General features: G+C 40.7%; 2 protein-coding genes across 2 annotated transcripts; one reads left to right on the top strand and one right to left on the bottom strand.

The window, feature by feature from the left end:
- Positions 1-20,727: 20,727 nt before the first annotated feature.
- LOC114564627 (homeobox protein engrailed-1-B) lies at positions 20,728-24,603 on the bottom strand. The gene is made up of 2 exons (XM_028592073.1): positions 23,841-24,603; positions 20,728-21,047 (listed from the first exon to the last, which is right to left on the bottom strand). Exons 1-2 carry the CDS (start codon positions 24,391-24,393, stop codon positions 20,728-20,730), a joined length of 873 nt encoding a protein of 290 aa, XP_028447874.1. The 5' UTR covers positions 24,394-24,603.
- Positions 24,604-35,975: 11,372 nt separating this feature from the next.
- Positions 35,976-50,601, top strand: marco (macrophage receptor with collagenous structure). Its single transcript, XM_028591859.1, has 11 exons — positions 35,976-36,124; positions 38,943-39,041; positions 39,300-39,457; positions 40,015-40,132; positions 40,852-40,914; positions 42,919-43,008; positions 44,507-44,593; positions 46,311-46,346; positions 47,415-47,474; positions 47,730-47,894; positions 50,214-50,601. Exons 1-11 carry the CDS (start codon positions 36,016-36,018, stop codon positions 50,342-50,344), a joined length of 1,116 nt encoding a protein of 371 aa, XP_028447660.1. The 5' UTR covers positions 35,976-36,015; the 3' UTR covers positions 50,345-50,601.
- Positions 50,602-72,089: the final 21,488 nt, after the last annotated feature.

Raw genomic sequence — 72,089 nt, 5'->3', positions numbered from 1 at the left:
CAGTGCAGCCAAACACTATGAACAGTCCTCACTGAGATAACACACACACACACACACACACACACACACACACACACACACACACACACACACACACACACACACACACACACACACACACACACACTGTCACTCAGAGCACACTGAGGGTAAAAACACTAGCATCAAACACCAATACACAAATTACTAACTTTCTCTTCTTTAATGTTTCAACAATTTGAGTAACTTGACAATACTCAACAGTTTATTTAAGGAAAAAATATAGATTGTATAGCATACCAATTTTTACATAAGGTAAACAAGAAGGAAGAAAATCTGCAGTTTTCTTCATAGTATTTTGTCTCTAGTAATTTATGGAATTACTGGGAAAAAAAACTAAAGGTACATACATAACAGTACCAAAGAATAGTGTGACTAATCCTGCCTCTCTCCAGCATCATGTGGCAAGTTTTCTTCATCACATTAGATGTCTGCATCATCTCTAAATACTAATGAATGAGGTGTTTCTATTGCTTTCACCACCATTACTTTCTGAAAAACAGTAAGAACACAGTTTTACTATTGTAAAGTTATAGTGTTTTTCACTTTTTTTTATAGCCGTGTATATAACCTCAGACATCTTACCTGGACATGTTGGTATATTTGCTCTTTTACCGGTTTCTCTCAAACGGTACAGTGTATAATTGTTTCATTCTTATTTGGTGTTTATATACAAAAAAAGGCTTTCTGAGCTTTCTCTGTATAAATACCGTATACATGTTCACTAACTAGTCTAAAATAAGACACCTACTTAGGCTTTCAGCTACAATTCCAGTCAGCAGTGTTTGATAGGCACCAGACTGAAATCTATTCTGTGTTGAATGTGTGGTTAACAGTTTTGACAGCAGTGTGAACATTTGAACAAAGTGCTGTAAATCCACAGTGTTCACGTTGTGGTGAAAGCCGTGGGATACGTGTGTAGAGTTTTGAAAACTGTGTTCAAGCAATGAGAAATGAACTAGACTTTGGTCCACATGAACTGCTGCTGTGCAGACTGGAGTTAGAGTCTGGCACATGGGACTCCAGTTGTGCCCGCTGTCGTTTAGCAATCAAAAAAAACTGTAACATCCCTGTGGTCATACAAAGATGTACCATAAAGTAGGCAATAGGAAAATCACTTTCTTTTAATTTGCATGGAATTTTAAATACAGCATGTGTGTATACACGGGAGAATGTTCACCGCTCGGAGTCAACTGTTGGAGAGCGGGGAGAGCAGTGAAAGTGCAGGCACTTTCGTCGCCATCAGCAGACTTCACTCTACTGTTCTCATAGGGAATTAGTTGAATTGCACAGCTCGGCCTGGGCAAACCCAGCGTTTTATTTTGACATAGCTTGGTTCTTTACCACTACAAACTGGGCTGAGAGCGGATAACTGAATGGGAGCCAGAGCCTTCAGCTATCAGGCTCCTCTCCTGTGAAACCAGCTCCCAGTCCTGGTTTGGGAAGGCAGGCACCGTCTCCACATTTAAGAGTAAACTTAAAACTCTCCTCTGTGATACAGCTTATTGTTAGGGAGTGAGGAGTTGCAGTGTCTGCCTAGACCGGTGGGGGAGGGTGTGTAGTCGTCAGATTCATCTACCAACCCTCATAGAACTGGCTCAGGTTTGCCTTGGACCAGCTCTTAGTTGCTGGTCCAAGTACGCTTAGTATGCTGTTATAGTTTTAGACACCCAGGGAACTTCCTTTGACACAATGAGCTTCTCTCTCCTCTCTCTTTCCATCTGTGTGCATTCAAGTCCCAGAAATGCTTGTTACTAACTTAGCTCTGGGGAGCTTATTCCCCGGAGTCCTTATGCAGTTTTGGTTTAGGGTGGCCTCTAAATCATGGTTGCAGCTGTCGCCGTGGTCCTGCTCCGCGCCCTGCTATGCCCTGCTACATCCTGCTACAACCTGTAACACCCCACAGTGCCCTGCTACACCATGAACTACTACAACTACTATTTCTAGTCACTGTTCCATTATGTTTATTGTGACTATTATTGCCACTGTTCATCACACCCCTAAACGGCACCGGCAGACCAAGAGCCTGGGTCTGTCCGAGGTTTCTCCCTAAAAGGGAGTTTTTCCTCGCCACTAAATGCTTGCTCTTGGGAGAATTGCTGGAATTGTTGGGTCTTTGTAAATTTTAGAGTGTGGTCTAGACCTACTCTATCTGTAAAATGTCCTGAGATAACTCTTGTTATGATTTGATAGTATAAATAAAATTGAATTGAATTGAAATTGAATAACTGGCATCTCTGAGCATGTGTGCAGAGAGCAGCTGCCCACAGTTTTATTACAGTAACTGGCATCGTCTGCTTTTCTTGGGCCGGCAGCTTTAAATGTACATGCATGTGTGTGTGTGTGTGTGTGTGTGTGTGTGTGTGTGTGTGTGTGTGTGTGTGTGTGTGTGTGTGTGTGTGTGTGTGTGTGTGTGTGTGGTGTCTGCTGGTGCTCAAGGTGAGAAAGAGGAGAAAGAGGAGGAAGGCGTCTTATCCTCTGTCTGCCTGGGCCGCGCCAGCCGGGCAGGCAGGTAAAGGCCATTACCCTCGGCTTGAACGATATTAGACATGGTCCGACGTGCCCTGATTCTAAACCCAAAACTCATTCCATCTCTGCGTGACCTTTGCCACTATCACAACGCAGCAGAAGGTTAAGGTCGATTGTTAAGGTTGAGGTGTAAAGCGCTGTGGAGCCGTCTTTCTTTCTTTCTGCATCCGCAGAAATCTGACACTTAACGCGCTGTTGGATAGCAAACGGTAGCATGAATCGCACTCTAAAGAATACAACATGCCTTTTTTATTTTGTGTGAAAAAGCACAATAATGATCCCAAGAGTCGTACTCAGAGGAGAGACTTGAGTGCTCTGAGCTGCATGTTTCCACCAGGTTGTAACAGCAGCTCTGTCGCTAACAGCATGGCAGCACATATGGCTCTCTGCATTTTTTGGCAGAAACCATACGGCTAATATACCTTAAAGCAACTGGCAGGGTGATAAACATTCGTCTTGAGAGAATTAACATTTAACATCACCTGAAACATGAAAAACTTTTTTTTACTCTTTTGCATGCTTGAGATGTATATATATATATATATATATATATATATATATATATATATATATATATATAGCTCTGGCTATTTTTATTTTTAAAGCAGCAATCATCTCATCCATATGCATCTACATAAACCTGTAATTTCTTAACCTTTTTATGTAGGCTATTGTGTAGACTGTGGAACTCAACGGGTCATGAATAAAGAGGATCCAGACACTAAAATAAATAAGTTGTCAAGTTAAATAATTTAAAAATAAAAACAAAAGAGAAGAAGAAGTTCACTGGACAAACAATGGGGGTCAGTGATTGGTCGTTAGGTCCACACATCATTCATCGCTCTGTCCCACTCACCGTACACAGTCAACCCGAAGAGCCCCAAACATTTGTGGGGTCTTAAAAGTTGCCAAATCTTGAGAGAAAGTTGCTAAGTTGGCAACAGTGCTTTCTTGTTCTTCTTTACTGTAATCATATGTGGGGTTGCCCTGTTTTTGAAGGAAGTGGAAGAAAAGGTTATCGAGGTGGCTCGAGGGCACCACAGACCAACATATCATTAGCAGGGATCTGCATGCAGCTGCCGCAGCCGCACACTTTGGTGTTTCTAGTTTCACAAAGCGATCATTGGGTTTGTAAGCCACGTACGTAATTGCAGAGGTTTCGGGGGGCTGCATCTCTGTAAACTTTCCCGAAAACAGCTGTCAGACAATCATGCCAACTTCACACAGCCACTGGTCAGGTGTGCAGAGGTAGGGGAACTTCTTTCTCAAGCTCTGTTTTTTTCAGTTTTCACACACGACTACTTCTGTCTCCCTTTTAATGTACACACAAGTGCATCACCGTGAATGTCTTTGAGGAGTGACTGTCTGAAAGTGTGCGATGTTGACCTCATTATCGTGTCCAGCCCGTGTCTATATCAGCGATCTTTTTGCCCCGCCTTTGAGTGTGGCCATTAGGAACCATTCTAATGACTTCCCCCTTGCTAGGTATACAGTAAATGTACGCAGATATGCTATTAATTACCTCAAACAGATACAGTAGGTAAGTAACTGTAGTGTGCTATTCTTATGTGATATATATCAGCAAAGTGAACTTTTGTTTGTACGCATAATCTGCTGAGCATTATTTTAATATTAAGTTGAGTCATATCTTTCTGCAAGGACCAGTGTATGTTCCCAGGAGGATCATGTGTGGTATTTTGAGTTTGTATTTTTGTGTGAGAAGTGTCTCATACGATCCAGATGTAAGGTGTTGGAAAGAGACCACACAGAGGTTCAACTTGACCTCTATGGGGTCAGTGCTTCCCTTTACTCACGCTACACACCTCCTCATCTACAGACAGCACCATGAAGCCGGCGGGAATAGGTGTGCTGCTCCACCAACCTTTTGCTGTGTGGTTTCTCTGTTTACACGACAACATGCGATTGACCTCTCCCTCCAGTCGCTCTCGCCTCCACACCAAAAGAGGAGCTGAAAGCAAATCTGTTTCTTGCAACTGTGTAATGGTTTCCATATGGGAGTCCTCGGCTCCAAGTCTACCGCTAAGAGAGTCTATAAACCTTTGAGGTGCACATGCAGTGGTTTCCAAAAGTTCAACTCTGGGAACAAGTGGGGATCCTGGGACAATGATAGAGCTTTTGTGAGCTAGTTCTATCCAGCTTCTTGGATGCTTATGATTTGGCAGGCAAGGGTGGCTGAAATTAGCAATTACTGTCAAATATTAACTTGAACAGAGCACACACACACACACATGGAGCGCACACGTCCTCACACAAAAAAAAGTGCACACAGTATCGAAGATACAAAAAACATGATAATTATGCAACCGAGCACCAAACAGTTTTGACATTCCCGCTTATCACAGTCTGCATGTATTACAGACAGTGTGCTCCTGCATATATCAACATAAACTCAGTGGTTAAAACCTTTTGTGTGTGTGTGTGAGGCTTTCACACACACTGGTGATGAAGAGCAACTGCTGCTGAATTGGAGCTCGCGCAGGCTGGCAAATGCACCTGCAGTAAGTTAATCAGTCAGTGTCTCGGGCAGCTTATACAGACCAGCTGTGCAGTTCTGCACTCTGGAGGGTCCCCTGGAAAAGCAGCACATTTCCCCTCATGCTGGAATCGGGCAGATGATAAATTGGGATCCAACAAAGGCGGCCATTCAGCCTCGCTAAAAAGCATATAACCAATTGCTTGTGGATGAGCGATGAGCGAGCATTATGTCCCACAATTTTATGTATTCCCCACTCTCCGCCTACAACAGAGTCGCCCGCGTAGACGCCAGACTTTCTGCTGCACAGCTCAAAATGAACCTGAGCTAACTTTAAGCTTGCCTGAACCTGGATTCTGTAGCATCTTCTCTGATAAATATGGTGTTTTAGGAGATTGCAAGTCATACGTCAACGTCGTGCCATCTAATTTTCTCATCAATTGCGGTGTGTTCTGCAGTTAATTGTGCCTCAGTGATGTGTTGCAAAGGCAGCCATCGGTAATTAATTAGCCATTTTTGTTTTTCGGCACCGCCCCCAGCTGATTACACCCACCGCCCAATTAATTAAGGCACTGCCTCAATTATGTCGCAGCAAGCGCTAATCTACCATCTCTTAAAGGACAGTACCTGTGTTTTTCCCACAGGGTCTGTGACTGTGAGAAGTGTAACCATATCAGGGATGGGGAGTCCTTCTGAGTTGTATAATTTCTGGTTCTGGTGGACCTTTGTCAAGTCAGTAAAAATAACCCTGATGATGTCATAGCGATGTCATCTGGTTTATCTCAACTTGCGCTTGGAGAGTACACATTTATAGCAGAAAGCCTGCGCTGCAAATTTGGAACATGGGGTTTGTATAAATTGGACATTTACAAGCAGCAAGCTTGACAAAAACTATTTTTTGGTTGCATTCAAATGTTTTTGAATATGAAATCCTGAAAGTCTGGATATCACAGCCTCTGCTGATTGGATTTGGACAATTAAAAAAAAAACTACTCTCTCCAATATTTTGAATTTGTACTGCAGTAACTATTTTAAACACTCGCTGTGAGTATTACATATTGCACCTTTATTTCTTTAAAATTAAGTTAATTTCGTAAATTTTGCCTTTATTTATAAAATGCAAAAATATATTTAAAAAAATGAAATTGCTTAAATTAGGTTTCATGATGTCTGAACTTTACAGGACTGCATGTTGATACGACCCAAGTTATAAGAGACACAAAATGACCAAAAGGAGACTCTAAATGATTGAAAATAGACACAAAACAACAAAAATCGTACACAAAATAATCCCAGAGAGACACAAAACAACTACAAAGGGACCCAAAAAATCTCTTTGAGATTGGGGTGGGTGGCCTTTTACACGTCTGGGCCCATGTGCCTGTTGTTTCATTATCCGTCCATGACGCTCTGGACTACATCCCATGACTTTGGGCTGCAGCGTGACGTTCAGGCACAACTACGTGAACATCAGTGTCAACATCTTGCGCTTCAGGACTCTGAAGTAGCATAGTGGTGACTGTAGACGACAATGTTCTTTCATATTTCCATTCCATTCCAAATCCGGTCTGTCATTAAAAAGTATCCAACAGCAACAGTCTTTATATTAGCTGGGGTCGTGAAAATGACAAAATAATAAAATATTAACAGAGCATTCAAACTCTTTGTAAAAAAAAAAAAAAAAAAAAACAGTATATTGAGATGCAGGCAAAAACCAGCAGTTCCTTGCGAAAGAGAAACGAATGGACTAAAACACACTTTCTTTATTTGATAAGATACAATTTGCACATGATATAATATGATATAATTAATAAATAGAGATCCTATTATTGCTTTTCTTTTCTTTTCTCATTTAAATGAAAAAGAAAAATACCTTGACATGGACGACTTGCCCTCTTTTTTCTACTACTACTACTACTACTAGTACACACACACACACACACACCTTCACGCCTGCCAGTGTAAATTAGCGTCCAAAAATATTGCCAATGACATCATGACATCCATATGACCAGCAATGAAACCTATGATCTACACTGGGCCTGTCAACTCAGCACTGTTTAGCAACACTGACTGGATGAAATAAAAGCCAGCAACTGTGTCGCTCCGCTTTTCACTGTATTTCATCTGATTACAGAAACTCCACAGCTGTTAGCATCAGATGCCTATTCTGGCTGTATTGACGTTGATCTTTACTTCTAAATCTATTAATTCTGGACATGAATTCTCACCATACGCCACTGATGGACTTGTTAACTCCCTCTATTAAATACACAGGTACAAGTTCAGACACACGTGCGATCCATTTCTTTCTTACACACCGACACACACACACACACACACACACACACACACACACACACACACACACACACACACACACACAGAATTCCATAGGGACCACACATGACGCTTGCTGGTGTTAAAGCTGTTAGGCACGGTCTGTGCTGCGCTCCATTCCCAAAATGCCTCCCAGTTGTAACTTGAACTCTTTGAGGAACACATGGGATGAGCACAGCCACTCCACCTCTCAATCTCTCTCTCTCAGTCTCTCTGCACTTTATACACGATCATACATTTTACAGTTTTTTTTTTTCGATTGCTAAACGACAGCGGGCACAACTGCAGTCCCATGTGCCAGACTCTAACTCCAGTCTGCACAGCAGCAGTTCATGTGGACCAAAGTCTAGTTCATTTCTCATTGCTTGAACACAGTTTTCTAAACTCTACACACTTATCCCATGACTTTAACCACAACGTGCACAACACTGTAGATTTACATCACTTTGTTCAAATGCTAACACACTGCTGTCACAACTGTTAACCACACATTCAAAACAGAATAGATTTCAGTCTGGTGCCTATCAAACACTGCTGACTGGAATTTTAGCTGAAAGCCTAAGCAGGTGTCTTGTCTTAGACTAGTTAGTGAACATATATGGTATTTATATAGAGAAAGCTCAGAAAGTATTTTTTTGTATACAAACTCCAAATAAGAATTGTAATTGTAATTGTAATTGTAATTTATTTATTTGAACAGGGACAGTGCACAAAAAAACATGAATAGATGTCTTGTGCCAGGTTGTAGCAAATTTCTAATTTCCGCCCGTAGTCCCTGAATGAAACCATTCTACACTGTACCGTTTGAGAGAAACCGGTAAAAGAGCAAAGACACCAACATGTCCAGGTAAGATGTCTGAGGTTATATACACAGCTATGAAAAAAAAGTGAAAAACACTATGTCTTTACAATAGTAAAACTGCGTTCTTACTGTTTTTCAGAAAGTAATGGAGGTGAAAGCAATAGAAACACCTCATTCATTAGTATTTAGAGATGATGCAGACATCCAATGTGATGAAGAAAACTTGCAACATGATGCTGGAGAGAGGCAGGATTAGTCACACTATTCTTTGGTACTGTTACGTATGCACCTTTAGTTTTTTCCCAGTAATTCCATAAATTACTAGAGACAAAATACTGTATTGAAGCAAACTGCTGATTTTCATTCCTTCTTGTTTACCTTATGTAAAAATTGGTATATTATACAATCTATATCTTTTCCTTAAAGAAACTATTGAGTAGTGTCAAGTCACTCAAATTGTTCAAACTGTAAAGATGAGAAAGTTAGTAATTTGTGTATTGGTGTTTGATGCTAGTGTTTTTACCCTCAGTATGTTCTGAGTGACAGTGTGTGTGTGTGTGTGTGTGTGTGTGTGTGTGTGTGTGTGTGTGTGTGTGTGTGTGTGTGTGTGTGTCGTTTAGTAATCGAAAAAAAACTGTAAAACATCAACACCTTACCCAATGTATTGATTATTGCTCAAGCTCCATCTAGTGCCGAGCTCTTTATTGGTTTTTTTATGTCTCTATAGCTGCTGAATGCTCCTCTGTGTTCACCAGCTACTCTCTTACCCCGTTTACACGTACATGGTTATTTTGGAGAATTTGCCACTGAAGAGAAGAGAGAGGAAGTGATTGGTTGCTGTTGTTGCTATTTTCGGGATTCTGATTGGCTAACGTGGGCTTGAGCTTCTCGTTACACTGCCACCTACAGGTCTGGCACGCTCTTCACGGCATATATACACGGGTACGCGTAAACGAAGACTTTTTCTGAAAACTGACAGCTGTTGTTAAATGTTATTTTTGAAAACTGAGAGGTTGAAATGTCCGTTTATGAAAATAGCCGGCCACGTCTGTCTGTTGCTGAGCAGGTAGTGTACAGTGGCTTTATCAGAGCCTGTTCACTGAAAACAGCTGCTGCTGCAAACAGTCCTGATGAGAGCGGTGAGAGGGAACCGAAACAAGAGGCCCAAAGGCTTCATGGAACAGCACAGTTGGTATTTTTGGAACAGAATTGGTTTTCTAAGTAACGTCTTTTACTTTTCTACTGTTATTTTTTATTATAAACATATGTTGTCTTCCCGTTGACAGTGCAACTTTTTGTTTTTCTGGGTCCAAATTTAAAATGGAAACTTTTTTTTTGTCAACGTTCGTTTTTTCGACACTTTTGTGGCTTTTCAGCTCGTTTTTGTCACTTTTCCCAATGTCTTTGTCGATTTTATTTTTTTTTTCAACGTTGTATCCATTTTTTTCTTCAACTGCTATAAAATTCAATGAAAGTAGTGAACTGATCATTTATTAAACTTGTGAAGAGCGTTGTATGGAACCATCCACGTTATTTTGTTTGACAATTTGGTTGAGAGAAACAACAACTTTTTGAAAATGGGTCAAATTTGACCCAAGGACAACAGGAGGGTTAAAGCCATTGCATTTGCAGCTAAAGAGTGCTTTAATTCAGCCTAGAGCTTGGCTCGTTGCTACAGCTATCAGGCTGAAGGGCTAGATTCTTTGAGTCAAATAAAATAAATCTCTGAAATGTGATACTACTGTACATCCCTCCACATTCTTGACATTTGTTTATGATCCATTATAAACACTGGATAATAAGTATCCATGTGTGTTGTGAATGTTGGTACCAAAACATAGGACTGAGCTAAATTCAAATATGGATTGTATTCACACATTTTATATTTCTTCCGTGAGTTTAAGTGTTCCAAGTTAGACATGTTGATGATATTTACAGTTTTTTTTATTGCTAAACGACAGTGGGCACAACTGGAGCCACATGTGCAAAACTCAAACTCCAGTCTACACTACCACCAGTCACCTGATCTAAACAGTTCACATCACCTGCACAACTCTTAACACACGTCTCAGTCCTCACTGAGATACACACACACACACACACACACACACACACACACACACACTGTCACTCAGAACATACTGAGGGTAAAAACACTAGCATCTAACACCAATACACAAATTACTAACTTTCTCATCTTTACAGTTTGAACAATTTGAGTGACTTGACACTACTCAATAGTTTCTTTAAAGAAAATATATAGATTGTATAATATAACAATTTTTACGTAAGATAAACAAGAAGGAATGAAAATCAGCATTTTGCTTCAATAAAGTATTTTGTCTCTAGTAATTTATGGAATTACTGGGAAAAAACTAAAAAGGTGCATTCAGTACAGGCCAAAAGTTTGGACACACCTTCTCATTCAATGAGTTTCCTTTTTATTTTCATGACTATTTACATTGTAGATTCTCACTGAAGGCATCAAAACTATGAATGAACACATATGGAATTATGTCTTGTCTTATATTTTATATTCTTTAACCCTTTTTTTTTTTATTAAAAGGGAAATAATTCCACTAATTAACCCTGACAAAACACCTGTGAAGGTAAAACCATTTTATATTCTTCAAAGCTCATTGAGAGAACACCAAGGGTTTGCAAAGTTTCAAAAAAAGCAAAGGGTGACTACTTTGAAGAATCTAAAATATAAGACAAGTTATTTCACACTTTTTGTTTAATTTCATATGTGTTCATTCATAGTTTTGATGCATTTAGTGAGAATCTTTAAATAGTTGAAAATAAAGAAACACATTGAATGAGAAGTGTGTTTTCAAACTTTTGGCCTTTTTAACAGTACCAAAGAATAGTGTGACTAATAACCTCCAGACATCATGTTGCAAGTTTTCTTCTGGACATTGGATGTTGCATCATCTCTAAATACTTTGAATGTGGTGTTTTATTGCTTTCACCTCCATTACTTTCTGAAAACAGTAAGTACATTTTTACTAAAGTAAAGATATAGTGTTTTTCACTTTTTTTTCATAGCTGTGTATATATAACCTCAGACATCTTACCTGGACATGTTGGTGTCTTTGCTACCGGTTTCTCTCAAAGCGGTACAGTGTAGAATGGTTTCATTCAGGGACTACAAAATTAGAAATTTGCTACAACCTGGCACAAGACATCTATTCATGTTTTTTTGTGCACTGTCCCTGTTCAAATAAATAAATTACAATTACAATTACAATTACAATTCTTATTTGGAGTTTGTATACAAAAAAATGCTTTCTGAGCTTTCTCTGTATAAATACCATATATGTTCACTAACTAGTCTAAGACAAGACACCTACTTAGGCTTTCAGCTACAATTCCAGTCAGCAGTGTTTGATAGGCACCAGACTGAAATCTATTCTGTGTTGAATGTGTGGTTAACAGTTCTGACAGCAGTGTGAACATTTGAACAAAGTGCTGTAAATCCACAGTGTTCACGTTGTGGTGAAAGTCGTGGGATATGTGTGTAGAGTTTAGAAAACTGTGTTCAAGCAATGAGAAATGAACTAGACTTTGGTCCACATGAACTGCTGCTGTGCAGACTGGAGTTAGAGTCTGGCACATGGGACTCCAGTTGTGCCCGCTGTCGTTTAGCAATCGAAAAAAAAAACTGTAAACAGTCTTACAGAAGAGTACAAGCTGAAACACAAAGCACGTGTTCAGACCTGTAATATTAGCTGATCTCTGTATTGTCCTAGTCTAGTCCATACTGTCTAAACATGTCCTCTTCCGCGCCTTTAATAAAACATTTCAACGCTGTGTGTGTTTGTATTCTTGTGTAAAGCATAGTCATTTGCATGCTGCTGATAGCAGTCCTGTGTCCTGTTGCTCAGTAATAACAGCAGTGGCAACGCTACTGTCCGTCTCCCCTCCGCTGTAAACACTATGTAACCTTTTATCAGGCAAGAATATGATCAGATTCAATATCACCACACAGTGCGAGTCTATTATTGCCCACAGAAGGTGCACACGGGCTCCTGCAACAGTATTTTCATTTCATGCGGAGAAGCCCTCACCTCGATTATCTATCTCTGACACCTCTATAAATGTCTGCTCTGCTGCGGTGATGGAAAACCTCCCCCTCCTCCCCCCTCCCCCCAGTCACTTATACATATTTATGGGGCATGTGATACAGCAAAGCAGGGCTTTCACACACACCAAAAAAAATGATCTGTTCGAAGACAAACCCAACCATTCAAGCTAATATACATAATATGCAAAGCACAGTACATTCTCAACTCCAATTTAAGCTTGCTTCTAAGAAATTATTAAAATGCTCACATTACATTTTAATTCAATTGAACCGTAACCAATGTAAATGCATTGCTCTAAATACCTGCATTTAGAAATTTAGATGTCTATTTGATTTTCGATTGTACAATAATATACAATAAAACTTTTTCGGGCACAAAAAAGTTCTAAATTCAAAACTTTTTCTAGCTAATTTCAAGAGCATATTAATGTAACCACTTAATGTATTTAGTAGGGGTGTGCAACAAAATCGATTCACATTGGAACTGCTATTTCAAGCTCTACCGATTCAAAATCAATTCATAGAATTCCAAAATCGATTCATACAAAAAATTATATATATATATATTTTATTTTTCTTTTTTATTGCATCTCTACTGCAATCAAATGGGAAAAGTAACTACATTTACATACTGTGAATCGTTTTTGAATCGAAAATCGATTTTGAATGGAATCTTGAGCCTAAAAATTGATATCTAATCGAATCGTGACATTTTCTGAATCGTGCACCCCTAGTATTTAGTGATTCATTTTATCCAAAGTGCCTTACACTATTAGACATTTTTAGCATGTGTGGCCCCACCGGGAGTAATGAAAGGCCCTTGGCTGTTGTCTCTTTGGACGGCTTTAATATGATAAGGAGCTAATTTGCTCATATGATTTGTATTACAGTATGTATTTTCCATCTTATTCTCATATTTAGATAAAGTACCAAATTAATTCCTGCTATAAATTCTAACACAGTGTACTTAGCCTGATGCAACCCCATTTTTCTATCAGCCACACACACAGTAAGCAATGCTGCCATTTTATTCGACAATCGTTGGTAAAGGCAATTGCAAACAGATGATTTGGGGAAATGCCAACGCTGTCACTTTTATTGCTTCTTTAACCTTTCATGCTGGACGCCCAGAAGAGCGCAAGAGACAGTTTTACGGCGCTGCTCGGAAAACAAATAAAACGCTGGTGTGTTTTGGTATTCTTCGTGTCTCGTGGATTGAAGCAGGAGTATAATTTGGATGATGGGATGTGCTGAATTTGGAGCCTAGCTCAAATAATTAAAGATTGTAAAAACATCAGAGACACGCACACAGACCAATTTGTTTTAGGTTGACTTACACTGTTAGTTACAGATGCAGTATGCAACTCTAAGGACTGTTTTCCAGACACGATGCCGTTCTTTTTAGTCATTTTTGAGAAATTTAAAGGAAAACTTGTCACTGAGAGGACCATCTGTTGTGACATTCACCCACACTCACCAACATGTCGAATTCAGCTTTGTTAAATAGTTTGCAGTCAGCTCTACCAGACGATCTCAGAAATAACGCTTACGTGACTTGATTCAAAAACTGTAGGCCGCTCACCTACCTGCTGGGTTGAATCAAAATGGTATCGCCTCAGCGGGGGGGGGGGTCGGGATTCCCAGCTCAGCCCTTTGAATGGCGGTCCTGTTGAGGAGCAGGGGATTGAACCATATAACGCTGGGCTTCTTGAAACGCTCTGGATGAGCTAATCCCGTTTGCATGGTGTGTCTGGGAGGAAACGGGGGCTGAGAGGAGGTGGGCTGGGGGAGCGTTACTACCCCAAAACACCAGTGGTGTCTTTGCAACAGGGTCCATCCCTGTGGCTTTTTGGAGACGGATACAGTTGGCGATATTGAATCGTAAATCTTGTGTATCTCTAAATTTGCTTAGGAAACCCCAGAATAGCAGAACAGAGTTGAAGCCTCTGAAGACGTTTTTACACCATCATGGGGCACTAAACCTCTCTACTCAAACCTAGACTTTAACTGGTCCTAAAAGGCTGACTGACCCACCACTTAGCAACATGGTAAACTGAGAGAGACATTGCTGACACATAAAACAGTCATGAGCAAAACATGAACAAATGCAAAGAACATAGTGCTTTCTTCTGCCTATTTTAATAAAGAATTAAAAAAGGATTTTTCAATGTAATCCACCCTGAATGCAGGCTGTCTGCAGACAGGCAGGCAAGATGAACACACACACATACACACACATGAACACACACAAACAAACACGCACACACGCACAGCACAGCACAGCACAGCACAGCACAGCACAGCACAGCACAGGTGTATCATACCCGCTAAACAATTATTGCGGTAGTGTAGTCAAATGCAAATAGTCGTGTGTGTAGGCCGTTATAATAATGAGCACACCGATGGGAACGAAGCTGACGTGACGCAAACACTGTCTGCAGACAGGCAGGCAAGATGAACACACACACACACACACACACACACACACACACACACACAAACACATTTATAAAACCATCTACTAGTTAATCCATGTAGGCTATGATTTACACACATTACACACACACACACACACACACACACACATCTCAAGAGCTTTTTTACTCACCCATGATGTGGGAGGCCTGTACATCTCAATGCTGCTTTTCACAGCTCACTTGTTGACAGGCTGGTAGACAGAGGGAGACATGTGGAGTTTTAGTCTGCCTCCTCCTGCACCACCCACCACAGCCAGCCAGTGTGTGTGTATGTGTGTGTGTGTGTGTGTGTGTGTGTGTGTGTGTGTGTGTGTGTGTACACGCCCGTGTAACACATGTATACAAATCTGTATGCATGTAAAGCCTTTGCTTGTGTGTTTGTGTACCCAATCGCTTGTTGCCTGTATGGCCATGCATATACTGTATGTGTGTGTATGTGTGTGTGTGTGTGTGTGTGTGTGTGTGTGTGTGTGTGTGTGTGTGTGTGTGTGTGTGTGTGAGATCTTGCCTGCCTGTCTGCAGACAGTGTGCATTACTGTGTGCATTAATGTGGATTACATTTAAAAATATTTTTTTAAATATCCAATGTGTATGTGTGTGTGTGTGTGTGTGTGTGTGTGTGTGTGTGTGTGTGTGTGTGTGTGTGTGTGTGTGTGTGTGTGTGTGTGTGTGTGTGTGTGTGTGTGTGTGTGTGTGTACTGCTGGGGATCAAAGTGAGAGGACGGATGAGTTATTGGGTGCAGGATGTGAACGGAGAGGTTTTCTGTTTCTTACACCAGATCGTTCACAAATGGCCTGAAAAAAGCCCAGCGTCGGGTCAGACCCATTCATGGAGTCGATGAGCAGAAATCATCGTTTACTTATGATATGATGTTTGTCTGCAGGGTGTCTGTCCCACAGCCTGGACTGCTTCTCATGAATGTGTTCTTTACTTTGACCAAGCACGTTGACCTCTTCACTGTAATGGGACCCTTTAACTCTGAGAAGAATGAATGATATGATATTTTTTATATAAATATTTTGAATTTTAACACAACATATTGGCCATAGGTAGCTTTACTGTAAATCCCAAAAATGAGTCAAAAGTGAACAGCATTATACTCCATAAGTACTCAAACAAAATGTATCTCTGTGCAGAAAACATAATGTAATTTTAATAAAACCTGTTGTGGGGGAAAAAGATCATCTAAAGGTTTTTTTTAAACCAAAGTTATTATTTATAGTAATTATTTTTAGTGCATTATTGTTTATGCAATTATCCAAGTTCAAACAGGAGTATTGGAATGATAAATCATGTGTGCATCTGGTCATTTGAATCCTATTTGTGGCACCTCAGAAAAGGAATTACAAAATTAACAATTTCTTTTGCTAGAACCAGAAAAATGTGACTAAAAAAACAAAAAACAACACCGCTCCAGTTGTAATCTGGGTCAGCCCTGCTGCTCCGTAAGACCTAAAAAATCACCGAGTGAAGTCACATCAGAGCTTTCTGTTTGATTTCTGGTGAATAGATGAGTGTAGGTTTGACTGTACGTCCATACAGTTGTTCATCGGCAGGGAGGACAGCAGCAGTGGTTCTGTTTATTACCTTCATTTGCATGTAAATTAAAGCTGCTTTGTAGCCGCAGGGCTGGCTGTGTGGCCACTGACTATACTCTGCAGTCCCTGCACACACACACACACACACACACACACACACACATTGCTGTGTAATTGGTAGGGAAATGTTAATTTGTCTAATTGTTTTGAAATTTGCATCACACTCTGATTTCACACACATGCACACACTCTGCTTTTATTATGCAATTATGCATGCATGGAATCAAAAGCAGGTCTGAAGCATGTGAATAACTTACACATCCTAGCTCTCTGTTTCTATTGGATAATTACAGAGGCAAACTCTTCTTCTCTTCCCGACAGATCTGAGGCCAGCAGCGGAGTGGAAGAGAACAGGTAGAGGCAAAGATCCAGTCAGCCTGTCACAACATTTACCTTTGAATTTGACAAATTGATCTCAGCCTACTGTTCCCCTCTGTTTTCTCTCCCTTTTTTTTTCTTTTTTAAAAGAGGGGGGTTCTACTTTCTTTGGCCTGGCTCCAGAGTGATTACAGAAGAGACAGACTCTTCCTATAAGGGAAGTATGAAGCTCCGGATGACAGATGACCTCCAGGCTGGAGGAAATGGCCCCGTTTCATCAGGAAAGATGCACACTCGATAAGTAATTTGGTCCAAAATAATTACACAGTGGACTGCTGTCAGCGGCAGCAGCAACATGGCTCTCAGTTTACCATCTGAGACACTCTGAGCTTCACAAAGAAAGAAAATGTTGGTGTTTTTTAACTCTAAAATCAATCAATCTATCTACCTACCTATCTACCTATCTATCTATCTATCTATCTATCTATCTATCTATCTATCTATCTATCTATCTATCTATCTATCTATAGATCTATCTATAGATAGATAGAGATACTTTATTTATCCAGAAGGAAATGAAGGTGTCCAATAGCTTATACACATCATACATACACATAGGCACACAGACATATGACATCCACGCACACATACATACTACAAAAAAAATAGTGTATCTATCTATCTATCTATCTATCTATCTATCTATCTACAATTATAAAAACACATTTTCAAAAAGTTTCTAGTGCAGAATAATTCCAAGTTTCCCTGTACAGAAATCTTCTCATCAATATAAAAATACAAATAGAGTTTCTCAGAAAGGAAAAAAGGACAAAACTAGCTGGAGGAAGTTGGAGTGATGATTAATGTACTTCAGAGTCACCAGAGGGTATTCTTCTTTAAATTCTCCTTATTGGCACTTTAAAATCACGTGTACATATCTGTCTCCCTCTCTCTCTCTCTCTCTCTCTCTCTCTCTCTCTCTCTCTCTCTCTCCCAGTAAATAATGATCTGCTCAGAAGTAGTGAATGTTTAGTGAAGCCTTCTCCTCTAATTTAGCTGAGTAAGAGGATGAGAGCAATACATTAATTTAGATTAAAAAAGAGCTGATAAAAGGAAGGGGGGAAAAGCTAAGGGATTATTATTTTTATTTTTTTTGGATGGAGGCTGCTGCTTTTCATTCATTTTTGAGAATTGTGATAAACACACACGTCAGTTTTTGTATTAAAGCCTGGCACTGACAGAATCTAACAGTAAACTATTACTTTTAAATCAACTTTATGTTAAATACAGTTTAGCTGGAGGGCTTTTTTAACGTATTTTGGGTACATACAATATTTGGAAAAAAGGTCTGATGCTGCAAACACTCCGTATTTTAAATGGAGAATAACGCATGTTTCTTGTTCATTTTAGCCCAAATACAGAATGAATGAATCTTGTATCTGATGGAAGGGGATGATTGACAAATCAGCTTTGCAGTCCTACTTTACTGTAATACAGTAGTGTTTAGTGGTACGTATGGCTATGTATTAATATAAATGATTCTTCATAGGCTATATTATTGAGTTTTAATAAGCATCATGCGACAAGGCGAGTCAAAACATAACTTTATGTTATGGAAATAATTTTAAAAATAAAGAATTGTATTGTTTATAATGGAAACTTTTCAATATAAAATCTGTTTGGAAATACAGGCCTATATCTACGTCAGGCGGCCCGGCTGGTGGTGTCCACGGTTACTTAATGAGACAGGTTGGGGGGGTGTTTTTAAAGTCATGGTGGGGATGAGACGTGGCCTTGACCCCTGAGCCGTTTGGATGTCTCACCAAAACACACACACACACACACACACACACACACACACACACACACACACACACACACACACACACACACACACACACACACACACACACACACACACACACACACACGAAGGAAGGCTTCCTGTCCTGTAGCTCCAGCCCCTCACTAGTTGTGTCCCAGGCCCGGACAGAGGGCGCAGACACGGAGAGACAATTTCATGCTCTGCAACGCTTTGAACAGCGCTGATAGCGGCGGGTCTCGCGGTATATATTCACCTCCTTTTCCAAAAGACCTATGAATATGGATTCCGTTGTCCCACTCACTTGAACCAATGAGCTGCGAACCCCCCGCCCCACCATCATCATCATCATCATCATCATCATCATCATCATCACACACACACACACACACACCTGCATGTATTAATTGAATCCGTTTTCACCCAGCAGGAGAGAAGAAAAAAAATGGGTCAGTGTGTTTCCGATGATTTTTTTTTCTTTTTCTTTTTCCAATATAAAAGCGTTTATTTGGAAACATGGTTTAAATGTACATCATATATCCCCCCCCCCCCCTCCCACCCCCCCTCGCTAATATATCTCAGATAGAATGATGCTGCTCGCTGCGTCTGCAGGACAGCGGGTCCTCTGCAGCTTTACCTGGCGAAATCAAAAGGCAACACCACGAGGAGTCGATGCGCAGAGGTTACCCCCCCCATCTGTTAAGAACTGCAGTAATCATATGGTCACTTTCAGAGGGATAGTATACAAACACCCCAGTGAACAATCTCGCAATATGCTAGAAGATTCCCTTAAAGTATCAGTACCTACAACACACACTCTGGGTCCAAACAGAAGCATTAGAAGGACATGATGAATGGATATGTCATTAGGGCTTATGAAGAATCAAATCACGAGCAGTAGCACACAAACAGGAATGTATAGGAATATGAAAGATTTGTGGAGAATTGAAACGCTTCTTTTGATGGATTTCGACTATACCTGTTATAGCTATGTGTATGTTTTACACAGCACCGTATTATTATAGGCTATAGGCTGGATAGATGTATGGTGTAGGCTACGCAGGGTTTTAGAGATAATGAGGCCATGGTTCCAAATCCTGCATTATTACACATTATTTTCTAAATATTTAGATTTTTCACGTTTTATTCGCCCTGGTAATTATTCATATTCATATTTTTCTGTATGGTCGAAATCTTTGGCTTCAAACACTATGAGGATGCAGACTCCTTTATTTATTTAATGTCAAGAAAAATGAAAATGGCCAAATGGAAATATTTTTGCATTAAAAACAAATCTGGAATCAGCATCAACAATTCAGATTGCATATAGCCTAATTTCTTTTTTTTAAATTTATTTTAGAACATAAACTTCCTTTGTTGAAATCCCCAATTAAAAAATTAAATTAAATTAAATTAAATTTAAAAAAAAACTCAGTAATAAACATAATAACCTCAGTGTTCACAACGCCATGGCCCCGACATGATAGTATTTGTATAATATTCCTGTAATAATCCCGGAGGCGTTAACCGTGTGTTCTCGTGCTCAGAAGTGACTTTACACATAAGCTGTTCAACCCCCTGTCATCACTATATTGTTTCTTTTTGGCACTGTGTGCGTGTGTGTAAAATGACTGTATTATTACAGTTCTTAGAAGTCAGTTGGTCTAGAAAAACAATAAGAACAAAAGTCCAATGAATCCGATGGCTGTCCTCGCGGTGTTCAAGTGGTGTCCGTGGCTGCTGGGGGGGCCGGTGGGTTCAGTTCAGCGGGACCGTCCGGAACCGGAGCTACAGAAACTGAAGGGAAACTTCCCCCGCTGCATTGTGGCCTTATATTACGGCTGCGGGTGGCGGAGGAGGAGGAGGAGTAGGGGGGGGGGGGGTCCATTTCACTCTGAGCTCAGGGGACACAGAAATACGGTAAACGTGTTTTTCTCTTTATTGTTTTTAAAAGTGTCCAGGCTCTGTTTCCCAATAAAATCTTTGGTTTTTGCAGTGGCGGGTCAGTCCGATAAGAGTCCGCAGGCCGTCCCGCTGTATCGTCACTTTCGAAGAGGAGGAGACGGAGATGAAGAGGAGGAGAACTGCTGACAAAAGAAGATCCGCTCAGCTCCTACGTCCCCATCCTCGTCGTTAAATTAGAGATTATATATATTTACAATGTACAGAGTGTGTGTGTGTGTGTGTGTGTGTGTGTGTGTTTTGTGTGTGCGCGCTCCTTCAGTCGCTGTCCTCCTTGTCCTCCTGGATGGTGGTGGTGGAATGGTTGTACAGTCCCTGCGCCATCAGCTGCAGCGCCAGCCCGTTCTTGAAGCCGCTGGCCTTTTTGATCTTAGCCCGCTTGTTCTGGAACCAGATCTTGATCTGGGACTCGTTGAGGTTGAGCTCCTGGGCCAGGGACTGCCGCCGCTGCTCCGTGATGTAGCGGTTCACCTGGAACTCCGTCTTGAGTCTCTGCAGCTGCTCGGCCGTGAAGGCCGTGCGCGGCCGCTTGTCCTCTTTGCCGCTTTTCGACTTTTTCAGTTTCCGTGTCCTTGGGCCTGCAGTAAGGGCGAAAGGACCGGACAGCGGAAATATGAATATTCAGCGCATACTGGACAATGGTTCATCACGACCAAACTGATCGACAAACTCACAATCGGTTTTCACATCAACAATCGGTCAACACCAGCCTGACGCGCGCGCGCGCACACACACACACACACACACACACACACACACACACATACACACACGCACACTCTCTCTCTCTCTCTCCTATCTCTCTCTCTCTTCCCAACATATGAGACATTATTATTAGCATTATTAGGCCTAACTGTTGTAATAGTAAAAATCATTAGACTATAATATAATGAACCATAATTTGTACAATATAACAGCCCTGTTAACATAAACTATCCCGGTTAGAAGAATAATAATAATAATAATAATAATAATAATAATAATAATAATAATAATAATAATAATAATAATAATCTCCAAAGGAATATGTGTATTTTTAACTACACAGTAAAGTTATAACCCTCTGCACATATCGCTGTGTCAAGATCAGCAGCAGCAGGACAGACAGTAATGTAAACTCCACACACACACACACACACACACACACACACACACACACACACACACACACACACACACACACACACACACACACACAGCACACAAAAATACACCCAGCACACCGCTTTCAATTATACAATTATTATTGGTTATAGTGTAGTTAAATGCTATAGTCGTGTGTGTAGGCCGTTATAATAATCATGGGAAAGAAGCTGACGTGACGCAAACGTTGCGCCCACTTTTACTGCATCTTCTTACAGACTTATTGGAAAAACTACTATGACTAATAACGTGAAAGATAAAAACTGAAGGTTAAAGACCAGACTGAACGAAGATACATCCATAAATGCTAAATCACACAAAATGAATGAACACACACTTATTGTGTCGTGAAATAATGCGCACACCGGCCCCTCCAACAGCTACAAACACATCTAAACAGTCCTTAAAATAAGATGATGTCTGGATTTTGGAATTAAAACCTGGAGGCAATCGTTTACAATTTCACTCTGAGTGTGTTGTTTATTATTTCACATATATTTTTTTAATAATATATTTATAATATTTTAGACTTGTAGTGCAAATTCACAAAATGCGTCAAAAATAAAATACAGCTTCAATAGTCGTGCGTCGTTTCACAAAAATAATAACAGACATGAAGTCATCTAATACAAGAAGGCCAGTTAATGTAGGCCATATAAAGGAAGGCTTTTAAGGAGAAAGCCTTCATGTGCTCCATGTATTTTACACATATAGCCTACACATAAGCTATATCATAGGCTATTTGTATTTTGGTGGAACTGAACGTGATTTCGGGGGCCGTCACACCCAAATCAAACAGCCGGTTAATGAATTCAAAATGTCTCCTGTAGCGGAGACAGGGAGCGCTGATAGACATTATTTACCTTTAATTCCATTGTGTTTTATTCCGCCATGCTTTACTGACAGCAGCTCATACCGTCCACGCAGAGGACAACATGTTACACCCAGTATCACACAGTATTACTTTATATATCGATAGAAAATGTCTGCTGTCGATCCGCTGACATCAAAGTCCCTGAACCAAAACACGTGTCACACACACACACACACACACACACACACACACGCCGGCCAGAGCTGCTGTCATCTGTACAATCATAATCCTTTAGCATCAATGCTGTGCCAAGCGCTTATGTAAATGTAACAATACATATTGTGTCTGAAAGAGAGTGAAGTCAGTCAATGAATCAGACAACTGAATAACAATAATAATAATAATAATAATAATAATAATAATAATAATAATAATAATAATAATAATAATAATAATAATAATAATATAATAACGTTTGACTCAACTTGCAGCTTGTTCATGTTAAAAAATCTCAGCTGCACGTGTTTTTCTTCTCTATCTGAAACTTATAACGCAATAACTGCTGCTAGTCTTCCTTTGTTTCATATTAAATGTATTTTCGAATGCACGGATGTAGTTAAGAGACACAGTTAGAAAGGAAAAAAATTAACTGAGAAGGCGGAAAAAAACACAATTTAATTCTGCTAATTTCTACACAACACAGGCTATGATTGTGGTTATTATATTATGAATGAATTATGAAATGATAATGACGTGTTACAAATGTGTTGTTTAAAAGACCGCGTTAATCTGGTTCATACGGGTGAAATCAAAAAATGTAAAATACAAACAATTTATATTTTAGTTTGCATTGCATCCTGGTCTATGGGAATGCCGGAGCGTGCTATATTTAATATGTAACTGATCTAATATTATGCTAAACGACAAAGCCCATTGGACATTTAAATAGGTAAAGGATTTAGAAAGATACCAGTCTAAGAAATTAAAAAAGAGGGGTAAACTCTGACCTGACATTTAACATTCTTATTATTAAACACTTTATTTAAAACTCCATATGTTGGCCTATACATTTTCGAGAGTAGGATTAAGATGAATTTACATTTTAAATGTAGGTTATGAAGATACATGAGTAAAAATAAGATTGGGTAAGCTGAGTTTGTGGTCTTAAATAAAACATTATTTCCCGCTTTACATTATTTAAAAAAATAATAACAATAAACTTCTTCGATATCCTGATGACAACTCCCGACATGTAGGCTGGGATAAATGTGTCTTAGTGGGCTCCTTAGTGTTTTGTGTCAGAAAAGTTAAGGATTCAAGTTAACCAAAGTGAAGTAGTGGCCTATTGTTCCTCCATTATCAAACCAATTGCATGCGCAGACTGTTTGTTTTCTTCATAAAACTATTGCCTTACCAGATGAGGGCCTGTCCGAGTACCGGGTGCAGTAGACCCAGGCAGGCCAGAGCAGCGGCTGGCTCTCCGGCGTTGCCGCCCCGGTGCCGTTGAGCACCACCAGCGAGGAGGACGTGTTTTCCCCGGCCCCGCCGCCAGTTCTTTCCTCGGCTTTCATGCCGCTGCTCCCGGTGGAGGCGGCTGCGATTCCTCCGCCGCTGCCGTTACTCTTTTGGGGACTCGCCAAAGAGGTAGAGGAGGCGGAGGACGACGACGAGCTGTCACTGCTGCAATTGGAGTCCTGGCACGGCGTCCCGGGAAGGCTCGGCCTGCTGACTACTGGGTGGACGCGTTCCCGGCCGGAGGTCTGCGCCCTCTCCCGCGGGCCCAGGCCGTGCTCCTTCTTGCAGCCGAAGTCCGGCCGCAAAATGTTGTCGATGAAAAAGTTGGTGGTTCTGTGGGCCTGCTGGGCGACCTGCAGAGGCAGTAGGGGCGGCGAGGGCAAACTGGGAGAGGGGGAGACGCTCTCTCCCTCGCTGCTATCCGTGCTGTTCAAGTCCCGCTCTTCCTCCATCGCTGCTTCTCTGAAGAACGTGGCTTCTCTTCTCTCAACCCACTTCCACTTTGCAGGCCTGTGTTTGTATCCAAAATATGACAACAGGAAAGCACTAAAACATAGTTATTTTCTCTCCGAAATATTGCTGGTTGGTGTAATTATTCGCAAACTGTGGACATCCTGCCTGCGTAAAGGCGCGCCGGCGCGTCATGCTCGGTGACTTACTCTAAGACTGGCTATGGTTGCTATTGCGCACTGCTCTCACACACCCAGAGCTTTACACCGCTGCATGACAGTCGGATCTTCACAAAGTCCTCACATCACATCAGCATGCGCATATACACACACACTCACACACTCTCTCTCACATGAATAACATCAGAAAGCGCAGCAGGCCAATCACCGACCGGGACACTTTTGGACAAGGGGTGACGACGTCCAATAATGCCAGGCCTCTCTGAGCCAAGAGGGGAGCTGTGGAGCAGCGAGCAGGCTTCACACAGAAACCAAACAAGAGATTATCACTGCTCCGCGCCTTCAGCCTTGTTACGGTGTATCTGTTACATCTTATACAGCTGAGGGAGAGCAGGTGAAGAATAACACACACACACACACACACACACACACACACACACACACACACACACACACTTATACTTTGACCTGGGCAGGCACTGTGGGACACAAGATTTACACTTTGATTTCCTTGTCAAACGACATCCCATCAGCTTATGCGTCCTGCATCCAAACATCTTGCAGAATGGTGCTTTTATGTATAGCTCACAGTGCTTACTTGGCGTGCAGGGCACTTTTGTCTTATCTCTCACACACAAGCAAGCGTATACAACACACACACACACACACACACACACACACACACGGCGTCATAGGCGAGGAGAGAAGGCCTACACACCATCTCCCTGTTTCTTATATGTTAAGGAGTCTCCCCCTTCTATATTTTCATATGTGCGTCCATTGAACATGCCTGCACCTCCAGGTTTGATACACACCCCACCTCCGCTGTTTTCTCCTCCTTTCTGTGCCACCATTGTCAGCCGGTATTGTTTTCCAGGACGAGCTCTAGAGAAGCGCGCTCTTATCTCTCCGTGAGAGAGAGGGAGAGAGAGAGAAGCTGCCGGCGGATAATTTATAGGTTTTAATTACCCTGTATTCCGCGTGATCAGCCGGGCCTCCATCACCTGGCTGCGGGAGAAAATCGACTCAAAGCCTGTGTCATCGTCACCGCGCCAAACACTTCATCAAAGTGGGCCGATAGACTAATAAATGCAACATGATGGACAGGCGCGATTTCAGGGTGTTAATAGAAAAGTCGCTGTGCAGCCTGGGACACAGAGAAGACTGCACAAAGGAACAACTTCATTGGTGTAATTCATATTGAGGGCTTTGTTGGTTTTTATTTTATTTCTTTATTTTTTGTAGGCTATGTGAAGCCGGAGGCCTTACTGCGCCTCTGACACCACAAGCGGACAAATACCTAGAAATTCATCATCATTAAAAAAAAAACACAAGTCCTATGGTATTCACTGATGAAATATTTCTCCGTACATTCTAAGTTCATTTAATCTTATGTCACCATAATATTCCTAAAAACTATATATATAATAAATGTGAAATAATGTGATTTTATATATTTTTTTTTTACAGTACTTTATTATTATTTTATGTGCATTGATGGGTGTCTTAACAGGTCTCAGTGTTCATAATGAACTACTGTGTAGTAAGTATGTGTCTGTATTCTGTGTGCCTTTCTCAAGTGATCCTTTAGTATCTGTTAGTGTTTACAGTGCTATCTGCGTTTCTAGCAGGGTTTATTCATTTTGCAATGTTTTTTTTTTGTAAATCACTTTGCTATTTATCCACATAATTATTATCATCATAGTTAACGTGGAGTCTATAGGACCATCAGCGGTATAATGTATCCGAATATCAACGAACTGTCAGCTAAACAGGAAATAGCTTTTCCTTCCGCTGCATGGGTTCATTCACTTCTAATAACCGTTTAAAGGTAAAGCCATCATCAGACTATAGTGTTGCTTCCAGGTCACACACACACACACACACACACACACACACACACACACACACACACACACACACACACACACACACACACACACACACACACACACACACACACACACACACACAGGTGATGCTGATAAGCGCTGTTTCTAGATAAAGATTTGTTCAGTGCAGACGCTGTCAGTCAGGCTGATACTGAGAGACAGTTTTGGACCTCCACCGTTTTTAGCCGTTTATACTGATTAGGATTTCATTTTGAGATCATCGTAGGACCTGTGTCACCGGGACGGTGCACCTAGACACGGTCTAACAGCGGCAAAACATACCAATTAATGGGTAAAAATGTCAAAATAAATACAAACACAGAAGCTTTTTGGTTGCAGTATTGTGTCATCTATAACCATTTGTTAGGACAGGCGCATAGATGTAGCCTAGGCCTACACTATTTCAAACTAAAAAGGGAAGTCCAATATCAAATCGTTTCATAATTAAAAATAAAAATAAAATGTAAAACTATATTCATATTGAGTACAATCTACATGAATATTCCTAATTGTTTTTCTTTCTTTCTTAATAACAATAATAATAGCTTATTCACAGCTCTTCCAGGACTGCAAAAACCTTTAGTTTATCTTTCTTTCAAAACGTGAAATTGTTATTACACGCACCAAACTCCGAAATGATCCGTTGTCCTTTGATCACAAAAATGCAAAAGTTGACCCTCTGCAAGAGCCTCGAGGCTTTAAGACAGCCTCCTGCCGTTTGTAACATATAGTGACTGAGACACAGGCCTGGAGGTTGGGCTCGACCTTTCCCGCTGTGACCACACCAAAGATCAGCAATATGAGCCATGCAGCTCACTGAGAGTTTGTAAAGGGATTCAATCTAAAGATGAACTAAACTAAGGACTCATGTGCTGAGTGAACCGTGGATCTCTAACTGACTTCCCTCCCCGTTTCAACCTGATATAATGTCTTTGTTGTGTGAACTGACACTAGAGCTAGATAGCCTATACCAATTGTACAGGACAGTTATAGAAGAGGTTTTTGGTGGAGTCTGTTCTACAGCAAATCTGCTCTTTTTGATTTACTTATTTGCTGGAATGTCTAGGAGAAAACGGCTGAAAATGAAATAGTAAAAAAATAACCATGAAATTAAAATTTAAATATATAATTCTGGATTTTGAGCTACTTTGCTAGGGATGACTGACTCATAATTACAACATAAAGCTGAAAACCCAAAAGTATTCTGAGTACAGCAGGGAATGGTGACAGTAAGGAGCCCCCCTAAGGTGATGGCGATGCTGCATCTGCTGAAATTAGACTCAACTGTTAACTCCTCATCATTGTATTAGCATGTAAGTGCTTGACAATGCACAGTGGGCACATAGAGAGAGAAAATGATATCAGAGAGACATCTAGTGGTCAATCAGAGTACTACATCGTGTAAAATAAATCCCCCACCTGACTCCACTTCTCAGGAACACAGAGCAGAGAACACATTTACAGCATGATGCTACCATACAGCTAAACAAATGTAATAAGTTAACAAAAACAAGCACACTTAAACACAGGCCGACCTGGATAGGATAACTGAGTTATCTGAATTAAAGTGTTGACCATTTGATGAGTCGGGATGTTTTAGGTTCTTCGGGTTTATTGGGAACTCTTGTCAGAGCAACACATCGATAGTTACGTATTGTAACTCCAGATTCTATGAGTAGCCTATAGGCCTAGCCCTCTAAGAGCTGTTGCTATTGGGTTTCTCCCTCGCGCATGCGCAGTCGTGAAGATTTCTTTCGCGCCCTTGTGCCCTGCACGGGCCTCTCTTACATCCACAGTTACTGTATATTACTGACACTGCCACTGACGCCGCTGTTTGCGAGTCGGCTCAGGGGCGGATCGGACCAGGTGGGTGCTGCTTATGGCTGCGTCGGTTTGATGTTTTGGCGGGGCGGTATGGTGGAGCTGGAGCCGGGCTTGGGGGGCGCGGTTTCCTCGAGCTGTTGTGGCCGCGGTCACCTAGGCGGCACACAGGTGCGCGTGGTCAGTGAAGCGGGCGTGGACCTGGTCCCGGGGAGATGGCGGTGTTGGCTTCCGTTGGCCTTCGGAAGCAGGATGGAGGCCAGGCTCTGCCGCAGTGGCGGGACCGCTGGGAACTCCGTTTTCGTGTCGCCTTGGTTCCTGGTGAACGGTGCATAGCGAGACATTGGTGCCGTCCGTTTCCCGGGTTCACACAGGTCAAGAACAAAAACCTTAGCGGTGGGCAGGGAGCCCGCCTCATCTGTTTTGAGCTCCACTTCTCCCAACGGGGAGGAGGGAGAGCCTGTGCCAGCTAGAGAACCATCTCTGGGAGGGGGATCCAAATCAGCGGACTCTTGCCCGCCAAAGAGATCCCCTTCCGGGATGTCCGGGTGTCGCCGCTGGTGGTATCCTTACTTTACCTGACTGTCCGCCTGGCTGCCATCGTCCGCCGCTTCAGTTCCTCCATCGGTAAGCAGGCGCAGAACTGCTGGTGGCCGGCGGGGTGCTTGGGTGGAGATCTGGTGGCAGGATGTAGCCAGTCGGTCAATCGGTACACAAGCGGACACCGCTGTTCTTCGAAGTCTTCAAACTGCTTGTTGCTGAGGCGAAATAGGGAGCAGATCAGTGGTCTCGCAGCTGTGCAGGGCACAAGGGCGCAAAAGAAATCGCGAGCGATAAACCCAATAGTCTATAAGCCTATAGAAATAGAACCTTAAACCAAAACCTGCAAAAGTGTAGCTCAATTTGAGCTGGATCATGACTCAACCATTTTAGGGTGAATGTCATACATTGTGTTTTTGCTCAATATCTCAAGCTGTATTTTGTAACAACTTATAAATAACTTAATCATCAATCCTCAAAGAGCCAAATTCGCTGTTAGCCTGAATTAGTAATGTTCACCCCACACACATACTAATTTCAGATACAATTAGCTCATTTTCTTAGATGTTTAATGAGAATAAAGAATGTTAATGAAATTATGATTTTAGAAAAGAACGTGCAGGTTATTGGGAAATATTGCTATAGCCTAATCAGTTGTTGTAATTATCACATCTACATCCATTATAAAAAGTTGCTATACTATAATGAAACATACAAAATACAATTTTAAAGAAACAACCTCAACTAAAAGACAAATAAATCCAGACAACATTGCATTTCATTTGTCAATAACAGGGGAATTCGTCAATTGAAAACATCTATTAATAATAAAAGGGCCCCTATTATGCTTTTTGGGATTTTGCCCGTCTTTTAGTATGTTTTATAATTTTTTGTGTATGTAATGGATGTATAAAGTAAAAAAAATGCATTTCAATCTAATTGGAGCTTTCTCTCCCACAAACAGCGCTTTTTCTCAACTGCTTTCATCTTCCTGTTTGACATTCCTCCATTAGTGATGTCACTGATTGAGAATGCCAGCCCAGTTTTTCATACTGTATGTGCTGCCCATTGGTGCTGTCTGAGCAAGCACAGCCTGCCCAGTTCTTTGAAATGGTTGACCAATCACAGTAGAGTGGGCCAGCTGACCAATCAGAGCAGACTGGGCTTTTCAGGAAGAGAGGCCAAGAGCTCAGACAGAGTGTTTCAGGCAGAGGCGCTGCAGCAATGGGCAGTATGAGAAACATAATATGATTTTTGAATATCAAAGCATGTAAACCTGTTATAGTAGACCCCAAGGATACAAATATGACACTGAAAAGGCGTATAATAGGGTCTCTTTAACGGCAAAACTTACTTGGAAAATGTTCATGCAATTAACCCTGATTTTGTAAAAGATTTGAGTAAGGTTTCCTTTTCATCATAGGCTTATGATTATCACATAAAAGTATCTTGCATGTTCATTGGGAAGAACGTAAGTTATGATTATAATTATTGATCTATGAAATCAAATGATGACTGTCACAGTCTTCGCCTGGAATGATGCCATCCTTTTACCTATTGTCAGGATCTTACAACAACAAAGTCACGGGACTGAGTTTAGGGGGCTTGGCTCACCGCCTATAGGAGCATCGGGGTGAACTCCCCTCCTCCTCTAGCCTGGAACACATCAACTTGTTCTAAGCAACAAAAGATGAAGACGGTCACTGTTTGGCCCTCATAGACACATAGAAAAAGTCATAACTTACGATCTATTTTGACCTCAATTATACCTCTTTCACACCAAAAACCCTTGTTCAACCCTTCTTATGTCAATTTAAACCAAGCCAGTCAACACGGGTATATCCATGGTCATGAAAATTCAGGGTTGCTGTGGTTGCTGGAAGTGTGTGTGTGTGTGTGTGGGGGGGGGGCATTTGCATCTCGGTGCCTGAAGCCCCAATAGGGGTGCATGATATATTGACTTATTGTGCACTTTGCACACCTTAATGCACATCAGCGCACGGGTCCACTACGTGACAAACCCTATGGAGCGTACCACGTGTGTGCATATTTCGACAGAGTGACAGTGTAAGTGAAGAAATAGACAGAGACAACAAAATGGAACAAATCAGAGAAGCGAAAGAAAAGTTGTGTCCTGTTCTCTTTATTTATATATTTTACACTGTCCAACCGGTAAAACATGTCCTGTTCTGTAGACATGGTCCTTATTTATTTATTCATGTTGGACCAGTCCAATATGAGTGTCAGTTGAAATAACTGTTGTAAGAAAACTTGTTTTATTTGTTATTAATCTATTTTTAGGCGTTTTCCCATAACTTTTGTTATTTTACATATGTTAAAAATATCGGAATTAATATCGCTATCTATCACAGTATCACATTTTGTTAATATCGTGCAACCCTAAGCCCCGACTAGATTGAACTACTGTGGTTGCTGCAGGTAGGCAGCAGTAGCCCCGTCCTAGACAGCAGCTGCAGCTGCTTGGAGTAGGCATCCCGGTGCTTAAATAGGTCCATCGTGATCCATGTCTTATTACTTGGGCCTTGGTTTCCCTAGAAACTAAAATGTCAAAGACACTGAACACACTTTGATAGGAAAAGCACAGCATGCAAATGCTGTTTACGTTGAAATGAGCAGTAAAACTTCTCATTTAACAGTCACACTGACACATTTGTTTTAGTCCGGATCATGGTGGAAGCTCTGGTTGTCTGTCGCCATCTGCTGGCTGTATTCAAGTACTGGCACTAATGAACCATGTTTCATTCTTTTCTCATTCAGAAGAATCTTAAGCTAGAACGGAGCCGAAAGGAATGTGAGGATGTTGAGAAACTGCAAAACATATTTAATAAATGATACTAAGATTTGGTTATGGTTTTTTTTTCAACAAATTTCTTTTTAAAATATATATTTTGATGTCCCTTTTGCCTCTCAAAAGTAGAGGAGGAGCAATCTCCTGTGCCTGCATGGACCAGCCTCCTCTGGGCTGTACACCTCGGTATAGGCCTAGCTTGCGAGTTTGTGTTTCCTAAGATGGCAAAGGAATGTCAATTGAATGAATTGTTGTGGTTTCATCTTGTATGTCTTATTTTCTCATTTTATTGCTATGGTGAGTCTGAAATAAAGTTTGATCTGAATTATAGAACTGTAGGCTCCCGTATTGTGGCTCCAGTATTGTGGAACCAGCTCCCAGTCTGGGTTCGAGGAGCAGACACCGTCACCACATTTAAGAGTAAACTGAAAACCCTCCTCTTTGATAAAGCTTATAGTTAAGGAGTGAGGAGTTGCAGCGTCCGCCTAACCCGGCCCACCTGCTTCTCCTCGTAGTCATCAGTTTATATAATGTATAATTAATAATCTAGCGAGAGTAGAGGGAGGCAGGCCAGTACAGCCCGATCCGGTTGGGGAGAGTTCTAGCCCGACCAGGCACCTCTCTTTAACCTGCCTCTCTTAAGTTATGCTATTCAATTCTAGACTGCCGGGGAGGCTGTTCCTCCCTAAGACATACTGAGCTGCTCTCTCATCTCTACTTGTTACTTTTGTATGCATCCTGTCCAAGAAATGCTTGTTACTAATCTAGCTCTGGGGAGTTTACTCCCCGGAGTCCTTATGTTTCTTCTTCGCAGAGCTATGCTCTGCGATTCTCTGCATTACCCGGCCGCATCCTGCTGCGTCCTGCTGCATCCGCCGCATCCACCCGTGCTCTGCAGCGCCACGTTACATCCCGCAACGCCCTGCTGTGATGTTCCTAGGCACAGAGTAGTCAGGATCCGGTATAGGAGACTGCACTACTCAGTATGACACGATGTGCCCTGCTATGACATGAACTTCCACGATAACCTTCGAAGTCACTGTGACTTCTAATGTGACTGTTATCACCACTGTTCATCACGCCCCCAACCGGCCCGTCAGACACCGCCTACCAAGAGTCTGGGTCTGCCGAGGTTTCTTCCTAAAAGAGAGTTTTTCCTTGCCACTGTCGCAATAGCCACTGCTAATGCTTGCTCTTGAGGGAATTACTGTAATTGTTGGGGTTTTGGAATCTATAGAGTGTGGTCTAGACCTACTCTATCTGTAAAGTGTCTCGAGATAACTTTTGTTATGATTTGATACTATAAATAAAATTGAATTGAATTGAATAGGCTTATATCTTGATGAACCAACTATCAGTTTACATTTGGATAATATTTGCGCAACGGGAAACCTGGCTACTGTCATGGCTTACTGGGGCAGTTGAATAGAATGGAGCCCTCTAAAAAGGTGCAGTAGGTAAGTCTTATAAAACTAACTTTCTGTCATATTTGCTGAAACTGACCCTATGTTCCAGTAGAACTACATGAAGCAGGTCATTTAAAAAAAAAAGAGAATCCAGCTCCTCTGGCTCCACCTCCAGCCTGTAGTGCGATTTTCAAAAATCCAATTCTCCCTGTTCAGATACACCAATCAGGGCCAGGGGAGGGTGTCTAACTGCGTGCCAATCACTGCTCATGCATACAAATTCATTCTCCCTTTTGGGGGGAGGGGCTTAGGAGACCATTTTGGGCTTTAGCAGAAAGAACTGAGAAGTTGTTGATATTCAAATTTTTTGGCTAAGTCCTGGATCTTTTGTTCCCCTCCGAGTTTCAGTCCAAACACCCTTTTATCCACAACAATAACTGAACGCTAATGCACTAGAATATGTTTCAATTCCTACTTTTTAAGGGGTCAAAAAAAGTTTGTGAGAAAAAAAACCAAAATGAAAAGATGACTTTTAATGAGAAATTAAGGCTGAGGCAAGTGTAAATTTTTAGTCATTTAAGCAAGAGGAAAAAGAAAGAAGACGTGACATGACTTTGCTTCTTCTTTTTCGTTTTCCTTCTCCTTACAACACTGCACTATGTAAATACTGTATCACAGCCACACAACATTTGATCAGTAAGACTGTATTAATAAAGACTATGTTTCTCTGATTTCCACTCTTTGTACTTTTTTATAATCAGTACATTGTTTTAATCAACCAACAATTTGTTAGTGCATGGGCGATTTAAGACCCTTTTTAATTTTATCATAGCCCCCCTAAAAATTATAATAACAAAAAACTTTTCTTATTATTTTATAAGTTTGTGAACGTGTCTGTTAGACAAGGGCTTTAGCAGAAAGTGGGGGAGGGACTGAGAAGTTGTTGATGTTCACATTTTTTGGCTAAGTCCTGGATCTTCACAATCCTACCTACAGCACCTTTAATGTTACTAGTAACATCTGTGCTTTTCTTTCTATGACAAGTAAAATGTATTTTGTAAAAAAGGCCTATTATGTTTGAAAAACTGATATATTTGTGCTACATTTAGAAGTTTAACTGCTAGACATTGGTCCATCAATTGATGCAACATATTGTGTGAGCCATATCATCTTTATACCACAATTTACCTTCAAACAGAGACTCATCTGTTTGCATCTGTTCAGTGTTAAAGAGGATGCACTATTGATATTTTTGGCCACTTGGGGGCAGCAGGGCTTCTAGGTGAGTGAGAGCTGTTCCCGTTCATCCACTGAACCATCTTTAACTTTCACACCATTTCTACACATTCATTTGTTCCCCTCTGAGTTTCAGTCCAAACACCCTTTTATCCACAACAATAACTGAACGCTAATGCACTAGAATATGTTTCAATTCCTACTTTTTAAGGGGTCAAAAGTAAAAACAAAATGAATAGATGACTTTTAATGAGAAATTAAGGCTGAGGCAAGTGTACATTTTTAGTCATTTAAGCAAGAGGAAAAAGAAAGAAGACGTGACATGACTTTGCTTCTTCTTTTTCGTTTTCCTTCTCCTTACAACACTGAACTATGTAAATACTGTATCACAGCCACACAACATTTGATCAGTAAGACTGTATTAATAAAGACTATGTTTCTCTGATCTCTTTCTACTTTTTTATAATCGGTACATTATTTTAATCAACCAACAATTTGTTACTGCATGGGCGATTTTAGACCCTTTTTAATTTCATCTCAGCCCCCCCTAAAAATTATAATAATAAAAAACTTTTCTTATTATCTTATAAGTTTGTGAACTTGTTTGTTAGTGACGGAGGAGAAACAATGACCATTAACAGAGACAATGACCATTAAAAGAGACGTAGTGTTGGCCAATCATTGTCCCAGCAGTCTCCAGTGTCTGAGAGGATACAATACACTTTTCTAATAGTTTTAATGAAGGGAAGCAGAAGAGAAGTCATCTCACGGTAGTCAGACATATACTGCAATGATCAGTATATGTTCTTTGAGGTAAACATGATGACACGTAATATTGAGTCATGTAAAAGGGAATACAAAGTGGCAAAAACTGTTTTCTGTATTACAATTTTATATTTACCTGGTAAAGTATATTTTTACTTTCCTGTCTTCTTCTATCCAATGTTGGTTTCTCTGAACAATGACTGCAATCTTTCCCCAGCCTTAACTAACTAGTGTTTGTGCCTAAATGTAACCTTACCCATAGGGTGGGGGTAGGTCAGAAAACATGTCTGAGTGTCTGACTTTGATACTTAGTACTGGCTCCTTCCTTGCAATGGTCGGTCTTTTCCTGACCATAACCAAGTAGTTTTCTCCCTAAATCACAGATCAAAGCTTTAATGATTATATGGGACATTTTGGAAGGAGTTCAGTAAATTTGTCATGTAAATTTGGGGACTTGTTGAAAACCTAAAGTGTACTGAAAGGAGGCATTCCTGTATAATCTTACCCACACTGAGCACTTTGATATTTTGTTCTATGCTGTGGATAAACATAACGTACCTTTTTCTCTTGTGTTGTAAGTTTTCATGCTGTGTAGTTGCTTTAGCACACGTTACACCAATGGACAAGGTGGTGAAGTAACAACAACAAATTGCCCATAATAATTTCACCAGTTCTAAAAGTGATGAAAAAGACTTTATTTCTGTTGCTGTTTTGCAAGGCCTTTTTGCATCCGTGGTTAGATTAACAACTTCTTCATTTTACCAACCAGCTGTACTGCATGGGTGTTGTCCTGCTGAATTTTGGCCACCTCAGCTACAGATCACATTGTTCCTTCCTCTACTTTTCCATGTAAAATGTCTTAATGAGAAGTTCTGTTGCAATCCGGGGTCAATTGTGTTTTCCCCCACATCCCGCACTGTGTGTATATAAGAGTTTCTGAAGTAGGAAGTGAAGGTGATTCTACACTCTAGAGAGCATGGAGACATCTGTGGACCAGATAATGGATCAAGTCTCATACACCCAGAGTAACCCACTGTTTGACATGTCACTCAGCAGGACTGATCTCTACAGTTCCCAGCCTGATTGTGAGTATTAAGGCAGAAAGTATAAAACCTTTCAAAGCAGATTGAGTTTCTATTCAGACTTTCAAACAGCTAATGATAGGGACCTAATTCTGTGTTAATATGGTTTGCATCTTTTAAGGGTAATTTTTTTTTTGTTCAACCTGGACCCCATTTTCCTATGCATTTGTGTTTAATAGACTGATTGCAATGTAACCCAATGGGGCAATTGTGCAACCTAGATTTTTGTCCACTAAAAGTAAGGTAAGAGTAAGGAGTAAAAGAAATATAGGGTTGTGTTATTTAACAGATTTTCAGTTCCGTGGCTATATATTTAGGCAAAATGATTTCGACAACGTGGATGAGGTCATTATAATTCAATGACCCACCGTATTCATTTGAGCCATAATATTCGGAAAAAGAGAGAAAGAGAGAGAGAGAGAGGAGGAGAGAGAGAGAGAGAGAGAGAGAGAGAGAGAGACAGCTGCAGCGGAGTGTTTCATGCGGTCAGTAGGCTATAATACATCCATGGTTTTGTGTTATCTAAAAGATTTTCAAAAAAAACAATGGCTTGTATTTGCTCATGTCTCTATCACAGCCCTGTTGTTTAGAGGGGGGTCCTCTGATGTGGTGACACAGCGTTGTGGAAGAGGAAAGAGATATTTAAACGCAGAATTAAAAGGCCAACTAATAGAGGTATATAAAAAGAGACTTTGACTGAAAAGTATCTATACAAATTTTCTCCGTAACTTATCCAGTAGGACTGTAAAAACAGACATACACTGTCAAAGTACCAGAGAGCAGTGGTAGAACCTCTGATTGGATACAGCCCTGCCAACACAACTCAGCTGGCCAATCAGAGCTCCAGTTGCTGTTAGGTTTGCGGTAGGTTTGGCTTTAATTACATTTTGGGTGGCAACATCAAGAGCTTAAAATCTTTTTTAAAAAAATTCTAAAAAGCATGAAACAAAATAATTGGTTTTAAACTATGGAGTACCTCAAGGTTCTGTTCTAGTAACACAACGTTATCCGGATTTTTCAAACTATGGAACGAAATCACAGAACCTGCATGCGTTAATCACGCGCTAAAAACATTTGTTGTGTTTACGTGTTAATTTTGACAGTCCTAGTGGCATTACAAGTTTGCAGCTGTCATTGTTTGACTTCACATTCAGACCACGGGTGTGTGAATATTTTTAACAAGTGATAATTTTAACAAAAGTTCAGATGTTTGTTCTGCAAGTTCTCACATTTATTCTACAAGTACTCACATCAAGACTACAAGCTGTCACATTTTGCACAACATTTACCCTCATCCTTTGTCACCTGTGCCCATTTCTCCTGGTGTATCGTGTACCTTCTTCCTGACCTCAACAGGAAGAAAAGGCTGGTAACCCGGGTGGTTTGGATCTTTAATGATTCTCCTTGCCTTTTTCTTGCAGCGCCTGGTGTACAGTACATATCCTTTAAACAGGGTAGGGTAGCCCCACCTATTGCATGTTCAGACAAACAAAGAGACAAACTCAAGACAAACTCTCTGCAGGGCCTTGCGGTCCTGTTTGGTGCTGTTTCCGTACCAGGCAGTGATGTTCCCCGTCAGGACGCTCTCGTGTTTAACCCTTGTGTGGTGTTCATATTTTTGTTACACAGCCAATGTCCCCAGGTCTGGTGGACCCGCCACATTATTAGGCTTTTAAATCAATACAGCCATAACAATTTATGTAAAAATACTTAACAGATGTTTACTTTAGCTCAATTACCAATGATATATACATCATTTATGGTTCATATTTGCCATTTACCCCTGTGAGATCACATTTATAATCATATGATCATTTTTGTTTTTTTGTGACAAAACAAGGAAATTCAATTATAGAAAAGGTAAAAAAATATAAACAAGATTTTTGATCATCATTATTGGTGCTTATTTCTTAGAACTTAATCAGATCTTTGTGTGGGAATAACAGGTGCAGAAACAATTGCACCTACAATTAAATACACTCGGGTCCGGTAGACCCGAACCCTCATGTGTAATAGTTATGTGTGGGGGGGGGTGCACCATGTGCAGTAATTGAAAATAAGTTATTTTTATGTTCTTCACATAAAATGAGCCAAGGCCAATGCATTTGAGATGGAAGAAATAATAAATAGCATAATTTGTCTTTTAGCAAATATTGAAATAGGGTCCCACGGACCCGAACACCACACAAGGGTTAAGGGGATATCCAGAATTTCATCAGGCATAATATATAAGTAGTGAAGGTTTTGCAAATAGCACTTACAGTATGAACATTTTGCAACTTAGCAGATAACAAAACCTTCTCATTATGTTCATAGAAAATGTAATTCACGTACATAATTTTACAAAACACATTTGCTGTTGTAAATGAGTTGTATATAAACATACTGTCAAACAGACAGGGTTCCAGATCCACTCCAAGCCACCACGTTAACGCAAATTACATATTTCTCTAACCTGTAGGACTTGCTGATTCACATTCACACAGACCTGCACCTCTGAAACCTTCAGAGGGGACAGTAGTTTACCTCTCAGTCATAACCATTTTGGTCTAGTGTCAGTTTCTTGACTTTTCTGCCAACAAAAAGAAACCCATTTCCATTCCCCCTAGGTTTTCACTGTGATTGACAGCTGACATTTTCCACTGGTTGTCCAAATGTTTCATGCTCGGAGCATTGCAAATTTAAGCGTTTGTATCAGCTGGATGAACCAGGCTACGTTGTGTCTCCTGAAATGACTTTCCCAAGATGTAAGTTTGCTGCAGGAGATTGATCATATTTATTTTTTTTATGTTTCAAATGCAGTTTCCTGTATGTGTTTCAGATCTGAAGCCAGCGAGGCCCAGAAGACAGTGGTGTTTTAATGTGATTGTTGTGTATCTCATCTTGCAGACTGCCCTTAATGCCTTTCTCATTTATAAAGGTACAACTGCATACAGATGTTTATTTTTATTTTTTGTTATCAATTTTTTTTTCATGTTAGAAATGAAAGAGAATCAAGATTGATTATTATAATCAAGATTATATTATTATTATTATTATTATTATTATTATTATTATATGTTTGTATTATGGACTTCTTTTCATAATGTAGACATTGAACTGATGTCTTTATGTACTATAAATGTGAAGTGAATGAAGATACTAATGAACTATTGTTATTTTTTCCCCTCTTCCCCAGTTTTTAAGTTGGAGTCTCTAATGTCTAACCCCAGGTCTGAGAAAGTGACGTCCAATCACATCCCTCTGAATGATGGTGACAACATCCAAACTCTCCTCTACAACAACAGTCAAGAAACCAAGACCCTTAAGGGCCACCTGTGGGCCCTGAAGAACCAGGTCCTCCAGCTGTTTATACGTAACATTTTACTAAACATAAAATTTAGTAAAATAGCTTCAGTCCAGGTTCAATTCAGTTCAAATTTTGTTTAGTTTTTAATTGACTTTAGTTCTGTTTACATTGCATTACATTTTATTCAGCTGATGGTTTACTCCGAACAGCAAGAATCAATTAGCTTTAAATTAGCCAAACCATAAAGAGCCACATGCAAGTGCAACATGTTAGTGCAAAAGGTTCAACATGTAAGTGCAATTTTTTTTTTTTTTTTTAGCCATCAGTCAGAACAGATGTGTTTTTAGCCTGCAGCGGAAGATGTGTAGACATTTAGCTGTCAGGATGTCGATGGGGAGCTCGTTCTACCATTTAGGAGCCAGGACAGGATGCAGTTTAACTATGTGCTGGACAGTAGCTGGGTCTGATTTGTTCATGGCACGGTACGCAAGTACTAGTGTCTCGAAACGGATGTGGCCAACAACTGGTAACCAGTCAAGGGCGGAGGAGCGGTTTAGTGTGAGAGAACTAACCCTAACCCTGTTGTTTTTGGCCATGACAACAGGTCACCAGCCTGTGTGGAGAGGAGGGTCAGTTTAACAAGCTGCAGTCTGACCTGAACCTGCTCAACACCAGCACCCTCAACCTGGAGAGCAAAGTGACCACCATCAGCCTCAAACCAGGTAGGATCAGAGAACTTTTCATTTTCCAGACTAGCCATAGTCTGGCTATCACCAGACCAAGCTCAATCTTTTAAGATTGAACATTAGTCTGGGGAGTCTGCTCTGTATTTTCTACTGCACAAGAGGTGTGATCAACGGGCATAGTTCAAATGACTCTGTACGCAATTGGATAGTTCTTCAACCAATCAGACTAATGGTATCGGTATTGGAACATCTCTACTTTGAAATCTTTTAAAACAGCAGCGACAGCGGCATCAACGGGTTGCTGCGCTTCGGTGGCCGCCATGTTGAATGTAAACAAGAAGTTGCTCGGTCGCTTCTCTATCGTCATCGTGTTAAACCCACCAATAGCGCGCCAGGTGGATAAGTCAGTTTGTTCCCAAAAACTGGGAAAAGACACAAAATGCCAATAAATTAAGGTATTTATTACCAAAAAGATTAGAAGTTCGACCTAAATACAGGGGATCAGACCCCTGGTGATTGGTCTAGCTGGTGCCGTTTTCTTTAAGTAGCTAGCAGCTATCCACTAGCCCGTTGTGTCCCTACCACTGGAGTTAGTGTTGGCTCTGGTCCGTCTGAATTTCGAGGTCTTAGGGCTAGTCCCTGCAGTGCAACCAATAACAGCTAAGTAGTGATAGTGCTCAGTGGTAATTATACATAGTATACAGTATAAAGGCAGAGTTTATCAACCAAAGCAATTCTCTTTCCTATGTCCCCAGGACCTCCTGGTACTCCGGGTACAACTGGAGCGCACGGTATTCCAGGCTTGCCAGGAATGAAAGGTGAGTCAACCTTAAGCATTTACAAAATTAAAAGTTAGAAGTTGGAGTTAAAATAAGTCAAATATGAGAAGTGTGGTCATGTTGAGCAACCAAGGATTTCCAGGTACCTAATGGAGAAGTAGGCGTACCCACATTTATCTCCGAAGCATCTCAACAATAACCCCATTTTATGAGCCGATATCAGAGTGGTTCAGAAAGAGAATTAAATGTGTCGCTCAAACCTCTGAGCTAATAAAACGACACCAAAGTTTCTCAGTGCAAAAAGTACATTTTGTTACAACTGATTAAGCAAAGGTGCATATGTGTGAAGCAGGAGGCATTAGCTTTCAGCTGCAGGTCCGGCGATGATCCCAGCGTTGATGACCTGTCATCTCTTGTCAGACGGCTGATGAAAACCGGCTGATGGATGGGCTGCAGCCGTTATTTCACATACCCTCGCACCGCAGTCAGTGCACTGACATTTCCCGTATGAAATCTCTATCAGGGCTGGACAACAAATTACTACAGTTTGAGGCAGAGGTTTTCCAACAGTTCCACCCCCACCCGACCCCATCGCCCTGAGTCCTTGATCAAACTTACAATTTGTGATAATGACCTATAGCAAGCCTTGCGTGTGTCAGTGTGCATGTGTGTCTGATTTGTTAATAGTTTCAGAATGGTTGACATGCACAGGAACCAATGGCAAACTAAAGACAAACAAACATCTGTTCGTGCAACACTTTGTTCCAGACAGGGCTCTTTCTAACATGGAGGACACTGAGGTTATGGGGTCATGTCCTCTGTATTCTTAGTTTAGTTTCTTTGTTTCACAGAATATAACAAATAAATTACATTGAAGAAATACAAAAATACATGTGAGGGTGTGGTAGAAACCTGTAGCGGCTTATATAAAAACCACAACCAAAAGACATACACTAATGTAGACGTACAAAAATACATTTTAAGTGTTAGTGTGCCAAAAATTCTTACTTAGCCTACTTATTACACATAGTGGGTATTTTAGTATCTTTAGACTCAGTATATATAAACTTGACGACTAGTAGGCCAACAAAAAAGAAATTAATAAATATAGATAAATAAAGAATTGTTTTTTTCTTGCAGTGTAGAGAAGGATTTGTAACATCAGTTAGATCATGTGATTGACTTACACAAAATATTAATGAGCAGTTAATTAAACAAAAAAGGGGTGTTGGGGCAAGGTTGCTTTGGGGGCTCCTGGAGTCATGGCCATATATTTCTAAAATCCTGGCTGTGGCACTATAACTCTAGAAAAACCAGTCCCTCCAGAAAAATGTGATTATGCGATCGCATAATTCAATGCACAATCAGCCAGAGTCCGCATATTTATGCAGGGGCCGCATTTTTTCAAATACGCTGCACTTTCGCAGCATAAATTGCCGATTTCCGCGCAAAATATGCAAGGCTTACATGATTTCATAATCCCCACATTTTCGTTGCAAAAAAGTCACATATATCTTAGCAGAAAGTTGAAAAATTTTGCGTTTACTTCACACAAGAGCAGCCATTTTCCCCTGTTGCCATGGGAACGTTAAGTTTGAAGTGATGTAATTATGCGACTTGAACATAATCAAACTTTTTTTTCTCTTTTTCATCAAACCGCAGTTTTTGCAAGTTCCCGCAATTTCATCGCATTTTTTAAGAAAACGTGCCGCATAATCAAGGATTTTTATGTATATATTATATTGGATTATATATATATATATATATATATATATGTATATAGCGCTTTGAGTAGTCGTTAAGTGTAGAAAAGCACTTTTACATAGTACAAGAACCATTCACCATTCACACACATTCATACACTGTGGCCGAGTCTGCTGCACAAGGTGCCACCTGCTCATCAGATAAACATTCACGATTTTTTATTTATTTATAAATCAACCACAGCAATTTCTTGGGGGTGCTAAGGGGGTGCTATGGCAATCCTACGGGTAGCTACAGCACCCCCTAGCCCCTCCCTATGTAATGTTTCCTTCTTTCCAGGTGAGAGTGGCGTTGCTGGCCCTCAAGGACCAAAGGGTGAAATGGGACTCAAAGGACAACCTGGAGAACCAGGAGTTGCCGGTCCAATTGGTGGGTTTCATTATAATTATTTGTGGTATAATGAACTTATTGTTATTCTTAAAGCTGACATGATTTCTTTTTAAAGGAGCTCAAATCCCAAAATGGGGCTGCAACAGAAAAGGGTGTCGCATTCACACTAAGATGCTGCTGGGCACTTCATTGCACACCAGAGCTGACAAACTGAATAAATAACAAACTGACATCCAGACAAAGCTGGAATCACTGATGTAAAAAAAAATCACAGCCTGCTTCAGGCAAAGCATGGCAACTTTATTATGTTATTATAAAGCATCATAGACCTGCCAGATTTACAAACAGTAGTACAAATGTAAAAGTTAAAGCAAGATGTGGCATAGTGAGTGCTATTCCCTAGCACACCACTGTCGTACATATGGACAGCCTTATATGTATTTATATTTATTATGACTACGTTACGCCTGAGCAAAAACTAGCTAGTCGACAAATTTGCACTTCAACTCTACAAGTTACATAGTGCAAGAGCAGGCGTCTGGAGTGCCCGGTGGTAATGTCAGACGCACCGTTCTCTCTATTACAAGTCAGAGTAACATCAAAATGATTTTGAAGTTGTTATTCTTACGTAAAATAGTTACATAATGTTGCTTAAAAACCCCAAAAGCCCCAAAAAAAAAAAAAAATAAAAAGTTATCTCTCCTCTCTTGGCCACCAGAAACGTTGTGGGAACTTTGGTTTAACACCACATACCTGCAAAACTGATCAATCACCTCAGCTGTACTTTTAGTTGTTTTGCTAATTGGCAAATGTTAGCATGCTAACATATTACATGAAGCTTTACATTATACTTGCTAGACGTCTACGTTACATGTTAGTGAGCATGTTAGCAGTCTGCTGTTTTCTTCTGCATTTACAGAGCTGTTGGCGTGGCTGTAGATTTCTCAACAGCCACTTTTATAAAATAGGTTAGAGTTGTTTTGCTGACATTTTTTCATCATCATCCGAGACCCGAGTTGCTCTGGTAAAAGCAGACCCAGCACGTAAAAGTGAGGAAAAAGATTGGCATTTAATGTTTAGTGTTTACAGCAGCTGCTACGGACCAAAACGTGACGATTAGTCTTTTGACAGATAAATACATAATGTAACAGTTTTTGAAAAAGTGCTCTTTCCAAATAAAGTGGTATTAAAAGCAAGGGGAAGAATGAGATTTCCTAAAAGAATCTGTTCCTCATGCTGTGAGAGTGTGAGTGTACTGGATGGCTCACGGTAATACCAAATACTTAACTGAAACTCAGTTCCTAAATGGAAAAATGTTACAGCAGATTGCAATTATGAAATAGTTCAGTTTCTCTTCCTTCTCTATCTTCTGGTCATCAGGTGGTGACACAGCATGACGAATGATAAGATTTGCATAGCTTGCATTTATGAAATATATACATGTGCACCAAAAAACATCATAGTTATCTGTGTGTGTGTGTGTGTGTGTGTGTGTGTGTGTGTGTGTGTGTGTGTGTGTGTGTGTGTGTGTGTGCAGGTCCCAGCGGTTCACCTGGAATCCCAGGACCACCAGGGAATCAAGGTCCAGGTGCAAAGGGAGAGAAAGGAGATCCCGGTGTACCAGGTAGGAGGTTCTATCCAACCTGACCTGACTACATGAAAACAAAAGCATCCTGAATAACATACTTCATTTCTTATATTAAAAAGTTTCCATGATATTGAATATGCGTGGTAGGTCTCCCTCCATAAAGAGCTGCTAACGTAGAAATAAAACTAAACGTATCCCGACATATCAGGCAAATATTTCCTCTTTATCAAAATAAGAATCCCATTTATTACCAAGCAGGTTTTCACAGACAGAGACTTTGGTGTGTGGTGCATAGACAGGAAACAATTCAATACAGAATAGAAAGAAATTACAATACAAATATCAGAATAAATATAGGATTTATCGCCATGTAAGTTACACCTTCTGAATTCAAGTTAGATGAATTGCCTGTTAACTCATCATAAAACACACTTCATTCAAACTCGACAGAAATGAAATAAAACTCCCCAAAACTTCTTTCCACTTCCAACCATCAGTGAAGTACACACGGCGATGAACTGGTAAGAGAAAATGAGGTTTAACCATGTATCCAGCTAATTAAAGTACCTCTCATTAGTGTGAATAGTTAACTTCATGTAATATTGTAAGTAGCATTTCCTTTTGCAGGGTGCAAATGTTCCACCACAACAAGTTCCTTCCTGAGACTATTCAGAGCCACCATCGCTGCGTACAGAGCATAGCGACGATTGTGATTAGACCCGACCCGAGCCCGACAAGCACATTTTGATTGACAGCTTTTTAAAAGCCCGAACCTGTTTACAGCCCGACATTATTCAAATGTGCGCACGCACACAGCTCTTTTGCCTTTTGTCAAGAATGAGTAATTTATACATGTTTTAACATCATTTATTTATGACTAATGTAGGTTATAGGCCACTTGGAAGTTGGAACAAAGAAATAAAATAAGTCCTCTGTAATATCTCAGCACTCTAAAAAGGCCTAATGTCTTTACAGCAAAAGCTGACACTTCTCCGTCACCGTTTGTTTCACCTTTGCAGGGATGGGTTTTGATGCTGTAACAAACGATGCGATTGTAGGTTGATCCTGGGCACTGGCAGGTGTTGAACACATTCCATCAACATGCCTTATCACTGATGAATTCCCTGTCGTTTTGCTTTAACAGAATGTCGCATCTTTTGCATTTCACATAACCCACTGGCTCATTATTCTCATTATGCACATGGTCAAAAGTGTTCCACACCTCAGACTTTGCTTTCTTTGCCGGTGCAACCAAAACGTAATCGCCAGAGGCCAGCCTCCGTTACACCTTCGTTTCACCTCCTCAGCATCCATTTTCGCGCTAATCGAAACACATCACCTCATTTACCACGCAACACGGAGCGCAAGCCCGAGCCCGGCCTGAGCCCGTGTAAAATGATACTAATTATGACCGAAACCGACCAAATCCATTGGGTTCGGGCAAAACTCTTCAGCTCTAATTGTGATTGCTTTTAAGAAATGCAACAACCCAGAGCGTTTTCTGTCCTATTCTGGAATGTATGTTTGGAGGAGCCAGTTCATCAACTGCTATCACCAGCCTATTAAATACAACCATTATGGTCCAGTGATTCAAATTCATTTTTGGTTGCTGATATGGCCTCTAAAAATGACGAGAACTTTAAACTGTAGATTTATTCCATTCATGTCTATTTATTGGGTATACAAGGTTTAGCAACCCCACATCCCTGATAAATGTATTTCATAAAATCTCATTTTGTTGTCTTGTCATCAGGTGTAATGGGACCTCCAGGCTTCAATGGAACTCAAGGTGAGTGTGTATTAAAGTTACATATAAAATCATGTTTATTCCATATGCGATGTACTGTGCAAAGCATTTGAAGAAAACTGAAAACATCATATAACAACTAAAAATTGAAATGACTCCATTCTAACTTTTCTCACGAAAATCCAGACAACAGTGGCCAGATGTATAAATGCTATGTGAGCACAATTTCCCACATATTAACTGATGTTTACAAAAGAAGAATATGTGGTGAGAATGTACGCTTCTCAGGCATACTTCAGACCAGGCATACACACAGTTTTAGTGAGAAGATTGAATATAAGGTGAGAGATGTCATTTTATAGTAAAACTTTCTTTTTAGGTTGTTTGCCAATTGCCCTGGTCCAACGTTACACAATGTCAATGTTAGCTTGATGCTAGTCTCGCATTGCCAGACATTACTCCACAGCGCAGCAGAGTTGGTAGATGCTGCTATGTTGACGATTATAAAAGCCTGTGCTCTCGCGGAGCTCTGTACGCGGCTGACAGTCACCTCTTATCGACTAACCCTAACAAGGACCGCTAAAAAGACTGGGTTTATGTTTTTACAGGTATATACAGGTATATATACAGGTATAAACTGGGCAGTTGATAACAACACACAGGCCAAAACACAAACAGAAATTCCCTCACGGAACGGAAATTTCAAAAAGAGAAAATACTGGCATTAGCATTGTTGTCGGAAAACATAGTATTTCAACTTAGCATGTTTCCTTAATATTTGATGACACAGTGGGGTAATTTTTTATTAAATACAGTGAATATATTACATATTGCACCTTTAACCAAAGCTAAAACTGTAAGGATAAAGGTTAACAAATCCAGCATCTGTAGCATTGATTAGAATACACTTTCACATCTGAAAGAGTGTCCAGCTCCCTTACCTGCTGCTGAGCTACACTAAATGAAGATTTTTTAATGAGTCGCCCCCCCTGCCCCTGCACTGAATAAATTACCTATAAAAGTGATAGAATCAGTATGACATATTTAACTAATGAATTATGTTCGCATCAGTTTGGTTGGAAGATGTATTTGACCATTTTTCTTCCCTAGGTCGTCCCGGACTACCAGGTCCAAAAGGAGACAAGGGAGACCAAGGAAACGCACCAGAGCGTAAGTCTGCATGAGACTGACCTGAACAATAGTGAATACTAACTAAAACTAACCACTACAATACCACTTTCAAACACAAAGTTAACTGTCAAAACAGCAGTACGTTAACTAAAAAAATAAATGACTAGTACAAAATATTTGATACTTTAACCCTATCAACCCTAATATATTTGCTTGTACACCAGACTATCCTAACAAGCTATCTAAAGTTTTAGCCACCAGGAACTTTAAACAGCTGCAACTGTATCATCACAGCGACTGTGCGTCTCGTGCCGGGGAAATCCAGAGGGCGAGTGGAAGTGAAGTACAACGGGGTCTGGGGCACGGTGTGCGACGACAACTTTAACATTGTGGATGGCAAGGTGATCTGTAAGATGCTGGGCTTCCAAACTGCCATTAACACCTACACTGCCACCCCAGGTAAGAAGTCTGCTGCCACTCATCACCTCATCTTCTCTGCACCGTATAAAATTCTCTAATGCGTAACAAAACCCTTTATTTTATTTTGCCCCAGTACTTCTTTTCTACATCAGCACACTGTGATGCTGACCCTCACACTACTTCCTCTCTTTTGTTGTGCTTCTGAATTAACTATTTTCATGGTATTAAATCAAAACTACCAACAAGTTAAGAAAGCAGCCTTGCTGAGCGTTTGATGGCATGTTTGGCCATTGTTACCGCCAGTTATGATATGACAACATTGTAGTCACCAAACTAATAGCTGGTATCTGGGGACACGGTTGTGATCTCTGACAGGGCCAAACAAGATGAGACAGGTTGTAAATAATCCAACAGTTTACCCAGACTATCTAAACTACTTTATTTGAATGTAAAAGTGAGCGCACCTGAAATATTGGTAATAATCCTCCATTAAGGTGGGTCAAGATTGAAGCAGAAATTTGGTCTGTAATGTGTGATGGATCTTATCTATAGACAGTCTGTGTATTAGTAGTACATTTGCCTTCATTTGCTCATATTATGCTTTTTGGCTTTTTCCCTTTCCTTTATTGGTTTACAAAGTGAAAAAGCCCAAAGTCCCCCCCAAAGGGCCTTACCATCTCCAACAGAAAACACTGTTCACCAACTGCTCCAAACAGCTCTATTGTAGTCCAGCCTTTACTTCAGAGACCAACGTGGTCACTTTGGAACACACGTTATAATGCTCACCTAGCTGCTAGCATGGCACACCCTCATACTCTGCTTCTGACTGGCTAGTAGTCCTTACCTAGGTACTTTCAGGGCACGCCCTCATACTCTGCTTCTGACTGGCTAGTAGTCCTTACCTAGGTACTGTCAGGGCACGCCCTCATACTCTGCTTCTGACTGGCTAGTAGTCCTTACCTAGGTACTTTCAGGGCATGCCCTCATACTCTGCTTCTGACTGGCTAGCAGTCCTTACCTAGGTACTGTCAGGGCATGCCCTCATACTCTGCTTCTGACTGGCTAGTAGTCCTTACCTAGGTACTGTCAGGGCACGCCCTCATACTCTGCTTCTGACTGGTTAGTAGTCCTTACCTAGGTACTGTCAGGGCACGCCCTCATACTCTGCTTCTGACTGGCTAGTAGTCCTTACCTAGGTACTGTCAGGGCATGCCCTCATACTCTGCTTCTGACTGGCTAGTAGTCCTTACCTAGGTACTTTCAGGGCATGCCCTCATACTCTGCTACTCACTGGCTAGTAGTCCTTACCTAGGTACTGTCAGGGCACGCCCTCATACTCTGCTTCTGACTGGTTAGTAGTCCTTACCTAGGTACTGTCAGGGCACGCCCTCATACTCTGCTTCTGACTGGCTAGTAGTCCTTACCTAGGTACTGTCAGGGCACGCCCTCATACTCTGCTTCTGACTGGCTAGTAGTCCTTACCTAGGTACTGTCAGGGCACGCCCTCATACTCTGCTTCTGACTGGCTAGTAGTCCTTACCTAGGTACTTTCAGGGCATGCCCTCATACTCTGCTTCTCACTGGCTAGTAGTCCTTACCTAGGTACTGTCAGGGCACGCCCTCATACTCTGCTTCTGACTGGTTAGTAGTCCTTACCTACGTACTGTCAGGGCACGCCCTCATACTCTGCTTCTGACTGGCTAGCAGTCCTTACCTAGGTACTGTCAGGGCACGCCCTCATACTCTGCTTCTGACTGGCTAGCAGTCCTTACCTAGGTACTGTCAGGGCACGCCCTCATACTCTGCTTCTGACTGGCTAGCAGTCCTTACCTAGGTACTGTCAGGGCACGCCCTCATACTCTGCTTCTGACTGGCTAGCAGTCCTTACCTAGGTACTGTCAGGGCATGCCCTCATACTCTGCTTCTGACTGGCTAGTAGTCCTTACCTAGGTACTGCCAGGGCACGCCCTCATACTCTGCTTCTGACTGGCTAGTAGTCCTTACCTAGGTACTGAGCATGTGCGACTCCCAACAAAGATGGAACAGAAGTGAGATGTCTCACTCTGTAGCTAAAACAGAGAGCTCAACACACAGGGTGAAAAGAGGAGCTGCAGCAATGTGAAGTACAACAAAAATATGGTGTTTTTTGACCATAAGAACATAATCGCTGTGAAACAATCAGAAAAGAGACTTTTAAACTGTGGTGTTATTACTGTGGTATTATTACTTGTAAAACAATCTGAGTACTGCTTCCACCACTGCTGACACCACAGGAACATTAAGAGCAACCTTTATTTATGCACTTGTAAACAATACTCAATTATAATACATTATTCTAACACTGCTGTCCTTCTGTAGGCTCTGGTAGGATCTGGCTGGATGAACTGAGATGTGTAGGAACAGAGTTGGACATCTTTGGCTGCCCACACAACGGAATTGGTATTACCAACTGCCAACACAGCGAGGATGCCGGAGTGCAATGTGTGTAGACTGAAACGATGCCGAAGACCAACATGAAAAATGATGTTTCAACTTCTACACATAAACATGAAGTGACAAATTGATTGACAGGCATTACACACACACAGACACACACAGACACACACAGACACACACAGACACACACACACACACACCACATGCATAAGTTTTAATCGGGGATATTAGCAGAGAACAAAGCAGCTACTAATGATGTTCACAGCTTGATCTCATTACATATTAATAAAATACAGCTTATAGAATTGCATGCAGTTCAGAGTTTCACTTTATTTCTAAACTTATTACATGTCATTTAGCTGACGCTTTTATCCAAAGCAACTTACAATTGCTATATATGTCAGAGGTCGCACGCCTCTGACATGGAGCAACTAGGGGTTAAGTGTCTTGCTCAGGGACACATTGGTTGATGTATCGCAGTGGGAATTGAACCTGGATCTCCCGCACCAAAGGCACGTGTCATATCCACTGCGCCACCCCTATCATTAGTTTAAATTGCAATTGTACTGTATACAAAATATCATGGCAAAAAAAATTCTCAGGCATAATTTCTTCACTTTGTACTTTGTGATTATTAATAATAATAATATTTGCAGCTGCACTGTCCTAATCAGTCCACATCCTTGCCTCTCTTGCCTTCGGGGACATGCTTGCCATCACCTTTCGTCCATCGCCCATCACCACAGATGACTTTGCAGAGATCAGCAAAGATTAGTAGGTCACACTCAAGGACAGGAGTCGTGCTGAGGAATGGGTTTTGGCACAGCTGGCTCAGTCACTTTTTCCCAGACGCCTCAGGGAACATACTGTAGATTCTCTTTTTTTTATTGTCTTTATTTAAACAACATTCAAAGACAGGCAGGGGCGTAGCACAAAATTCTGGGCCCTGTAGAAAGGAATTCCCTATGGGCCCCTGCCCACATCCACAGCTATTCATTCTAGCATCTTTTTGGGTACTCAGTCCCTTCTCCCCCCCCAGTCCGACGCCCCCCCACACATATACGTTATGCCAGGGGGATTGCACTTAAATAACAAATACATCAGTTTACAAAGATCGTATAGTTGGAACATAGGTTGATGGTTTTAATATCTTTTTTTTGTTTTTAGAATATTGAATTAATGAAATGTAATGTTTGAGTTCATTTTCAAATATTAAAAAAGATTGTTTGTGGTTGGCAACTTTAGACTTATGAATATTAAATTTAGCGAGTAACAGTATCAAATTAATGATGTAATATTTATTTGTCTTGATGGAAGTGTAAGAAAAGAAGTCAAACAATATATTTTCCTATGACAGGGAAAATTCATAGTCAGTGTGTTGGGAAATAAAGGTGCTGACATCCTGCCAAAAAACACAGGCGATAGATCAGGAGCAAAATAGGTGATATACATCTTCAGGAGCCAGTTTACAAAAGGAGCAGTCCACATTAATTGTAGAAATACATTGCAGGGCTAAAATCGATGAATCATTTAAAGAGACACCTCTTTAACCTTATTTGTAATCAGATATTCCAATGGTAAGCACCAGGTTCTCTTCCAGTTCAAGTGAAACTGATTCCAGTGAGAGACCATTTCAATCAAGAGAGACTTGTTTGTAGATATGCAAATGTTATTGTTTAGCATAATGAAATGTACAAAGTCTTTGGAGATTAGACTCCATTGTTTATACTTATAGTTTTTATAGGGGTAGAGAACCAGCATAACCCCCTGATGGAATCCAGACACTGGTGGTGGCGGATAAGGAGCCCGAAGACCAGACCGAAGGAGGCTCCGGAGCGGTCAGCCGGGATTGAAGATGGATTTCTAAGAAACTGCTTGATCCAATTTATCTTGAAAGTCTTGTTAAGTGTAGAAAACTTAAGAAAGTTCAGATCACCATGTTCGTAGGAGTTCATTAAGACTGTTTTTCTAATATAGGTATTCTGTTTTTTCACACAAAGTTATAAAGCAGGCTGCTAATGGTCTTAGAAGTCTTTTCATTCACATCTAGAGATGAGGCTGCATAAGTTAGTCGGGATATGCCCTCTGCTTTTAGTTAGCCAAATTCCCCTTATTGATAGATTTCTTTGAATTAGCATTTCAATTTATTTTGTGTTATCTATGATAGTATTGTAATTCAAAGAGCATTTATGTCTTGGTTTTTGTTAATAGCAATTCCAAGGTAAGTGACAGAGGGCCAGATTTGCGAAAGTAGCGTTATCAGCGCCATGGCCAAGACACAGAAAGCGCATGTTGTGATACATCAGCTTACGTCATATTTACAAAACCTGCAGTTCATCAGGTAACGAGTGCCTTTCTCCGCCCACTATACCGTAAATTGCACGAATTTAAAAGCGCAATTGAATGGGCGATGTCAAAGAAATCCTGCTTGATGCGTGTTATTTTGGCATTAGTGGTGGGGAAATGTACGTATTGATTAATGCACTGTAGCAAAGCGTTAAGTTCTGGTGCTATGATACAGCTGAGTGCAGACCGAGATATTCCCACTGCTGATGCTATGACTGTTTGAAATTATCCTGATGCCAATATTTGTAATGTAGCGAGGAGTTTAACAACTGCTGGAATGGAATGTGAACGCTGAGTCGGAGATTCAATGTCATCTTTGATTTCTTCTTCTGAGGCGCACTTTCATGGGCGGTTTTTGTACACACCGCGGAATACATAATTAGGCGCCCTTTACACTTCCCCTCCCATCTCTTTATGGGAAACTCCCACTTTCCCCTTCACCCTCCCGTGAATGCATATGCATGACACGGAAAAGCGCAATTTACCATTTTCAGTTTCCGCGACAGGCAGTCTGGCATTTACCTCAGTGCGGCCTGTTTGTACATACCTCGCCATGCTTTTAAGCACACGTTGCGAAACAAATACGCCTGAAGTGGGCGCAAAAGCGTTGGTACATCCGGCCCAGAGTCTTTCAGAGGAATGTTACCTGTGAAGCATCTTTTAAAAAATAAAGTGGTATCATCAGCCAGCTGACTGATAAAAATCTCTCCAAGGCCTGGAATATAAATTTGTGTTCGACTGTGTCAAATGCTTTACAGAAATCTAGGAACAGAATAAAACTGTCATCACTACAAAAGTCAGCATAGTCAATAAGGTCAACTACAAGCCTGATGTTATTAACAATATGCCTATTTTTCATGAAGCCAATTTGAGTTTCGTCAGTAATATGTTCCAGCACACCTTTCAATCTTTTGGCAAAACAATCTCAGCGAGGATTTTGTAAATTGGCCGGCAATTATCAATGAGCAGTGGGTGTCACGTCCTGCTCCTGTGTCAAGTTTGTTTTGAGTTTTCTGTCTGGTTTTACACTTCCTGTTTTATTTTACATACTCTCTGTCTTGTCTCATTTCAGTTCTGATTACTTCCTGGTCCTTGTCTGCCTTCCCGCCTGTGTGATTACCTTTCCCCGCCCTAAAGTGTTGCACCTGTCTCTCGCTGTCTCGCCTGTCTCTGTGTATATAAGCCCATTTGTTACTCACCTCAGTGCGAGAGTCCCTTTCCTGTCAAACAGTTGCCCAAATAAAACTTTTGGAGTTGTGCGTTGTGGGTCCACCGCCTCTGTGAGAGTGACAGTGGGTCTTTCTTAGGCTTTGGAATAAGGGTTAAAAGTCCTTGAGATAAAGTTGGAGGAATAGTTTGTTTTTCAATGCTTTCTATAAGCATACCATGAAGGAAAGGCACTAACTGATCTACAAAAGCAATATAAAATGCAGAGGTAAGCCGTCAACACCAACACCACCTGATGTTATTGGACTGTCACAAAATTCTCTTTGATCACTCTCAATAAAGTTTGTTTCAGTGAGAAAACCAAGTGTTAGCTGATACCTCGCTATACTGAGATCCATACATGTTTTTGTAAAATGTGGAACAGAAAGTAGCTATCTTTTTAGGATCGTCAGTAATAACACCATTGATATTAAGTTTTAGGTAACATTTTACTTGAAGGTATCGACATGACACTGTCATAACTATGACATGACACTGTCATGAACTTTTCATAAACGTTATAAACAAGTCATAAGCGTTTATGACTTCTGTCTTTAAGTCACATTTGGATTTTGTCATGACATGTTGACATTGTTTGGGTTGTCTTGATTATTACTTGACATTAATCAAAGTGGCATTACCAGAAGTTGTATTGGTCATGACAAGTTGACATTCAATTTGTTTGGGATGTCTTTGTAATGACAACTCAACATTAACCAGGATGACATTACCAGAAGATGTCTTTGTCATTTAATTTCTTTGGAGTGTCCTTATTGAGACAACTTGACATTAAACAGGATGACATTATGTCAAGTTGTCATAATCAAGACAACCCAAACAAATGTAATGTCAACTTGTCATGACAAAGATAACTTCTGGTACTGTCACTTTGATTAATGTCAGGTTGTCATAATCAAGACAACCCAAACAATGTCAACTTGTCATGACAAAAACTGAATGACACTTAATGACATTTATGACTTATTCATGACAGTGTCATGTAACGATTATGGCACCTATGGCAGCGACACGGCAGCGACAGTGGCTAACATTAGTTATTTTCTTAACTACTCGTTTCATTACTTACTTAACCGTAATATCCGCCAAAATGACCGGCAGCTCATTGTGCTCTGTACCCGGCTCAAAGTCACCTATTTTCGGATTACTGAACTACAGCCTACCTAACGGAGCACCATGGAGCTCCGTTAGGTAGGCTGCTCCCTCCTCCAGCCATTTTCTCCTAGACGTCACAAAAGCTCCATCCGCTTTCGTTCTGTATATTTTATGTAGCTTATTTTGCAGTGGCAACAAATCTTGTAAGTCACTATCTGATACATTTTCAGGTGAGATTTGAGTGCATTTATTCTAGTAATTATTTGTGTTTCCTACCATTTTCTAGATGGTAGTCTCTAAGATACTTAGCAACCTCAAATTTGAAAAGTTCCCAATTTCTGAAAAAGCATTTATCAATTGAGGCCTTAAACAAAAAATAGTTTATCAATATTGGGTAATTATTTATCACAACATCATATTGCAGAACAGAATTATTTAGTTTACAGTGTGTCTCAAAATGAGTGAGTAGAGTCTGATTTAAATGAGATTTGTAATGACACAGCTCTATGGTCTGTTAATGGAGTCATAAGTATGTTACAATAATCAATGCATGACATGGTCATGCATTGATTATTGTAACATTATTATTATTACAGGTCTTATTATTCCACGTATAAAGTTTGGCATTAGGGTTTTTGTCTATCAAATTAAACTTTTGCATAATTAGCTGCAAACTAACAGCTGCACAGTTGTTTCTGCTTTGAGGCCACCTATCTAATGCTCCATCAAGCGCAATGTTGAACTCTCCACCCACACAAAATATTCGGGTATTTGGATAACCAGTGTGTAAAACGAGCTTCTAAGATGTCAAACAAAGAGACATTTTCAAATTTAGAGTTAAAACCATACAAGTTGGCAAGAAGCAGAATCTTCTCATCCATATTGAGAACCAACAACACATAACAGCTGTTAGAGTCACTTTCTGAGTGCAAAATAGAATCATGAAAATAGTTTTTTAAAATAGCAACCCCTGCAGATCTTACTGAACCGTGCGAAAACCACATGTCATTTCCCCACTGAGATTCAAAATAAATAAATAAAAAAACATCATTACCTACTGAATGACACTCTTGAAAGAAGAAGAAATCGGATTTCTGCTGTTTAGCAAATAAAAATAACACTTTACGCTTAACAACAACAGATAAAGGCAGTGTAATATATGTTAAGGTCGATGCTTACAGCATTTAAGCCATCGTTGCTGACTGTGTTGTGGTATATGATGCTCTCCAGATTGTCGGCGCGCTCATTGATTAGGCCAGCAATATTATTCTGCAACTCAGCCAGAGTTAGGTCGCTTTTCATTCTCTTTCCCTCTGGTTTGGATGGAGAGTCAGGGTCGGAGTCTGGCAAAGGTGACAGCCCTGGGCTCTGTTTGCCGGTGTCGGCGCTAACGTTACTGTAATCATGCTCTGACATAGTAGGGCAGGGGTGTCAAACTCATTTTCCCAGAGGGCCACACTGGAAAAAAAGAAAATCACACCAAGGGCCGGACACGTAAGAGTTTGACGCGCTTTTGTTACTGCATGTCTTTTAACATTTTTGATACCTTTCTTCTTCATTTTTGTGGCTTTCTCAGACATTCATCACCTTTTTGTAAATTTGTGGCTTTTTCCGACATTTTTGTACACTGTCGCATTTTTATTGACACGAAGCACTACAGAAGTCATCAAAAGTGTCCCTTCTGGGGGAATTTCTGAGTCTCAGAGTCTGTAAATCTGCCATATTCTGCTTTGAATGTCATGTAATTGCAGTTAAAAAAAAAAAACTTTCCTGTGTTTTTGGGTTGGCGCACAACTATAGGAGGGCCAAAATGTGTTGTGAACCCAAATTGATATGCGGGCCGGATCTAAATCTGCGAGGGGCCGGAATTGGCCCACGGGCCTTGAGTTTGACATATGAGTAGTAGGGACTGCCGACGCAGAACTAGCCTGGGCACTGTCCGTTCCCTTCATACCTCGGGTTGAAGTTTGTGTTGTCTTCTTGGAGAGGAGTTTTCCTTCTTTGGCTCGACACCCTACTCAGACCAGGGCATGTTAACAGCAGTTCACTTTTAGTTGACGTTAACATTACCTGGTTTTTAAGTTAACATAAGACTGCGTTCGACTTTAGCTAGCTTAGCTTTCGCTCGACTGTTTTCAAAGTCAGTTTCAGAATTAAACCGGTATAGTCCTGAAAAAAATGGATATAAGGAGGTATCCCGGAGTAGATACAACTTCAAGTTGTTCAGAAATAAAGGTTAAGAGGGGTGAAAACTGACAACTCCAACTCAACCACTTACTTTTTTTGATAACTCTGCAAACCCTTGGTGTTCTCTGACTGATAATGTCATGTATGCATTAGACTTTTTTTTTCCTGTCCTGGACTCGGTGCTGACTCGGACCTGAACCTTTTTGGACTCGGTCTTGTCTTGGACTCGAACATCTCTGTACTTGGTCTTGACTTGGACTCGACTAGTCGTGGTCTTGGACTTGTCTTGGACTCGACAAAGGTGGTCTTGACTACAGCCCTGCTATCAGCTTCACATCACAGGGTCAAACGGTTAACATTCAGGACTCACTGCAGACTGAAACAACTCAGGAAGAGATTACTCTGCTGCAACAATGGCTAAATAGAAAGAGTACAAACTTACATTGTCTCTGACTTCTAGTGTACGTAACTAACGTAGCCGTAACTACACACACTGTAACCTGCACAGTCTCTGTAGCGTGAAGAATTCACAACAGTAACGAGTAACGATGCAGCACATAAAAAATGTATCGGAGTAAAAGTATTAAACTCATCGAAAATATGTACTCAAGTAAAAGTGGAAGTAGGAGAAAAAAAGAATACTCCAGTAGAGTACAGATACAGCCTTTTAGTACTTAGGTAGAGTAGTGAAGTAGTTCTACTTCGTTACTATACAGCTCTGCTAGTGACAGGTGCCACCAAAAAGGACAGGAGCAGACTACAATGGACAGTTAGGACTGCAGAAAAGATCCTCGGTGCCAACCTGCCCTCCATCCATGACTTCTACACTTCCAGAGTCAGGAAACATCACTGCAGACCCATCTCACCCCGGACACTACCTGTTCCAGCTTCTCCCCTCTGGTAGGCGCTGTAGCTAAAATATACAATGACTAGTACTGTCGCACCATACGCCAAAACCAACAGAGTAACAAAGTCAGGAACAGTTTCTTTCCACAAGCCATCACTCTGATGAACAGCTGACTTCTGACTCTCACAGTGGCAGGTTCAATTAAATAATAATAATTTATCATAAAATTAATTTACTCCTTTACACTTTGCACTCTTCATTGCACTATTGCCTCAACCTGTCTATATTGTTTCTGTTTATAGTGTGTGTATATATTGTTTGTTTTGTATGAGTAAGCACATTGTGAGCATTGTATAATCCAAAGCAAAATTCCTCGTATGTGTCCTCATACCTGGCAAATACAGCTGATACTGACATAGCAACCAGTGTTGAATGTCTTATTACCCAGTGTGCCTTGCTGAATGGTCTCAATATTTTATTGTTTTATTTCACGTGAATACTAGTTTACTAGAGGAGTAACTTAGTATTTGAAGTAATGCAGTAATGCAGGAAGTGTGCATTTAGTTTACTCCTGTACGCCTGTTTTCTTTATTAAAGTGTCTTCATTGAATCTGCCAGCCCCTGCTGCTTCAGCAGTCCTTAAATCTAAGGGGTAACTCCTAACTCTAACTCCTAACTCCTAACTCCTAACTCCTAACTCCTAACTCCTGCTACCAGCGTAGGTTTTCATTTATAGCAGAAGGTTTGCAGAGGCGATGTCTTTGCAAGATGTGCAATACTAAAACTGAGAATATTTATATAAGGCTTTCTTTAACTTCCTTTATCTCTGTAGACCTGATGGGTGTTCTAGTTGAAGCAGATCACCTGAGACCTGTCTTCACCTCACTGTGAATCCCAGACGCTACCACAGATTTCAAACATGCTTGATTTTCTTGCAGCCAAAAACTGGATGCTCTTGCAGTTGCGGTACCATGGAAACAACTCTGAGACAAGAAAAAAGCAGCATCCAATAAAAACACATGGGAAACCAGAGGCAGGGCGGGGGGGGGAAGAGGGAGCTTGACACACGCGCACACACACACACACACACACACACACACACACACACACACACACACACACAAACACACACACACACACACACACACACACACACACAGAATGATTTTAATGTAATATAGATGTCATGAAAGAACTTCAGGGGAATGAAAAGGTGGAGTGACAAAAACGCATCGAATACACAAAATATAGATAACCTTTTTATTTACTGTATTTATTTATTTATTTATTTTTTCCTCCCCTAAATACCCAGTCCTAATTGTATCTATTTTGCAGAGAGTAAGTATATTTTATTTCTGACATTTCTTTCCCCTCGATGAATCGTAATACAAGCATCAACATATCTTCACAGGAGTCTTTTTACTTTTTTTTCAGTGGAAAGAGAGAAAGGCAGACACAGCATTTATTAATTTGTTTAACCTTTATTTATACAGTACATTGGCTGAGTGTACCTGTTGATTTACAGCAACTTCTCGCTGACGGCTCATTGGAATAACGGGCAGAAAGCAATTGCTGGCTGCCAGTTATTAAGAATTGTATTAAATTACAGAGAGGCAGGTTTTTTGACATTGCAGTTTGTTTCATGTGACAGCTGCACTAACAGCAAAGGTAGGTTTTCCTTAATCAGTTCTGGTTCGGGTATATACCCACCCATGTTCTAACCATTAGAACTGAAACGGGTCACACTATGGCCGCGGGAACATATTTTGAGTTGGGGGTGCCGACAAATTTTCAAGAGTGACATTTTCAGCCAAAGTCAACCACCACACACCAAACTGCATCCATCACAATGCTGCACAAGCAGAAAAACAAAAACAAGAATGAAATCCAAAATCCAAGACGGGCAAAACTAAGCAAAGCTACGACAACAGTACAGAATAGGGCTACTACAAGTTCGAACACTGAGCCCCAAAATACAAGGGTATAAAACATATCACTGAATTAAATTAAATCAAATCAAAAGTTAGCTGCCTCGTTGTCTGTCGCAGTGGGAGTGACAGGTGTAGAGGTGCTGCTGCTACCTCTTTCTGTTACAGTTGCTGGGTTTTCTGACTCAGGTCTATTAGACTTTTTTAGCCTGTGATTGATTCATGAAGAAATCCAAAATGCGCTTTTGTGCCATGTTTTAGGCAAGCTAACTTCTACAGTATACTGTTGACCCGCCGGGAAAGTTTCCACGCAATGTTGTGCATCGTCATGTTTCCTGTATTGAATATCATTGCCAAACATATCACTATACTTTTTAAAGCGAGGAATAACATCCTGTCTCATTCATATAGCTCCCAGTTGGGGCTGTGCTGGACACTGCTCTCTGGGCATCGGGTCATCTGGCTCCATCGCTACATTTATGTTGCAGACTTTTTCTGGCGTGTATAGCAGGGTGGACTGGTAGCTGGAGAGGTGCCAGTTCACTCCTGGGCACTGGTGCTGTTGAGCGCAAGGCACCGAACCCCCAACTGCTCGGGGCTGTCCATCGACAGCTGCAGCCCCCTCACTCTGACATCTCTCCATTTGTGCTCCAGGTACACTCTGAGTGAAAACATTGTAATTTATCTTGCGGGAATAATAAAGCATAGATTATAATTGAACTGAAGGTTGAAAATGTGACTTTTTTATTTTTTAAATAAAGTTTAGTACAAGTTGTAATCAGTCGTTGCAGTTCCATGTGGTTACCAATTGAGGCTGATGAGAGGATTTTTTTTTTTTTATAAAAATCCTTGAACAAAATTAAATGCAAATTTTAATCATCAGCAGTAGAGCTGACTATCAAGTACAAATTGAAAAGCAGAGTGAGACATTTCATCTGAGGACAGGGCTGCTGTGAATGAGTTGGCCACCATGATAAAACGAGGCATTATTACAGCACAGCTGGAACACTCGGGGCTGGGCGAGGTAAGACTTGATTCATAGCCTTTCCGGCCTGCTTTTCCCTTCAGGGGACGTCATCCTGAGTCCCACTGCCATCATGTCTCCCTGTAAGATGCAAATCTTCCTTTCTTCCCTCCGTCCTTCTCTCCTCATGCAGAGGGACAGTCAGAAAATGGGAGCAAGGCGAGGTGTATTAAAACTACAAAGTGCTGATTATAATTCAGCAGCCCTGTCCCTTCATTCCCCCCTGGGGCCCTGCTCTGGGTGAAAGCTGGAAATAAACATGAGGGGGGTCTCACTCCGTTGTTCATTAGCCAGACCAACCCCGGGTCACTGAGGCACGCTCCCTGGACCCCAGACCAATGCCTGCAAATGAGGGCTGACGTGGATAAATAAATGATAGGAGCGATGGAGGGGGTTGGGAGTAAGTGACAGAATGGGTAATGGGTAATGAGGGTGCCCTTGCTGTCCTCCTCACCTGTGTGAACCACCTCAGTACTGCTGTAGACTCGCTAAGCAGCTGAGCCATTTAGGAAGGTATTCATCAGCCATTACTGCGTCGTCTGAGTCACCACAGAGACTCTCTCTCTTTCTTTCTCTCTTTCTTTCTCTCTCTCTCTATATATATACAGTACAGGCCAAAAGTTTGGACACACCTTCTCATTCAATGTGTTTCCTTTTTATTTTCATGACTATTTACATTGTAGATTCTCACTGAAGGCATCAAAACTATGAATGAACACATATGGAATTATGTACTTAACAAAAAATGAGTGTCATGTGTGAAATAACTGAAAACATGTCTTATATTTTAGATTCTTCAAAGTAGCCACCCTTTGCTTTTTTTGATAACTCTGCAAACCCTTGGTGTTCTCTCAATGAGCTTCATGAGGTAGTCACCTGAAATGGTTTTACCTTCACAGGTGTGCTTTGTCAGGGTTACTTAGTGGAATTTTTTCCCTTATTAATAAAAAAGCAAAGGGTGGCTACTTTGAAGAATCTAAAATATACGACATGTTTTCAGTTATTTCACACTTTTTTGTATAATAATATGTATTGTATGTATCATAATTCCATATGTGTTCATTCATAGTTTTGATGCCTTCAGTGAGAAACTACAATGTAAATAGTCATGAAAATAAAAAAGGAAACGCATTGAATGAGAAGGTGTGTTCAAACTTTTGGCCTGTACTGTATAACTGGCTCAGTCTTGACTTACAATCAAGTTGAACTGTGTAGAGTAGTTGGATGAATGTTGAATGGTTACTTCTATTTTTGTCTTGATGTTAACTGTCTTGTATTGCACATAAATGGTATAACATACAGTGACATGAGCCTGTGTACTACAGTATTGTGGAGCCCAAAGTATCTTGACCTGGAGGGCCAAGTACATCCTTACATGGAAAATACATCACATCTATTGCATACTGTATTTACAGTAATGGAGGTTGCAGCTGAGATTATTTTATTTATTTTTTTAGGCATTTTTAGACCTTTATTTCTGACAGGACAGCTTAGACATGAAAGGGGAGCGAAGAGGGGGAATGACATGCAGCAAAGGACCGCAGGTTGGAACCGAACCCGCGGCCGCTGCGTTGAGGACTGAGCCTCTATTTACCTCTGAATAAATGTAGTAAACTGCATGTGATCTGCCCCAGTGGCTGATTATGGGAAGTGTTGTGCATGAGGGCCTCACTACATTTCATATATTCATGGCAGGCGAGTGATACTGAGGAGTCTTTCAAGGGAGTCACATTATATTAACCTTTCTTCATCACAGTTTACACTTCTGAATGTTTCTGTTTTTTTTATCTCTGGTTGTTCTTGACACACGCTGCCTTACTGGTCTGCCTGAATCAGTGTCTAAAACAGCTGAAGGAAAGCTATCTCTGCTGTAGCTACAAGTAACCTTTGGTGACAGCTCTTGGCTTTGTGTGTTCAGTATGGCATTTTTATTTACTTGCCAACACGGCACTTTGTCCCTATCTGTTGCCTAAAGCAACCTCTCATCATCATTCAGTTTGGCACGTTTTTACCTCACAACATATTTCCCCTTGTTCATCTCTTGTTTCTAGAAAAGCTGTTTGTTTGTTTCAAGACCATTGAATGATGTGTTATGTGCATAATTTGTTTCACTAGGCTGCGTTCAGAAATCATTTTTTTCATTGTTGAGTTCCTTCTAACCTCGGTAATTAAACACTTTTCACTCAGATTTTCCTAAGGCTAGATTGGCTATATTCTTTCATTTTCATCCCTCGTGAAAGGCATATGACTCAAGGGCTTGACAGGATTCCTACATAGCTGTTTGGAAAGGATGAGCATTTGTCTCAGCTTTTCAGTTCAATAGGCAGTCAGACCCTGAGCTGAGGTTTGAGGGTAGCAGCTTCAATTGTGAGTCTGTGACAAAGCGGTGTCAATGGGAGGAGGCCAGCTGGATGGTCCTGCTGGGCCGCAGCGTCGTCCCAATGACAAATCATCGATCATCCTCCATCGCCAGCTGAGAGTCCGCTCGTGGAAGACAGGGTCAGGCCTGAGCACAAAGACGGGCTTAGCCAAGACCGATCAAAAGCTGACAGAACTCACCATGCCGTGCATGTCAAAGGACTGCCCTGTGCAGTATCAAGGGTAGCCATCCGCCTTTGTTGGTTACTTTTTAAGAAGAAACACTGATTGGATTTTTTCCCCGCAAGACGAGGTTGATGACACCTGTTCTTGATTTCTTTGGGTACTAAACAAGTGATACAAATTAGTGACTGTCTTTTTGTTAAGGAATTAAAATACTGTTGATTAAACATTAACATTTCTTTTAACTTGATAAGTTGCATATCAATCTCTTTAAGCTAAATTCAGTATGGATATTTTTTTTTTTTTTTGTTGCTGCAGGTACCCTTTGGCAAAACCAAGGACAGTGTTGACACCAGAATTTATCCACAGCATGCAAGTGTCCACCCCGGATAATATATTCCCCATACAGACAGCTTGCTCACCCCCTCTCATCCACACCCCCCAGCTGATCTACAAAAAGAAATTAGATACAATAATAAACCACTTAATAAATCAGTTCCATCAGAATAATGAACAATTGAAGCGGTTTGTCTTCTCAACAAATAAACAGAAAACATGTCAAGTAAAGCACAGACAGTTAGTTTGAAGCTGAGAAAATAAAGACGTCCTGAAGCAGTAAGTGGTAATAGATCTCAGCCTTGACCAACTGCCATGCTTCGCTTGTTTGAAAGCCATGATGTCTCTCTCTCTCTCTCTTTCTCATGGGCAGGCCAAATTCTCTGGGCGGGCAAAGCAGAGAAAGGGGAGGTAACATTCCTCCTTATGACCTCATAAGGAGAAGATTCCTGATTGGCCCATCTGAGCTTTCATTTTCTCAAAGGCAGAGCAGGATACCCAGGTCTCTGTTTACACCTATCACCATTTCTAGCCACTGGGGGACCATAGGCAGGCTGGGGGAACGCATATTAATGTTAAAAAACATTTTAATAACCACATCATATTTTAAATGATGTTTAAATTAAAATGTCCAGTGTCCACTCCAGGCTTCCGGTTAGGAATGTGCTTCACAAACACTGTGTGTGGTGTAATATTTGATGAAACGCCAACAGGGAGAGACATGGTTTGGCATCGCTTATAGCATAAGTATCTTTGCATGCAAGTTTGGATATTTGAGTTGGCTGACATTAGCCGCCTTTGTTGATTCATAGCAGCAGATGTGCTAGCCGGCTAGCAAGCTAGTTTCAGCATGCTGCTGGCCAATCCAGTGGAACAGGAGAAAACCAGACTGAGACCAGATTTCAGAAAGAGCCCGTGGTGGCAGACGAGGGCCTGGAGAACATGACAGGGTGGAAGTGAGTCACGAGAGGCTGATATGTACAGATCAGAGTGTGGCATGGTCACCTGATAATAATAATTTGAATAATAAAAATGTATTTCACCGACTAGTATTTTTTGCTGCCGACTAATCCCGCACATTCTGAGTTAGTTGAGGGCAGAGAGAATAAAAGAGAAGAAAGCACCGGACCTGATGGGTCTCTGGAGATGACATGGTGAGGCACAACTGGTAAAGGACTGACAAATTAAACAGTACAGGGGATTCTTTTTAAATTACTGTCACTGTCAATATTGCATAACAGTCAATTAACACCATTATCTTTTACCCCCAAATTAAATTACTGTGGGCGACAGCAACAGAGCTGGCGGTGGTGACCATCTTATATCACATAAATTAACCCCTCAGGGAAGAGAATACAAGGTTTCATTGGAGCTGGGTTTAAGACGTTGAATTTTTCTCTGTGTTTTTGTCACTTGCAAAGCCCAAAGAGCAGACACTTGAAGGTCAAAATCAATTATTTTAATGATCCTCGTTTTATTGTGATGGATTTGGAAAGACAAAAACAAAGATGCCAGACTTTTTATGTTAACTACTGTCACTGTGCAACAGAGACACACACACACACATATACAAATCTTGTTCCAGGGCAATATAGGACATATAAAACAGTTGTGGAAAAATACTCAAATCATTTACCTAAACCCAGATTAATCAATATCTTCTCTATAGTCTCTGTGTAATGTAAAAGGTGGCAAAATCACAGACAAGATGATAAATATCACTATTTAGCAAACAACAACTGCTGAGTTAAGTGATAATACCCATATCTGTAGCTCTGTATAGCTTTTTGGCCATGTACGTATAGCACAATGTTTTGGGTCAATGGAACATTTATACTGTTGGTTCAGTCCCACTGCTCTCTTCACTCTTGTTTCCAGCCACAATAGGCAGCTAATTTAAATGTCAAGTCTCTAATGCAGTACACCCACTATACACTACTTGCTCAGCACCACATGTTACATAGATTAAGTTAGTGACAAGTTAGTGAAGACACCTAGGAACAACAAAGCCAGATATTTTTCTGGTGAAAAAAAGATAGTTCTACAGACCACAACAATCCAGTGCAACCAAGGCAGAACAAAACAGTGTAAAGTAACAAAAAATTGCTGGTGCCACACAGATGTCTTCTTACTTGGTGGTTTTATTTCTTAAGGTGCATAACAGTGACTAACGTTTCGATATAGGGTTACATCTTCATCAGAGTCCTTGGAGAGAACGGGCAATGAAGCCCTTAATAAGAATCATCAACAAGTGTGATTGTGCACAGGAGGGGCATTGGCTACCTGAAGATACACCCATCTCAACCAAGGTGTTACACTCATTAATCAGTCATTAAAGGGCAAACGCCCACAAACAGGTCAAAAGTGATTAAAAACAATGTTGATAGGTAACAAACAATAAAAAACAAAAAGATTTTCACAATACAATGGGAATAAAAGTATATTCATCTTAAATGCTATACTTAAACATACTTTGACATTAGAGAAAGCAAGTTAGATTAAATTCTTCATTTAAACCAGGTTCTAAAGTGCTGAGTGTATGTATCCAAAACACTTCCCTGCATAGGAGTTTATTAATGATATCGCCACCCCCCGGATGGGGGTGTGGTTTTCTCAATTCCCCAGAACCTCAGTGATGCAGGGGAGCTATGATTGACCTGCTTATAATGCCTCGCCATGGCATAAGTTAAGTTCTGGGTACGAATAGCTGTCTTATGTTCAGATATTTTTCTCAGAGCTTATGGAGGACAAAACAGAGCTAAGATGAGAGCTATTATTGGACTTATATTTATATACAGTATATGTTTTAAATTCATAGATATGTATTTTAATTTCTTTTCACGGTCTGTGACATGCACATGGCAATATAGACCGACAAATGCATCAACAGATAACATTAAGACAGGTATATAGACACATAGAAAGGTCAGCAGGATGGTTTGTTTAGCAGTGCTAGGGCAAAAGGGACAAAACATCTGCCAAAGTGAGTCCTACACCTCAGAGTCGGGTATCTGCGGCAACCTCATCCTAGGTCCATTCATACTAACAGTATAAGCATTGATAATTGGGTCAATCTCAGTTGGAAGTCGCCCAAGATATTAGATAAGATAATTGAAGCCTAAGTAACTCTTAAGTTGTGGAGGTTCGTCTACAGAAAGTACTAATATGTGAAACTAATCCTTACTGCTGTATATACTGTTGGGTAGTTTAATTAGGTATGTAATGGTATGAAAATTTAACCTCATGGTTATAGTGACCAAAATGATCACGGTTTTCGATATTATCGCAGTTTTTAAAAGCGTGTTCAATATGTTCAGAAAGCACAGATAGGCCTACACAAACAGTGTTTATTATATTACACAAATATAGGCAAAACCTTATCAAAAGTGCAACGTTTAACATCAAAGGAACAAGGGTTCAGCATGTAAACCGCTTATTTCCAGTAGTGCAGGTTTAAACATATATATATATATATATATATATATATATATAAACTTAAACAAATCCAAACATTCAAAGAAACAATATGTAAACAAATCAAAGAAACTCCACTAATTATATACTTGTTTTCTTCATCTTCGAAATTAAAATGTAAAACTGTTCACATGAACACTTAAAAGTAAACCTTAAATAAATAACACAAAAGTGCATTATGCATTTAAAATAAATAGCCACTACTAACAAATTACAAAAATAACTACAATCATATGTAATCAAATCTAAATGTTCAAATGTTGATGACATTAAAATAAAAAAAAAACATGTAAACAAATCAATGGAACAGAACTGATTGCATCCTTAATTCTCTCCATCATCAACAAATAAGATGCTGCTGATCTGGCATCATTATTACACATTTACTTTGTTTGGTTTAAGTAGTGATCTAAGAGGGGAACCAATGTAACCGCTGGCACTGAATAGTCTCTTAGATGGAACACTGGTTGCTGGGATACACAAAAGCTTTCTTGCAATCCTAGAAAGACGAGGCAGCTCTGATGCATGGCCCCTGCACCACACCAGTGGATCATCCTCGGCTGGAATGGATGTCAGCATCCTTGGGCATCAGATGCCAAACTCCCCTTTCTGCAGCCAGTGTTGCACAGACTGCCTGCTGCTGGCTAAAACGCTCAAGCATCTTGTATGTAGATCCCCATCGGGTCACTACATCATGGATGAGAGCCTTCTGTGGCAAGTTATGGGCAGCTTCGCTTTTCTTTCAGTCCTCTCTTTCTCTTCCAGCTCCGTGAGAAGCCTTGGACCAGATGGTGACAGGCCCTGACTGCTGTTTCAACTCGCTGAATTTTCAGAGCCTTTGAGATGGCCAGGTTCAAATTGTGACCGAAGCATCCAAACCACAGATCTGGGAACTGCTCAAAGGCCTTGATCGCGTTGGTTGCATTATCTGTGCTTATGGAGACCAGATCTGTCTTGTTTATCCCCCACTCATCCAACATATTTTCAAAAAACTCTAATATTTTAAGTGGAGCCGTTCCGCAGTTGGTGGAATTTCGGTGTAAGCAGTGTGATTCCAGTTGCCAGTCTGGGGTGAGATAATGAATTGTAAAGCTGATGTATGGTAGACCAGCCCCACTTTCACTGGACCAGAGGTCAGCAGTTGCAGCAAAGAATTCATCCTGAGCCAAATTTTTCCTATCTTTGACTGCGTTGTACATCTTTGGTATTTCAGTCTTTGACAAAAAATTGCGTGAAGGCACTTTGTAATGAGGCACAGCAACCTTCATCACCCTCAGAAAGCCAGGCCTCTCAACCATCTGGAAAGGCATCGTGTCTTTTGCTATGCAATAGGAGATTGCTGCAGTTAGGTCTTGAGCATTTTTGGATGCAGGCACATAAGCAGGCTGTCTTTTGAATGCTTGCTCAAGTGTCTGTCACTAATGAACCAGTAGCAGTACTTGGTTGCCCCACTGCATGTCCTCTCTGTAAAAAAAGAATAGCCATGTCATTATTATTATTATTATTATTATTATTATTATTATTATTATTATTATTATTATTATTATTATTATTATTATTATTATACCATTCATATCAATATTCATATGATTTTGCCTATAGCTGTTAGAAATTAATTATCTTACAGGGCAAATAATGTTTTGTGTTTTTAAAGACACGTGGTTCAGACCGTCACCGTGTGACTAGAATTAAACGATTTACTGAACTTCGGACAAATATAAATTATGCATTCTTATAGAAATCAAGAAATGCATGTAATGAAATACTGTAGTCTACTACTGTTTGATAAACGCACCTCAAATGGACATCCGTCTAGCTCTGAGGCCAAGGTTAAGAAAAAGTGTCCCGATTAGCTCCACACTCCACTACTGAACAAAAATGTGCATTTTAGGTAGATACTGCTTCTGGTAAGGCTTCTGTTTAATTTATTGACAAGTTATTAATAAGTTAGACAGATCACTGCATTCTCCCTCAACCCAAAATCCCCACACCATGCATTCGAGCTAAAACGTTAACGGTAACTTATCTTGCATTGGCTATAAAGTTGCGGGTGATGGTCCCGGAGATGAGTTAGGAGATTAGACGTATTGCAACTTTTTTCCTGCACGTTCTGCAGACAGGATAACTATCTTCAATCAACTGTCCTTCGGCATTCTTATAATAACCAAAATATGCCCATGCTTCAGACTTAGTCCTCTCAGAGGGCTGATAAATGTCCTGAGCGCTGTCATCTCCTCCTTCCGCCATGATTCCAACTTCAAGAAACGCACGTTGTAGGCTACGCAGTGCACCCGCACCGTGGTAATCCTCCGTGATAATAATGATATTTTAAATGAAAATGGTAATTGTTATCGTCAACATTTTTTATCATGGTTTACCGTTACACCGGTAAATCGTTACATCCATAAGTTTAATCCATAACAATAAATGTAAAAGTTTAAAGAATAAGGCTGGTGATATGCTGTATTTCACCCCCCCATTAGAGTTAATATAATTATTTTTCTTGGTGTCAACAAATCCAGTGCAGTGCCAAACCAACAATGTATCTTACTAACACATGTATACAAAGCCTGATGTATTTTATTTCTCGGTGACATTGTTGTCCAAAACCTATTAAAACATAATTAATGAGCCACACTCTGGGTGACATGTTCCTTCATTAAAATGAACACACACCCTAGTTTGTTATGACACCACTTACATGCTGAAAATAGTCCCCAACACATGCTCCATTTCCTCCCGTTTGAATGACATTTGCTGATCTTACAGGGAGGTGTGTTCAGGTGCATTCTTGCCGTCAATAGCGCAGCATTTCATTGTTATTTTAACAGCGCATTAGTAAAATGTGCCTAGGCTCGTGCACAGCGCGCACACTATGCTTGTTACACACACACAGGGACGCACAGCAGCACACAAACATGCAGAAGATTACAAATAAAAATATTAAGCAGCAAATCTGCCATCATAACAGCAATGCGCCAAGGTCCAAACGCGGCTGGCTTTTAAAGGGAATGAGAGATGACACTCTGATTGGTTTATTGTGTGTTTTGGGTGTAACATGCAATAAACCAATCAGAATGTCACGCCTAAAACACACCTATGAATTAATGAAGACACTAAGTACAACCCTTTTGAACCATTCGACCAACTAGCAAAAGTGGATTCGTACACGCCCTAAACGCACCTGTGCCAGGCGCTTCACGCCGTGCGCTTGGATCGTTGAAGTAGGGCCCTTAGTGTTAGTACTAACTGCAATAACTGCATTTAAAAAAAGGCAGCCAGCACATTACATCTTCACATGCTGGCCTGTAACTCTTACATTTAGGCAAATAAGAAGAACTCCAAGTGTCCATTATTATCCCAAACTCTATGCTTCTTTTACAGTCGACTGACCTGTGACTCCTGTTGTATCTGCACACAGAGTAGCACAGACCATGGCTCTAATTCAGCCAACTGATGAATAGGTTTCTGTTGCTAATTAGAGGCCCTCATCTGCCATGCGGTGTGCAGCTGCTAACCTTTCAGAAAGCCCCTGCGGGAAGGGCGCTCTCATTTGTATACAATGCATGTCAATAATAGTGTTAAAGGTCAACTAAACAGCACTTGGGTGGTGCTGAGTGGAGGGGTTACAAACAAGAAGTGTCATTATCTATAAGTGTCTCCCTCCCTGGGCAAATGAGCCTCCAAATATACTCAGACATTTAAGTTTTGTCCATTACAGGTTAACTTCCTGTTCAGTTCTCTATGGGGCACCACATGGACATTTGTACTGCTCTTACTTTCAAAGGTTAGTTTAAAGGTCCCATATTGTAAAAAGTAAGATTTCCATGTCTTTCTAAAGCATGCCGAGGAGCTATATAGATACTGTTTAAGTATCAAAATGCTCAATCCACAGAGAAATTCACACAGCCCATATTAAGAAACTGTGCCTAAATGAGCTGCCAGGATTTCTGTACGGTTTTGATGTCACAACTATACGATTTATGCGGTTGTAGGAGGGCAGAGAGTTTTCTTTGCTTGTCAGTGGTCAGTGGAGAGAAACTGGTGGCGAGCCCACTCCTCCTCCACTCAATCCTCCTTTTTTTCAACTCGTTTATATACGCCATCATCACTATTATTGTTGGGCTTTTTAGAAGCCCTTTTAAGAAACTGTCGGACACTCTGCTGCCGTGACATTTTACAATGGAATGTAGGCGCACACCGCTACAGAATTATGAACGTGATTCACAGGGTCACTAATATCCTCTGCTCTCTGGTTTCACCATAAAAAAATATATAAATAAAGTTTGTAGCACATCTCAGTGGCGTATACGCACCACTATTGCTTGCCCGGTGTATAGTTTTATTGATTTACAATAAACATTGACATCAATCGGTCATGTAGATAAGATAAGATAAGATATACTTTATTGTCCCGAAAGGGAAATTTGTTTTGGACTCTGTCTGTTCTGCAGCTTTACAAGGACAACACAACATACAGAAAATAAGCATCTCTCAACACATACTCTCATGCAGCACAAAACATGCTTCCATATACATTAGACAGGTACCTATATAGTAAGCACATTAACTCCTCCTTTCATTGGCAGTTTCTAATTGAATGACCCGTATTGCACAAAATATTACGTATTGCACAAAATGACACAGTGCACTGACATAATGCACAACCCAAATAGCATACGTATTGCACAACTAACATATTGCTCAACCCCAATAGCCTACGTATTGCACAAATGACATAATGCACAACCCAAATAGCCTACATATTGTACAACTAACATATTGTACAACCCAAA

This window comes from Perca flavescens, chromosome 11 (assembly GCF_004354835.1).
Source record: "Perca flavescens isolate YP-PL-M2 chromosome 11, PFLA_1.0, whole genome shotgun sequence".
NCBI lineage: Eukaryota > Metazoa > Chordata > Actinopteri > Perciformes > Percidae > Perca > Perca flavescens.
This window is presented reverse-complemented; position numbering and strand designations above follow the sequence as displayed.

Bases quoted from the DNA above. Each gene is read 5' to 3' on its own strand.
- LOC114564627 (XM_028592073.1), bottom strand. From the start codon at position 24,393: ATGGAGGAAGAGCGGGACTTGAACAGCACGGATAGCAGCGAGGGAGAG. The intron at 21,048-23,840 runs GTAAGGCAATAG...CCCTTACTGCAG, and splicing joins CTCGGACAGGCCCTCATCTG to GCCCAAGGACACGGAAACTG.
- marco (XM_028591859.1), top strand. From the start codon at position 36,016: ATGGAGACATCTGTGGACCAGATAATGGATCAAGTCTCATACACCCAG. The intron at 39,042-39,299 runs GTACAACTGCAT...CCTCTTCCCCAG, and splicing joins TGCCTTTCTCATTTATAAAG to TTTTTAAGTTGGAGTCTCTA. The intron at 47,895-50,213 runs GTAAGAAGTCTG...GTCCTTCTGTAG, and splicing joins CACCTACACTGCCACCCCAG to GCTCTGGTAGGATCTGGCTG.